Below are 71,872 nucleotides of genomic sequence, written 5' to 3' on the forward strand. Positions count from 1 at the left end.
GTGAGCCCCACGCGGGACCACCCGATTCCCCTGTGTCTACCCCAAGCGCTTAGAACGGTGCTCGGCACGTAGTAAGCGCTTAACAGATGCCGACATTAACATTAGTTCCCTAAGCCGTGCGACCGTGGGCGAGTCGCTTCACTTCTCTGGGCCTCGGTGACCTCATCTGGAAAATGGGGATGAAGACCGGGAGCCTCACGTGGGACGACCCGACGACCCCCGTATCTCCCCCAGCGCGTAGCACAGTGCTCTGCACGCAGTCAGCGCTTAACGAATACCAACATTATTATTATAAGCCCCGAACCGCTGTCAGAAAACCTCCAGGAAAGGAACGGGCGGCAGCCGCGACGAGGAGGAGACGAGAGAAGGCCGGGGCGGGCTCCTCCGTCGCAGTCGTCTCGGTTTCCTCCATCTCTTCTTCCCGCGCAGGGTGAATCTCTCCGACGTCCCTCCCACCGGCCCGGCCCGTGTGCCTCGTCGCCCGTCGCTTCTTCGGTCTGCCCGTCGACGCGGCCTTCGGACGGTATCCTGGAGGCTGCTCTGGAGATGGTAGACGTGACTCCGGCCCTTTACGGAGCCTACAGTCAAGTGGGGAAAAAGAGACACTAAAATAAACTGCAGGCAGAGGGAAGCAAACGAGCGGCTTTAGAGAAGCAGCGTGGTCTGGTTGAAGCAGTTCGGGTCTGGAGACCTGGATTCGGATCCTGGCTCTTCCGCCGGAGCGCAACAGTGACGACGGTAGCCGTTAAGCGCTTGCTGTATGCCAAGCGCCGGGGCGGATACGGGGTCATCGGATTGCCTCACGGAGGGCTCGCGGCCTTAACCTGCGTTTTCCAGATGAGGGTCGCCGAGTTAAGTGGCCCGCCCGAGGTCCCGGAGCAGACGAGCGGCGGGGCCGGGATCAGAACCCGCGTCCTCCGACTCCCAAGCCGGCGCCCCGCTCATCGAGCGCGTACCGAGCGCCTCGGAGAGTACGTTGTAACGGACACATCCCCTGCCCACGCTGAGCTTACGGTCCAGAGGAGGTAACGGTGGTGTTCCTTAAGCGCCTACCTCACGCCGGGCACCGTACCGAGCGCCGGGGCGGATCCGAGCCGATCGGGCCGGACACCGCCCCCGTGCCACGTGGGGCTCCACGGCCTCGATCCCCATTTTCCAGAGGAGGTAACTGAGGCCCAGGGAAGTGAAGTGATTTGCCCAGAGCGGTTGCCCAAGCAGACGAGTGGCGGAGCCAGGATTAGAAACCGGGTCCTTCCGACTCCCAAAGCCTAGACCGGAATGGCGGCGATTTAGACGGGGGACGGGGAGGATTCTGGAAATGCTGTGGAAGAAAAACCAAGATTTGGCGAAGGACAGAATATGCGGGGGGGGGGGGGGTTTGCGTGGCATTTAAGTGTTTACTACGTTCCAGGCATTGTTCTAGGCTCTCGGGTAGGTGAGAGGTAAGCGGGTCGGACGCGGTCCACATCCCACGTGGGGAGGAGGTGGGGTGTCCCGGTCTTCATCCCCCTTTTACAGATTCACTAGTATTTATCACTGTACTAAGCGCTTGGAACGGACAGATGGGCAACAGATAGAGACGGTCCCCGCCCTCTGACGGCCTCACGGTCTAACTGGGGGAGACAGACAGAAACGAGAGTAATAATGATAACGTTGGTATTTGTTAAGCGCTCCTTCTGTGCCGAGCGCCGTTCTAAGCGCCGGGGTGGACACGGGGGAATCGGGTCGTCCCACGCGGGGCTCCCGGTCTTAATCCCCATTTTACAGACGAGGTCACCGAGGCACCGAGAAGTGACTTACCCGACGTCGCACGGCCGGTACGCGGCCGAGCCGGGATTCGAACCCATGAGCTCTGACTCCGAAGCCCGTGCTCTTTCCACCGAGCCACGAGAGGGACGATGAGCCGTTCGGCTCTGGACCGGGTTGAGCTTGAGCCGCCAGCGGGACATTCACCCAGGGGGGCCCCGGGGGCGGGATGTGCGACTGCAGAGGAGAAAGGTTGGGGCTAGCGAGGTGGGCGCATTGGCAAGCGGGGAGGGCTCGCCAAGAGTTTCGACAGATTCAAAAACCTCCCTCCACCCCTGCTTCTCCCCCCTCTAATAATAACGTCGGTATCTGTTAAGCGCTCACTCTGTGCAGAGCACCGTTCTAAGCGCTGGGGGAGAGACGGGGGGAATCGGGTCGTCCCACGGTTAATCCCCATTTTCCAGATGAGGGAACCGAGGCCCAGAGAAGCCAAGCGACTCGCCCGCGGTCACGCGGTTGACAAGCGGCAGAGCCGGGAGTCGAACCCGCGCCCTCGGACTCCGAAGCCCGGGCTCTTTCCACTGAGCCCCGCCGCCTCCCCAGCCGACTGGACTCTAGACCGGAAGCTTGCTGTGGGCAGGGAAGTGGGGGGGGGGGGGTCGACCCACGGTGACATCGGACTCTCCCAAGCGCTTAGCGCAGGGCTCCGCACACGGTAAGGGCTCCGGAGATACGACCGATCCGACGGACCGAATCGGCAGGACGCTGCAATCAACTCCCCCGACTGGACCGCGAGCCCGTCACTGGGCGGGGATCGTCTCTACCTGCTGCCGGACTGTCCATTCCAAGCGCTCAGTACAGCGCTCTGCACACGGTGAGCGCTCGATAAATCCTACCGAACGGACGAACTCCCGTAGTGTAATTATTTGAGCCGGCCACAGAAGGGCAGGAGTTCTCTGCTCAAACCACCAGGAAATTTCCTCGTATGATCTACCCGATTTAAATCCCTCCCCAACTACGCCAGCGTCTGCGGTTAAACTGGAAAGGCGAACCTGAGAAAACCACTAGAAGGGACGACAGTGATCGAAAGGAAAAAGCTTCAGATCTCTCTCTTCCGAGTGACCGCGTACACTGAGCGCTCGAAGGCTCGCGCTGCTCGCGGGGAGAAAACTATTATTAGAGTTAAAGCAAAGGTCTCATCGGCTTGGGTTGCAGAAACTACCTGAATTGCAAACGGCTCTGTTGAAACGAATAGAAAGGTACCGAAAAAGGACATTCTCCCCCTAGGCCGTAAACTCTCTGGGGGCGGGGAACGGGTCCGTTTGTCCTGCCGTGCTCTCCCCAACGCTCAGCACAGTGCTCCGCCCACGGTAAGCACTCAGTGAACGCGGCCGACTGAGCGAACCAAGATGAGAAACGGACATTAGGAGCCCCGGCTCGAAGGACGCCGAAATGAATCCGACTTAGAGCCGCGCGGTTGGCAATGGAGCGGCGTGGCTCAGCGGAAAGAGCCCGGGCTTCGGAGTCAGAGGTCACGGGTTCGACTCCCGGCTCCGCCGCCCGCCCGCTGTGCGACGGTGGGCGGGTCGCTTCGCTTCTCTGGGCCTCGGTGACCTTCATCTGGAAAACGGGGATGAAGACTGTGAGCCTCGCGTGGGACGACCCGATGACCCTGGATCTCCCCCAGCGCTTAGAACGGTGCTCGGCACACAGTAAGCGCTTTACAGATACCGACGTCATCATCACGGTAGAAAAGCTGAGGCGTTCGCACACGCCACATATACCTATACGAGGTCCGCGTTCCACCCTCACAGTCGACGGCTCCGGAGAGCACCCGAGTCGAATGATTCTCTCCCTTATCGGCTTCTGGGGGAGAGTCGGAACCTCCTGACGCCTGCCACGTGTTCCCGGAGAGTCCCGCCGTCGACAGCTGTCAAACCGACCCTTTCACGGGCCCTGAAATTGATTTCCCGAAGATTCCTCGTCTAGGGACGGCGCTGGGCTCTTTACGGCACTGATTTATCCCGTACTTCCACACGTTGAAGGGGAGAATATGTTTTTTATATATCAAGTAAAATATCTAACTTTTTAAGAATGCTGTAAAATATTTCCATATGGACAGCATATCAAAGTGCTTTTCTCGAGCTGGGTTGAAAGGAAATACCCAGTGCGTTGAGCCCCTCGGAATAGACGTCTCCGGTTGCGGTTTTCCAATGCCCGAACGCGCTTCTGCCCAGAACTAATCAAATGCAGCTTGGCACATTCCCCGCCAAGCGAGGGAAGACGAGTACCGGCTAAAGATCAACGCAGGAAGATAAAATTTCACTTGACTCTTTTTGGTCCACTTCCAGCATTATCACTTTTCTTTAATCATTCAAAACGCGGCCTTACCATCTTGATGTATTTTGCATTCCCATTAGGTTGTGGAACGTCCTGACCACTTCTAGGGCTAAGGGCAGAAATCGGTTACTTCTCCATGCCACTTATGTGGCCCAGATTCCCGAAGACAGGAGACAGCGTCCACTCAGCCACCATCCTTGGAGCTCGCTACACATCTGCCTGGGGCAGCCCGGCTGCGAATTGAAAATACTCGTCCGGCACTTACGGTGTGTCAAGCGCCGTTCTAAGCGCTGGGGTAGATACAAGTTAATCAGGTTGGACACTGTCCCCGTCTCATGGGGCTTTGGAGTCAGAGGTCATGGGTTCGAATCCCGGCTCGGCCACTCGTCAGCCGTGTGACTCCGGGCAAGTCACCTAACTTCTCGGTGCCTCAGTGACCTCATCTGTAAAATGGGGATTAAGATTGTGAGCCCCACGTGGGACGACCTGATTCCCCTGCGTCCACCCCAGCGCTTAGAACGGCGCTCGGCACATAGTGAGCGCCTAACAAACACCAACATTATTATTATGGGGGCTCACACGCCGACAGAGGGAGAAAGTTAAAGTCCCCTTAATACTACCTGGCCCAGTGGACCGAGCCTGGGTCCGAGAATGGTAAAACCTGGGTTTTAATCCCAGCTCTGCCACTCGCCTGCGGTGTGACTCTGGGCAAGTCTCAACTTCTCCGCGCCTCTTTCCTCGTGTGTAAAAATGGGGAATATCTCTTCTCCCTCCCTAGTTGAGACCGCGAAGCCCTTGTACGACGGGGACCGGGTCCGACTTGAATCTCCCCCGGTATTCAGTTCAATGTTTGGCACACTGGGTGTTGAACAAATCCAACCATCATTTTTAAAAGGGAGGCCAGGAGGAGGTTTGCTTCCTTTCCTCCCTTCCCGCTCCACTTGGGTTCAGGAAACTGCTTGGGGGGAAGAGCAAGGAGAGGGAGGCACAGTGGAGAAGAAGAGCTAGAAGTGCTGCAGGCAAGAGAATAGAATGACATCAATCAACGGTATCTGTTACTCAGTCGTATTTAATTGAATGCTTACGGTGCGCAGGACACTGTAGTAAGCGCTTGGGAGAGTACAAGTAAGACTTTGAGGACATCCTGTCCCCACAAGCTTAGACAATAGCTCAGTACAGCGTCCTGGGCGCAGTAAGCGCTCAATACAATCGATTGAGAACTCTAAGCTCTCACCGGGCGCACGTCACCGTACCGAGGGCTTGGTACGAGAGAGCAGACACGATTCCCGTCCTCGGGGAGTGGACGATCTTGGAAAGGTCCAAGCCAAAGTGTCAGAAGTTGATTCACCTGTGGCATGGGAAAGAGTCTACCGATCAAGTGATCGACATGTTGATCCAACACAACAGCGGAGACTTACGTTTCCACTGCACGTAAGGCGGCATTGGTAAGCCACTGGCAATTTTTTTTAACCAAGAAAACTATGAATCGGAAACACCCCGACACTTAAAGTACTCAGTTCAGTGGTAAGCGCTCAAATACAGCTGATCGATGCAGTTTATTCCTTTTCTCCAGACATCAACTCTATTACCTTGATTTGAAGCGCGGGGATTCTGGAGATGCCAGGGGGGCAGCATGTGCGACCTCGGTCAAGTCACCACCTCTCCCATCACTTAAACGTAAATCTTTTCATCTGTAAGGTGGGGGTAAGGCACCCTGTGGAGCCGGTGTCGGCAAGCGCCGTGTCAATATATCTTTTATACCCACCCCCCCGGTCAGCACTGAAATTACCCCTCTTTTTAGGAGATAGCCTGCCCGAATTTGCCTCCTTTCTAGCCAACCGCCTTCAAATCAGTAACGACACATCTAACCCTTGCCGGTCATTCAGGTAAGTCGAGGTCTGAACAGACTTCAGTGGGTTTCCTTTATCTTAATCTTTTATCTTTATCTTAATTCAGTGGGATTCGTTTATCCGCTTGGATTTAGGGACCCTGGATGTCCACAAGAACGTATCCTCTCCATAGGCAAATCTAGCATTATCGCAAGGGAAAACGCTCCAAGTTCCTCAGGCATTATTTTCTCCTCTTTCAGAATCCTCATCCTCAATTTATCCTTTAGGTCTACTAACTTTTCGGCACCCCACCCTCACTTACAGCATTGGAAAATGCAAACGATATACTAACATTACCAAGGCAAGCTATTTTAAACTCCACAGGGTTATGCTAATAAACCCAAGTTAAATATTCCACTGCTAGCGCTTAAGAATTTTAGACCTTTGTACAGAGCGTCTCTCAAGTCCGAATAATCTAGGGCTCTGCCAAGGAGGTGGTGTTCGTTTTGGGTGCCAACGTCACGGGACACATAGGTGGGTGGCCCTACTGAGCATGAGGTTCCTAGTCAGATTAATGAAATCAGGCTTGTGAGATCACATGGAAGCCTTTCGATGGACGCTGAACAAGAAATTTGGGCTAGATAGACCTTAACTTTCATCTCTTTTCGGTAACATTGTAAAACTCACACACGAGTTTTGCCTCACTTCCGACGCAAAACCCAGATTAGTCCCAGAACGTACCTGGCCATGTCCGAGTTGGCGGGACTCTAAACCGTATCCTCTTTCTGAACACCAGCGGGTGACTAGTTATCCAAGTTGTTTACGGAGCACTTCCTATGTGCAGAGCACTGCGCTATGCTGAAAGAGTGGAGTGGAAAAGGAAACTGCCTTTCTATATTATGGCTTTATTGGGAAAGCAGAGTGATCAGTTAATCTTACGGGGCTGATGAGTTTGCTTTGGCACTTACGATTCCACACAAGAATCGAAGCTTCCTGTGTCAAAACCAAACCTAAAGCTGCATGAAGCGTGCCTCGGTGGAAAGAGCGCAGGCTCGGGAGTCGGAGGTCATGGGTTCGAATCCCGGCTCTGCCGCTTGGCAGCTGTGTGACTGTGGGCAGGTCACTTCACTTCTCTGGGCCTCAGTGACCTCATCTGGAAAATGAGGATTAAGACTGTGAGCCTCACGTGGGACAACCTCATTACCCTTTATCTCCCCCAGCGCTTAGAACAGTGCTCTGCACGTAGTAAGCGCTTAACAAACACCAACGTTATTATTATGATGAATAAGCGATCTGGCTCACACCATTAACAGCTCCCAGAAAATCTGCCTCCTTGATCAGCTAGCCGGGATTTGCTACCGGTATTTCGTTCCGAATCTGCCCAAAAGGAGTGAATGAACGGATTAGTCCCGCAGATAGGATGTTTTGGTTCGACGTGTAGATTTAGATGGAGAGGTCAGTGCCAAAACTGTCGACACTTGAGAATTTTAGCTTATTTCACACAAGCCTCGGGCATTTTACGCGACCATTAGAAAATCAGGGAGGCGAATTCAAAAGCACTCGGGTGCCGGAGGGACTAACGTGCCGTATTTTCCGCGCTACTTTGTACAAATCAAGTTCCGGGTGCTTGTGTGCTTAGCTGTTATCCTCAATTTATGTAGCGGCCTACACAAGGCAACAACAGACACCTCTAGAAGTAACACAAACATTTCAATTGCTCCACGGATTTTCCTGGCAGCAAAGAACTGAACACTGATACTCCAAGTCTTTTCGCTACATAGATCTAAATAGGAATCCAAAGGCATGGGTTGACTGGGACAGTTTAAAAGGACGAGAAAACTTTGCCAAACGGGTTTTTAACGTGCCCCTGCGAGGTAGACATTATTCCCAAAGGACAACAGGCTGAGATACTCCAGGTATTTTCACAATCCCTAGATCTGAGATCTGCTTATGCTCTACACCTGCACCAAAGGATCAAAGACCGGGAACCCTTATTCTGTGCGCCCACTAGACAAACCCAAGGCAGACCTATTAAGAAACCCTCAAGAACAATGTTTTTATGTTTCATTTATTCAGAAAAAAACATGACCTCTTTTATTTGGCTTTTTGACTTTGCGCTTGTGCCTTCAACACCTTCACGACAATTTTCTGCTCCTCGATAAGGAAAGCACGCTTGATTCTGGAGAGAGAAAAACATTCCATGAACACTCTCAAAACACAGACCCGCTGGCCACCGACCTAAACAAGGCAACGCATCCCGATCCAACGGGTTCTAACCTCTTGAGCCCCGCCTAATTTCTATCCTGCAGCTGACACGGTGGGCCAGCTCCCCCGTTCCACTGGTCAGCGGTATTTATCGAGCACTAGCGCTGCCCCGAATGCTTGGGAAAGTACGAGAGATGACTCACTGTTAAGCCTCAGTTTTGCCGAGGCTAATGCCAAATGCCTCTCCGCTCACTCCCCAGTTTCGTCCACTGGATCGTCTTCCGTTTCGTATGTTTTAACACTGGGGTTCTCGCAAGGCTTTTCTAGAGAAGCAGCATGGCCCACTGGAAAGAGCACGGGCCTGGGCTCTAATCTTGGCTCCGCCAGGGACCTGCTGCATGACCTCGGGTAAAGTCCCAACTTCTCTGGCCCTCAGTTACCCAATCTGTAACGTGGAGATTCAATACCCCTTCTCCCTCCTACCTAGACCGTGAGCCCCACGTGGGACCCGCCCCAGTGCTTAAACATCACAATTATTATTTTCTGGGCCCCCTACTTCCATCTGATCACATACTAGAACGATTATTAAGTGCCCACTGAGCACCAAACACGATACTAAGCACGGAGGTACAGGCTAATCCCGATGGCCTCCTCCTCCTACCTCTAAGCGTACGTCCGTTTATCCGCCTCATCTCTTGCTCGCCACTATGAAGTCTCCACTTTAATCTCCTACCTGCCTCACCAAAGCCCGCTGCAATGTTGTTGTTGACTGGTGATTTTTCCATCTCTCGCACCCATTCGATTCTCCGCCCCGGTTCGAGCTACGGGGACTAAACCAGCCGCCTCAGCTGGACGTCCTGACTCCGGCCTTCTTCGGGCGTCACAGAGCATACGGCCCTCCTCACGACACAGACCCAACCTCAACCGGCCTTCCATTTCCCTCTACAGCAGCGAACGCTCAGCTTGAGGGTCTCCACCGACTCTCCTCGATTTACGCACCTCTACGCAGATGACATCTCCTCCCCCGACCTCCCTCCCTCTCTCCCGACTCGTTTCTCCTCCTGCCTTCAGGACGTCTCCGCCCGGATGTCCGGCTGCCTCCGGAAACTCAACGTGTTCAAGACTGAGCTCCCCATCTTCCCTCCCAAACCCCGTCCTCTCCCTGACTCCCCCGTCACTGTGGACGGCACGACCGTTTTCCCCATCTCACAGGCCCGCAAGCTCGGTGTCGTCCTCGGCTCCGCTCTCTCGTTCACCCCACGCGTCCAATCCGTCACCGCTCACCGTCTCTGCCGCTCACCACCTCACGGTCCCCCGTCGGGACCTGTCCCACCGTCGACCCCTGGGCCACGTCCTCCCGCTGTCCTGGAACGCCCTCCTTCCTCACCTCCGCCAAACTCTCGTCCCCCCCTTTAAAGTCCTACCGAGAGCTCACCTCCTCCAGGAGGCCTTCCCAGACTGAGCCCCCCCTTTCCTCTGCTCCTCCTCCCCTCCGCACGGCACGTGCGCGTATCTGTACGTATTTATTATTCTATTCATTTTATCAATGTGTACAGATCTATAATCCCTCTTTATTTTGATGCTATTGATGCCCGTCTACTTGTTCCGTTGCCCGTCTCCCCCATTCTAGACCGTGAGCCCGTTCCCGGGTAGGGATCATCTCTATCTGTTGCCGAATTGTTCTCTCCAAGCGCTCAGTACAGTGCTCCGCACACAGTAACTGCCCAATAAATACGACTGAATGAACACCAGCTTTTTTTTGTCACTCAACTCTTGTTTCTGACAGACCACAGCTTTCCCTTCGCCCAAGTCCTCCCCTAAAATCATCTTACAGTGAGTCCTTCCCGATCCGCTCCGTACCCCGATTCACACCTACCCAAAAGCTACATCTAGCGTAAGCTCGGAACGGACCCGTGGTAAATCACCACCACTTCTACTAAGCTGGTATTAACGATTAGAAAAGCCTGGAACATTCTTGAACTTATCAAAATACTAGACAATCTGATTTTTAAACTTCAGACTAAAGCTGACTTCAGCGGATGGCCAAGATAATCATCACCTGTCGCGGACGCATTTGGCGCACATGGAACCACCGTAAGCCCGGCTGACGTGCTTCTTCGTTTTAGACAGCCTCATGAGAACTTTCGGCCTCACGGCACGGACCTGTGGAAAAAGGAAAGAAGAGATTGGGGGAGGGGGCTCGGCGTCGAAGGAAGATTTCCGAGGTCAGAAATCGGACGGCTGCACGACGGAGAATTTTAAGTTCGGCAAGTCCTGCCAATACGCGTCTTCATCGTGCAGCTCGGCTAGGAGCCCGTTGCGGAATTGGGAAACGCGCTTCGGACGACACAAGAGAACCTAATTCCTGTTTCGTAGAGGAGAACTGCCCCATAACGGAAGGATCCAGAGAAATCTGACCGGCAACCGACCCGAGGCCAAAAGTTGTGTGTAGCTCGACGACACGGCACTCTGACATCTGCCTCTCAATGAGCCCCCGCTAAATATTCCAACTTGAACCAACGGGGGTCACGGAAGGAAAAATGCTTGAGGATAAAAAGGCGAAACGAACCGAAGTCGCCAACGGAGCCTTAACAAAAATCTGGAAGCCAGGGCATCACTTACACCACGCAGTCTTCCCGGGCACACCCCACATGCGGATTTCGGGGCTTTCCCAACTTTCTTCGTGTACAGGTAAACGATCCTGTTACCTGGGGTTCGGGACCTGGGTGTATCAGGGGGAGAGAGTTAGCTCAGAAACCCAAACAGTGCAATGGATCGAACATTCGGCGAAGAAAGCAATACTTACAGCCTGGTCTTGTTCGAGGCTGTGTTGTAGGACAACCTACGGCGGTACGTCAGACGCTGGACCATTTTTTAAAGTCTAAATGAGGAGAGTCGGCATTAATAGCGGCTTTTCCCCCTCCCCGCTTTAACCGGTTTCCCAGTAGCACGGAGATCGTTTCCAATATCATTCTACATCTCAGACCACCATCGACGGCATCTATTGAGTGCTTACTGTGTGCAGAGCACTGTCCTCATCGCTTGGCGAGTACAGTCCAACAGCCAAGCCTCTGGGAGCCTCAGTTTCCCCTTCCGTAAGCGGGCACGTGCCGTACGTGGGGCCATCAATGAGGATCTTACCCTCAGCTCGTCAGTCGGTGAACCCCTCCCCTACGATTCCACTGTATCGTACTCTTCAGTCATTCATTCGTATTTATCGAGCGCTTACTGTGTGCAGAGCGCCGTACTAAGCGCTCGGAACGTACAATTCGGCCACGCGATTCTTCTCAACGCTTAGTCCAGTGCTCTACCCAGAGAGAGCGCACGACGCCACCGACCGCCCCATACCGCTGCTCAACTCCTCTCCCCGATTCCGGCGCCACTGACCCACCCTACGCCAGACGCTCATAAGCTCCGAGCTCGGGACAGCGCCTCGCACACGGCAGGCACCCGGCCAACACGATCCAACGAGTGAACTCTGTGGAGTGCGGCCTGGCACAGAGTTCGGAACGGCGCCCGCCAGACAGTAAGCGCTCGACCCACACCGCAACCATCGCCACTCCCGGCGTGAGGGCGGCAAATGACTTCCCTCTGTTCTCCGTGTGAGTCGGAGTCGAGGTCTGACCCGATCATCCGGTATCTATCCCACCGCGTGGCAACTTAAAAGACGCCTTAATTATCATTCTCCGTCGCTAAGCCCTCTCCCGGCTTGCCCCACCCAACTTGGGGGTGAGGAAACCAACGTAAACTGGGCTTGTATCCACCCCAGCGCTCGGTAATCATGTTGGTATTTGTTAAGCGCTTACTAGGTGCAGAGCACCGTTCTAAGCGCTGGGGGAGACCCAGGGGAATCGGGTGGTCCCACGTGGGGCTCACTGTCTTAATCCCCATTTCACAGATGAGGGAACTGAGGCACAGAGAAGCGAAGTGACTCGCCCACAGTCACACAGCTGACAAGTGGCAGAGCCGGGAGTCGAACCCACGACCTCCGACTCAGTACGTGGCACATGGTGAGCGCTTAAATATCACAGTTATTACCCGGGACGGGGGCTACGTCCAACTCGATTTGCTCGTATTATTATTAATCGTATTTACTGGGGGCTCACTGCGTGCACGGCACTGTACTAAGCACTTGGGAGAGTACGATATAACATCAAACACATTCCCTGCCCGCAACGAGCTCGCAGTCTCGAATCCATCCCCGCGCTTAGTACAGCGTCTGGCACGTAGCGAACGCTTAACAAGTACAACGATTTTTATTCCTTGGGACAGGGACGGTGTCCAATTCCATTTGCTCGGACCCACGCCGGTGCTTAGTACAGGGCTTGACACACGGTAAGCGCTTAACCCCGACATCGTTATTATTATTATTCCTTGGGACAGGGTCCAACTCCATTTGCTCACAATAATAACGTCGGTATTTGTTAAGCGCTTACTATGTGCCGAGCACCGTTCTAAGCGCTGGGGTAGACGCGGGGGAATCAGGTTGTCCCAGGTGGGGCTCACAGTCTTAATCCCCATTTTACAGGTGAGGTCACTGAGGCACAGAGAAGTGAAGTGACCTGCCCAAAGTCACACAGCTGGCAAGCGGCGGAGCCGGGATTCGAACCCAGGATCTCTGACTCCGAAGCCCGGGCTCTTTCCACGGAGACGCGCTGCTTCTCACACCCACCCCGGCGCTCGGTATAGGGCCTGACATAGCACAGCGTGGCTCGGCGGAGAGGACGGGCTTAGGAGTCGGAGGTCGTGAGTTCTAATCCCGGCCCCGCCACTTGTCAGCGGTGTGACTCTGGGCAGGTTACTGAACTTCTCTGTGCCTCAGTGACCTCATCTGCAAAATGGGGATTAAAGACTGCGAGCCCCGGGTGGGACAACCTGATAACCTTGTATCTCCCCCCGGCGCTTGGAACAGTGCTTGGCACGGAGTAAGTGCTTAACAAATACCATCGTTAGGATTGTTATTACTCCTTGGGGCGGGGATGGGGTCCAACTCCGTCTGCTCGTAGCCACCGCGGCGCTCAGCGCAGGGCCTGACACACAGTAAGCGCCGAAGCCCACCCTTAATATTACTCCTTGGGACGGGGTCCAACTCCATCAGCTCGTTCCCACCCTAGCGCTTAGCACAGGGCCTGGCACATAGTAAGCGCCGAACCCCACCGTTAATAATCATTCCTCGGGACGGGGTCCCACTCCACATTCAGTCTTAGCCACCGCGGCGCTTAGCACAGGGCCTGACACGTAGTAAGCGCTGAACCCCCCCGTTATCATCATTCCTTGGGACGGGGATGGGGTCCAACTCCATCAGCTCGTTCCCATCCCGGTGCTTAGCACAGGGCCTGGCACACAGTAAGCACCGAACCCCACCACTATAATCATTCCTTGGGACAAGGTCCAACTCCATCTGCGGGCGCTCAGCACAGGGCCTGGCACGCGCAGTAAGCGCCGAAGCAGCGTGGCTCAGTGGAGAGAGCACGGGCTTTGGAGTCAGAGGTCATGAGTTCGAATCCCAGCTCTGCCACTTGTCAGCTGTGTGACTGTGGGCAAGTCACTTCACTTCTCTGGGCCTCGGTTCCCTCATCTGTAAAATGGGGATTAAGACTGGGAGCCCCATGTGGGACAACCTGATTCCCCCGTGTCTCCGCCAGTGCTTAGAACAGTGCTCTGCACATGGTAAGCGCTTAAAAAATACCAACGTTATTATTATTATTACCATTATCATCATTGCTTGGGACAGGGCTCAACTCCATCTGCTTGTACCCACCCCGGCGCTCGGCACAGGGCCAGGCACATAGTAAGCGCCGAACCCCACCATTCTCATCCTTCCTCGAGACAGGGTTCAACTCCATCTGCTCGTAGCCACCCCGGCGCCTAGCACAGGGTCTGACACATAATATGCGCTTACCACCACCGTTATCATCACTCCAAGGGGCAGGGTCCAACTCCACTTAGTGGTACCCACCTCGGCGCTTAGCACAGGGCCTGGCACATAGTAAGCGCCGAACCCCACCACTATCATCATGCCTTGGGACACGGTCCAATTCCAATTGGGGGCGCTTAGCACAGGGCCTGGCACATAGTAAGCGCCGAACCCCACCATTAATATCATTCCTTGGAACAGGGTCCAACTCCATTTGGGGGCGCTTAGCACAGGTCCTGACACGTAGTAAGCGCCGAACCCCACCATTATTATCATTCTTTGGGACAGGGTCCAACTCCATTTGGGGGCGCTTAGCACAGGACCTGACACGTAGTAAGCGCCCAACCCCCCCATTATCATTCCATGGGACGGGGTCCAACTCCATCTGCTCGCAGCCAGCCCGAGCGTTTAGCACAGGGCCTGGCCCATAGTAAGCGCTTAACAAGGCCCATCACGATGATGATGATGATGATTATTATTAATTGTAAGTCCGGTCCCAGCGAAGCCTCGGCCCCCCCCGCCGCCCTCCCCGGCTGGGCCCCGGGGGCTCCGGCCGCTGAAATCGCCCCTCGGCCGGGAAGCCCTCCCGGCCGGGCCCCCTCGGCCCCCTCGGCCCCGCCCGGCCGCGCCGCCCTCAACCCGGATGGCGGCGGATTGTCCCGGCGGGGCCCCGGCCCGCCATACCTGCCACCGCCGACGCCGGAAGAGAGAGAGGGAGGAAGGCGCGCGGCGAGGGTCAAAGTTCAAGGAGGGACTGCGCGAGACCGGAAGTTGGGGGGCTCAGCCGGCTCCCGATTGGCGGGTGGCCGTGGGCGCCGCCATGTTGTACGGCACTCGACGTGAGGGCCGCCCACCGCGGCGGCCGGCGCGAGACTGGCACTATTCATTCATTCATCCATTCATCCATTCATCCATTCATTCATCCATCCATCCATCCATCCATCCATCCATCCATCCATCCATCCATCCATCCATCCATCCATCTATATTTATTGAGTGCTTACTTACTGTGTGCAGAGCACTGTAGCGAGTGATTGGAAAGTACAATTCGGAAGTGATTGGGCCTGGTTTTCTACACACCACCCAGGGAGTTCTAAGTCTCTAGGAGATGCTAAATTCATTCATTCATTCATTCATTCATTCATTCATATTTATTGAGTGCTTACTTACTGTGTGCAGAGCACTGTAGCGACCGATTGGAAAGTACAGTTCGGAAGTGATTGGGCCTGGTTTTCTACACACCACCTAGGGAGCTCTAAGTCTCTAGGAGATGCTAAATTAATTAATTAATTAATTAATTCATTCATTCATTATTTATTTATTGAGTGCTTACTTTCTGTGTGCAGAGCACTGTAGCGAGAGATTGGAAAGTACAATTCGGAAGTGACTGGGCCTGGTGTTCTACACACCACCCGGGGAGCTCTAAGTCTCTAGGAGATGCTAAATTCATTCATTCATCCACTCAGTGGTATTTATTGAGCACTTACTGTGTGCAGAGCACTATACTGAGCGCTTGGAAAGTACAATTCAGAACCGGCTGGGCCTGGTTTTCTATGCCCCGCCCAGGGAGCTCTAAGTCTCTAGGAGATGCTAAATTCATTCATTCATTCATTCATCCAGTGGTATTTATTGAGCACTTACTGTGTGCAGAGCACTGTACTGAGCGCTTGGAAGGTACGAATCGGAGCCGACTGGGCCTTTTCTACGCACAGCCCGGGGAACTCTAAGTCTCTAGGAGGTGCTAAATTCATTCTTTCATTCGGTCGTATTTACTGAGCACTTACGGTGTGCACAGCACTATACTAAGCATTTAGAAAGTACAATTCGGCGACAGATAGAGACGATCCCTGCCCAACTACGGGCTCATAGTCTAGAAGGGGGAGACAGACGGCAAAACAAAACGAGTAGACGGGCATCGATAACATCAAAATAGATAAATAGAATTATAGATATATACACATCGTTAATAAAATAGAGTAATAAATATGTGCAAATACACGCAAGTATACAAATAACTTGATGATTGAAAAAGAATAAAAAGAAAGGGAAAATCAAATAGGACACGATAATTATGGTGTAAAGGCTAAAAGGCCATAAAGGTTAAAGGCTTTTTTTATGCCAGGCACTGTGGGAACAATAATAATAATAATAACAATAATAATGGTATTTGTTAAATGCTTACTGTGGGCCAGGCACTGTTCTAAGCGCTGGGGGAGGTACAAGATGAGTGGGTTGGACACAGTGACTGTCCCACACAGGGCTCACAGTCCTAATCAATAATAACAATGGTATTTGTTAAGCGCTTACTCTGTGCTAGACACTGTTCTAAACACTGGAGTAGATACAAGGCATCGGGTTGGATACAGCCCCCGTCCCCATTTTACAGATGAGGGAACTGAGGGCCAGAGAAGGGATGTGACTTGCCCAAGGTCACACAGCAGACGGGTTGCAGAGCTGGGATTAGAACCCAGGACCTCTGACTCCCAGGCCTGTGCTCTATCCACTAGGCCACCCTGCTTCTCTATAGATGTAGATTAATCAGTTTGGACATAATACCTATGCTACAGGGGGTTCACCATCTAATGGGAGAACAGGTATTTAATTGCCATTTTACAGGTGAAGAAACTGAGTCACAGAAGTTGAGTGACTTATCCGAGGTCACTAAGCAGACAAGGGGCAGAGCCCAAGAATAGAACTTCAGGTTTCCCGACTCCCATTCTTGTGCTCTCATCATTAGGCCACAGATCCCCCAAGGAACTTAATAATCATGTTGGTATTTGTTAAGCGCTTACTATGTGCAGAGCACTGTTCTAAGCACTGGGGGAGATACAGGGTCATCAGGTTGTCCCACGTGAGGCTCACAATCTTCATCCCCATTTTACAGATGAGGTAACTGAGGCACAGCAAAGTGAAGTGACTTGCCCACAGTCACACAGCTGCCAAGTGGCAGAGTCGGGGTTCTAACCCACGCGTTCTGACTCCCAAGCCCGGGCTCTTTTCCACTGAGCCACGCTGCTTCCCTAGTACCGACAACAATAATAATAAATGATAATAATGATATTTGTTAAGCGCTTACTATGTGCCAAGCACTGTTCTAAACACTGGAGTAGATACAAGGTCATCAGGTTATCCCACACGCGGTTCACAGTCTTAATCTGAATTGTACAGAGGAGGTAACTGAGGCACAGCGAAGTTAAGTGCTCAATAAATACCACTGTTTGATTGATACAATAGAGTTGGTAGACATAATAATAATGATGGTGTTTTTTAAGCGCTTACTACGTGCCACTGTTCTAAGCGCTGGGCATGATCCCTATCCTTTCGGTCTAGGAGGGGAAATGGGAGAGACAGACATTAAACTAAATTAAGGAAAGGGAGGCAGCCGAGTATAAGGATCAAAATAATAATGATTACGATGGCTTTAGTTAAGCGCTTACTATGTGCCAAGCACTGTTCTAAGGCTGGGGTAGATACGAGGTAATCAAGTTCTCCCACATGGGCTCACAGTCTCCATCCCCATTTTACAGATGAGGTAACTGAGGTACAGAGAAGTGAAGTGGCTCATCCAAGGCCACACAGCAAACAAGTGGCGGAGCCGGGATTAGAACCCACATCCTCTGACTCCCAAGGCTGCGCTCTTTCCACTAAGCCCCGCTGTTTCTCATTTACAAAAAAGTGCCGCGACGTTAGAAATAGGATCAGTATCGAAGTGCTTAAGGGCTATGGACTATAAACTCTAGACTGTGAGCCTGGAGGCAGGAAATGTGTCACCAACTCTGTTGCACTGTACTCTCCTAAGCGCTTCGAACATTCATTCATTCAATCGTATTTATTGAGCGCTTACTGTGTGCAGAGGACTGTACTGAGCGCTTGGAATGTACTCGTCTCCTCCAAGAGGCCTTCCCAGACTGAGCTCCCCCCTTCTTCCCTCTGCTCCCTCTCCCCCCCTTCACCTCTCCGCAGCTAAACCCTCTTCTCCCCCCTTTCCCTCTCCTCCTCCCCCTCTCCCGTCCCACCCCCTCGGCACCGTACTAGTCCGCTCGACTGTATAGATCTTCATCACCTTATTTATTTTGTTTAATGAGATGTACATTACCCTGATTCTATTTATTTACCATTGTTTTTATGAGATGTTCTTCCCCTCGACTCTATCTATCGCCATCGTTCTTATCTGTCCGTCTCCCCCGATTAGACCGTCAGCCCGTCGAAGGGCAGGGACCCTCTCTTTCTGTTACCGATTTGTCCATTCCAAGCGCTTAGTACAGTGCTCTGCACATAGTAAGTAATAAATACTATTGAATGAATGAATGAACAATTCGGGAACAGATAGAGACGATCCCTGCCCACCGTCTAAAATCCCAGCTCTGCCCCTTGTCTGCTGTGTGACTGTGGGCAAGTCACTTCACTTCTCTGTGCCTCAGTTACCTCATCTGGAAAATGGGGATTAACTGTGAGTCTCACGTGGGACAACCGGATTACCCTGTATCTACCCCAGCGCTTAGAACAGTGCTCAGCACACAGTAAGCACTTAAATACCGACATTATCATTATTATTATTAAGATAAGCAGAACCAAGTGCCAAACCACATGGTGTCATGAAATTGGTAGTAATATTACAGGCTCACCACACAATATAATGAACTCCTGCTACAGCACACTATACTAAGCACTTGGGGAATATAGTAATAATTGTGGTATTTGTTGGGCACTTAAGATGTAGCTACCTTGATTCTATTTACTGCTATTGTTTTTGTCTGTCTGTCTCCCCCGATTAGACTGTAAGCCCGTCACAGGGCAGGGACTGTCTATCTGTTACCGATTTGTCCATTCCAAGCGCTTAGTACAGTGCTCTGCACATAGTAAGCGCTCAATAAATACTATTGAATGAATGAATGAAAGGAAAGATAGGTTGGACATAATTCATGTCCACATGGGGCTCACAGTCTTAAATCCCCATCTTACAGATGAGGTAACTGAGGTACAAAGTGAGAAAGAAAAGAGAAGTGTTTAAGGAACTCTCTTCTCTTGTTTCCTCCCTTCTCCCCTTCCCCTTTCCCCTCTCGCCAATCAATCAATCAATCAATCATATTTACTGAGTGCTCACTGTGTTGAGAACACCGTACTTAGTGCTGAGGAGAGTACAGTATAACAGAGCCGGCAGACACTGTATCATAAAGTCCACGGCCTAGTGGCAAGAACACGGGCTTGGGAATCAGAGGTCGTGGGTTCTAATCCCAGTTTCACCACTTGTCGGCTGTGTGATCTTGAGGAAGTCACTTCACTTCTCTGGGCCTCAGTTACCCCATCTGAAAAATGGGGATTAAGACCGCGAGCCCCTCGTGGGACAACCTGCCTACCTTGTATCTACCCCAGCGCTTAGGACAGTGCTTGGCACATAGTAAGTAATAATACTGTTGGTATTTGTTAAGCGCTTACTAGGTGCAGAGCACTGTGCTAAGCGCTGGGGGAGATACAGGATAATCAGGTTGTCCCACGTGAGGCTCACGGTTAATCTCCATTTTCCAGATGAGGTAACTGAGGCACAGAGAAGTGAAGTGACTCGCCCACAGTCACCCAGCTGACAAGCGGCAGAGCCGGGAGTCGAACCCACGCCCTCTGACTCCGAAGCCCGTGCTCTTTCCACTGAGCCACGCTGCTTCCCTTAAGCCTAACAGTTAGCTGGAAATAACTTCAGACTCTGAGGGAATTCTACTCCCTTTAGAATATTTAAAAATAAAACTGCCATTGGCCATTTACATTTAAGAGGCTCTAGGAAGGAGAAGACAATCTTTTCTGCAATACCAAATAGTGACTATTTGTGCTGATCCTAAAAAGCGGGGGAAAAAAAGCTTTCTTGTTGCCTTGATTGTTTCTATCTAAAAAGAAAACCTGTTACCAGGGAGAGTTTTGCTAAGGATGGGAACACCGTCAGTAAGACTTTAATGAAATGAATAATAAAGTGGGGCATTTTGGGGCCACCGAGGAAGACAACCATCTTGCAGTTCTTCCGATTCTTCCTTTATTGCCTCTGTCAGAAGCAGACTATTAGGGCCTAATGGACTGACCTAGAATGAAATTGCTTACGTTTTTGGGAGTCGTCATCCTCGCTCACTCTCCTACTCTCGGAGGAGAATCCGGTTTTTCAGACAAGGGGGACATTCAGTGTACTGCGGCCGAATGGGCGTAATACGTGAGCAAAACCACTTAGGGGATTAGACCTCGATGTTAATGCAACGTTGGCTCAAATAAATGCAGCTCACACACCCCCATACCGCTATAACTCCTTCCTTCACCGGCCAGCTTTCCCAGCAGATGGAATTCTTATAGAATTTAATTCCCCGTGTTCCGGTTGCAGTTACACACTTAGGGGTGGGAAGGGACCCTGGTAATGCACCGCTCCTTTTTTTTTTCCATACATTCATACGCAAATGGACACAGTTCACCCTCAATACCATCCTCATCGGACCTGAAAGACCGTGATCTTCCCAGCCGCCCACCCATCTACTCCGGATGGTTGCAAGGAAGAGACAGGTAAATATGCTGGGCCAGCCTGGATTCAGTTTGGGAAGATTGTCCGGGCTGCAAATGACGGCCTGACAGTCTACTTGCTGCCTGGTGGCTCTTTGGGCTGATCTCTGTAATTTTATTTATTCATATTGATATCTGTCTCCCCCACTCTAGACCGTAAACTCGTGGGCAGAGAATGTGACTGTTTATTGTTTTATTGTACTCTCCCAAGCGCTTAATACAGTGCTCTGCACACAGTAAGCACTCAAAAAATATGACTGAATGAACGCCATTTGAGATCCGGCTGGGGAGGTCGAGGTCAAAGCCGCAAGCTTCTTCCAGAGAGGGAGCAGACGCCGGAGGTGGGAACTGGATGAGAAGCAGCGGGGTCTAGTGGTTAGAGCCTAGACCTGGGAGTCAGGAGGACCTGGGTTCTTGTCTCGGATCTGTCACCTGTCTGCTGCTGGGTGACCTTGGGCAAGTCCCTTCACTGCTCTGTGCCTCATTTACCTCCTCCGCCAAGTGGAAATTACAATCGTGAGGCTCATGTGTCCAACTTGATTATCTTTTCATCTACCTTAAAACTTTACAGACATAATTACCAGAATGACTTAATGACAGAAGATGGGATGTCTGAAGAGGGCGTGTCCACGGAGTCTCTATGGGTCAGAAACGACTCGACGGCAAGTGAGGAAGATGAAGACCCCAGCTCTTAGCACAGTGTCTGGCACATAGTAAGCATTTAGCAGATACCATAAAAAATGAGTTGGCTGCTGGCAACGACTGGGGAGAGAGAAAGCAGGAGGTTCTGGGTTCAAAGGGGCAGTGGAAAGCACAGTTAGCAGCCATAACTCTACCTGCTCCCCTTTATTTTTGGGAGCTAATCCACAGGATATTGGGGTGGAAAGCAGGATTAAGACCCTCACACCCTGAGAACCCCAAAGGAGGAAGATTGGCCCAAATGAGGAAAGTTCAGGATGGAAGGGAGAGGGTGTTGACCAAAGAGGCATATGCTGTCCATCAACTCACCAACAGACCCCATCATGCCTCGGGGAAAGGCGTAACGGTTGACTGCTCATTTTAATCTTCATCCCCTTTTTCATTTCCTGAAGCGAAAGCATTCCTTTCCCCTTGTGGCGGGACCAGTATATTCATTCGAAAGCGTGTATCGAGTCCTCACTGTGTGCAGAACGCTATACTAAGCGCTTGGGAGAGTACATTACAACAAGAAACAGACACATTCCCTGCCTACAACGAGCTTACATTCTCTCCACATCTCCTGCTTCTCTTCCCCCTGGTGTGACAGAAGAGAAACCCCTCATTTCCTTAAGGGTATTTTCAGCCCAGAAGAGAACTGAGGAACCTTCTCAGGCTAATCTTTGTAAAAACCCGCTGAAGGAGAAAAATCCCAAAGAAAGTTAGAGGAGTCGGTGCTTCAGAGCTTCGATTCTCGCATCCACCCCTTCGGTCGACATCGTCGAAATCGAAGTAGCTCTTCCGGGGTGGATCCAACGAAAGGGCGATCTGGGAGAGCGTGATTCATTTCCATTTCAGCGAGGCTTGTTCAACAGCCAAACTATTTTGTAGCAGAGGTAGAGCAATTTCCCCAAATGCCTCCCTCACCCACCAAGTTCCTAACATCGTGTTGGGATGGAAACTTTTCCTGTCGAAAATGTCATGGCCCCCGTAAGAAAGGGAATTAAAATCCCGTGATTTTAATTTACATCTCGCCACAAGATAAGTAAAGTTATCATTGAAATTCTAATTAAACGGGATGATTGACTAAGGTAGGACATCAAAGAAGAGAAGCGAACGTGATAAGTCGGAGTCTTATTAATTAGTCTGCGTGGAAGAGATTCCAGGGGACATCAAGCGGAGGCAGGCTGCGAGGAGAAAAAAAGGCGGACGAGAAAACGTTGGTTTCTTTGAAGTGAGGAGCCGAGATAGTGACGGAGGTAATTGTGTCTGACTGGATCCTATAATGAAGGACCGTAAATCAGACCGAGGATTCGGAGGGACGATTCGGGGAACGAATGTGGCTGTGCCCGCCCGCTGTGAAGAAACAGAATGCAGAACTCACTAATTGACCCGGTCTCTCTCCCAGGAGTTTTCTGTTATTATTTATTAATTTTTAATTTCTAAATTATTTACATTCTGGGAAATTATTCTTGACAGCCTGTTAGACGCGCCGAAGTTAATGGAGGATGAAAGGGCCGGTACCAGAATTAGCAGGGATGTAGTCGCAGGCTACTGAATTTAATGATTTTGGAAGGGAAAATTGATTTCACACAGCGTGCCACTTTATACTACTTTAGGGATACACCAGCTATTTGATTAATTGAGGAATAACTAACTCAAAATATATTTGAAGTGTAAATGAATCACAGTGCTCAGCTGTTTATTTTTTCTCTCCTATCGGATAAAAGGACGGAATTTTCTCAGAGTAGCTGATTAAAAACGGACCGTTTCACATGCTTACCTGGAAGATGCACCTGTTCGATTCCTATGAAACTCTGAAAAAGGAAGACCTCTAGAGTATAGGGCATTTTCATTCGGTCGATAGCATTTATGGAGTGCTTACTGTGTGCAGAGCACTGTATGAAGGGCTTGGGAGAATACTCCTTGCTGATCTCCCAGCCTCCAGTCTCTCTCCACTCAGCCCATACCTCACTCTGCTGGCCGGATCATTTTTCTACAAAAACGTTCAGGACACATCACTCCACTCCTCCAAAAACTCCAGCGGTTGCCCGTCCACTTCCCCATCAAACAAAGACTCTTTACTGATGGCTTTAAAGCCGTCCACCACCTTGTCCCTTCCTAACTCACCTTGCTACTCTCCTTCTACAACCCAGCCATCATGCTTCGCTCCGCTAGCGCTAACCTCCTCACTGAGCCTCCGTCGTACATATCTTTAATTTATTTATCTGTACTGATATCTGTCTCCCTCTTACCCCCGATGCGAGACTGTAAGCTCGTTGTGGGCAGGGAATGTATCTGTTTATCGCTGTACTCTCCCAAGCGCTTGGTACGGTGCTCTGAAAACAGTTAGCGCTCAATAAATACGGCTGCATGAATGAATATAATAGTAAAATAAACAGACACATTCCCTGCCCACGGTGAGCTTAAGAGTCTAGAGCGGAAGACAGACATTAACATAAATAAATGTTATATAAATACAATAAATTAAATTACAGATATGTACACATGTGCTTCGGGGCCAGGCAGGGTGGGGAGGTGGAATTGGCTCTGTAATGAGATCTCTTTGTATTAACACCCGTCTGCACCAAAGTGGAAGTTTTTTGAGGCCAGGAACCGTGTCTACTGACTCTCTTGCGCTGAATCAAGTGATGGTACTAATTGAGTGCTTAACGTGTGCGGAACACTGTACTAAGTGCTTAGTACTGTATTGCGCTTTCCCAACCGGTCACTTCAGTGCTTGGCAGAGGTCCTGCAATTATGCGGGTGTCTTGTCCCAGCCTCACTGCTGTGTCTGATTACCTCTTTTAGCTTCAGTCTCACCCGCCAGACCAAAATTGAAAGTTGGATCCTGTGGTCCTACTGTGCTTCTTGATTCATTAGCATTCACTCAACTGTGTGCCCTAAGGACAGTAAGCGCTCAAAAAATACCACTGATTGATCGTTTGGGTAGGTGCTGATGATACCAAATCAACATTTTTGATATCCCAAATGTTTAATAAATAAAGATCAGTTTTTCTAACCTGTGACTGGGAGAACGCAAAGGATCCACTCACCCTAAGCTCGTTGTGGACAGGGAATGGGTCTACCAACTCTGTTGTACTTTTCCAAACGCTTAGTACGGTGCTCTGCATATAGTAAAGGCTCAATAAATACTACTGATTGATTGATTGATCCACTTAAAAACCAATGCAGTCAGTGAGTCCCAAATATATCCCCTCATGTTCTTATTATGAAAAAGAAAAATCACAAACAAGTGTTCAGGTGATATCGCATTTGGGAATTTCCTCTTGTTCTCCCAGATGAAATTCAGGCCTGGTCCTAGTCACAAAATAGTTACTTTTTATTTCAATATTGAATGAGAGGCCATTTTCAGTGAAGCAGACTGGGAATTGAGCTCACAACTCCAATTACTAATAATTAATTCTCCATCCTGCAAGCTGGGAATTTTGCATTTAAACTCTCAATGCCCCAAGGAAAACAAAAATCTATTTTGCTTGCTTTTTATTTTCATCATTTAAGGGGTACATCTTATTTCAATTAAGCATATCCCTTTCCAGATTACAAAAGAACTACTCTTTTCCTCAAAAAAAAAAAACCCAAAACCCAAATCTGCCTTTCTTAAACAGACAAAGAGGGCCCAGGATGATTTTATTTCATTTGCTTTTAGTTAAAGCGCTGTTAGCATTGGGTAGAATTAGCCATTTTATACGTGGCATATTACACCAGCCTATAATTTACCAGCAGATGGAAAATTTTCCCAAATTTGCTTTTCTTCTCGTTCAGAAATGTGCTTTGATACCGTCTCAGTATACAAGGAAAAGGAAGAGATTAAACACGCGATTGAAATGAGGAAGAAGTTAAGTCTGGCTGAAAAGCCAACCTCTCCAGTCCTGCAGAAGGCAAATGGGAACCGATCACTTCAGAGAAGAAAGTTTGACCTGAAGAGGAAGGGGTGACCGATCCTGTCAGCCTGCTGCCCGCTCTTCAGCCGGGCAGAGACGAGAAAAAGAAGCCGTCTGGGTGTTACCGAAAGCGAAAACATAATCGGCCCCCAACTTCTTAAAGATAAAAAGAGGAGTCTGGAATCTAATTTCATAAGAAAGAGGCAAATTCGTATGGCATGTGGAAAAGATGCCTCATCTTTTAAACATTAAAGACATCAGGTTCTTTCTTAGAGTTAATAGTTTCTCTAAGTACAACATTACCCCATGTATATATATTTTATAATCCATAACAGAGAGAGGTCATTTTGGGCAGAAAAAAAAGTTTAAAAAATTCAACTCAGTACTCCGGGATATCAAACTATAATAAATGGGTGGGAGAGATGGGGCAGAGGTGGGAGGGGGAATGGGAGCTAAGGGAACTGATTCTATTCTAAAACAGAATAAGAAAGGGATTATGAGCTATTTAAAGGTAAAGTAAATGAATCGTAGGCACCCGGTATGATATCCTATCCTTGGGTAAATGTTTGTTAACGACAATACGAACATGCCCAAATATCCCACCGGCTAAAATCCAAAGGATTTCAGAAACGAGCCTGGGTAGTGAACTTTTCATTAAAAAAAATTCTGTGGTGAGTCGTCATTTTCTGTTAATCCCCCACTTCGATGAAAAAAGTGAGAAGACAAGTTGCTTTGGCAGGGGTAGAAAGAGTAACAATGTGTAATGCTTGTTCTGTGATATCCACAATGCTCCAGACTCACAACTGTCTCCTAAGCCAAATGAGATGTATCTCCAGGCCACAGAAGACAAGTCACCAATAATAATAATTTTAGTATTTGTTAAGCATTTACTATGTGCCAGACACTGTACTAAGTCCTGGGAGATACAAACTAATCAAGCTGGACACATGGGCTTCAGAGTCTTAATCCCCATTCTACAGATGAGGGAACGGAGGCACAAAAAAGTAAAGTGACTTGCCAATGGTCACACAACAAACCAGTGGTAAAGCCAAGATTAGAACCTAGGTGCTTCTGGCTCCCCGGCCTGTGTTCTATCCACTAGACCAGGCTGTTTCTCTGCTTCTCTTCCACTCCCAATCTCTCCCCAAATCCCCCCTTCCCATCTGCAAATAGACCCTCCCGACCCTCCACGTGGCCCTTCAAATTTCTTTTTAATCTGAGGCACAGAGAACTTAAATGACTTATCCAAAGTCACATAGCAGGCAAGGAGCAGAGCTAGGAATAGAGGAGAGGACCTCTGACTCCCAAGTCTATGGTCACGCAGCTTCAGGTAGGCAGGAGGAGTTCTATTACCAGAGCAATATGACGGAATAAGTCAGCTATTTTCCATATCCAGTGTTGACTCTGAGAGATACAGCCCTAGTATTTAACCCATCAATCAATCAATCAATCAATCAGTAAATTGTATTTATTGGACACTTACTGGGTGCGGAGCACATCCAAGCGCTTTATACAGTGTTCTCATGATACTTTGAGAAAATACTATCTGTGCTGTGTGATGGACAGTCAGATCTGCTATAATATGGGGGTTTGCAGAACCCCATCTTTTACCTCATTTTTAAAATGGGGATTAAGACTGTCTCTATATGGGACAGGAACTGTGCCAAACCTGTTTATCTTGAGTCTACTCCAGTGCTTAGCAGAGTACCAGGCACACGGTAAATGCTTAACAAATACCATTAAAAAACCCACATTAAGGAACGCTCACACCGTTTTGCTCATTCTACATCTCCGAAACCACGTTTACTTAGACGCGTGTCTTCTGACCTCGCATCGTGTCGTAGCCAGACAGGCGTGCATTGTCAGAAGAACGTTCCCTAATTCGGCCTTCGTGTTCTATCCTAAATGCAACGGAAAAATAATTCACAAAACAACTACCTCTTTTCTCCCTCTTCCCTCTCTGACATTTCTCATTCCTTTCTGCTTCCCTGTGAGATCTGCAGATAAGACACTTCTTGATAACTGGGGGGCTGATGATTAAGTTGGGTCTTATCCAGGTCTCTCGCTTTTCCTCCTTGTCTTTCATCCTTTTGACAGAGAGTGAACAGGAAAAGGTGAGGAGGTGAAATTCATTTGGTCAATTTGGCTGCTGACTTTTAAAGACTCTTTACTGGAGAAATGATCCAGCTCAGGAGATGGATGCGACTAAGGATAAATGCCATCATTAACTGTGTTATTTGTTAGGCATTTACTACGCACCAAATATGGGGATAGATGGAAGGTAATCAGGTCATTCATTCATTCATTCAATAGTATTTATTGAGCGCTTACTAAGTGCAGAGCACTGTACTAAGCGCTTGGAATGTACAAATCGGCAACAGATAGAGACAGTCCCTGCCCTTTGACGGGCTTACAGTCTAATCGGACAATGTCCCTATCTTACGGGACTCAGAATCTTAGTAGGAGGGAGGGCAGGTTTTGAATCCCAATTTTACAGATGAGGAAACTGAGGCACAGAGAAGTTAAAATGATTTGCCCAAGGTCACACAGCAGGCATATGGCAGAGCTGGGACTGAATCCCAGGCCTTTTGGCTCCTCACCTGTGATCTTTCTACTAGGCCACACTTCAGGTACTGAATCCTAAAGATGAGGTGGCTATTATTTAATATGAGGTTGGGGAAGGATCTCTGAATTTCATTTTTGCTACTCTCCCTGACTCCAATTACTGTGACTGTTAGAGATGGTGATAAATTGCCAGGAATTATCAGTCTGCAAACTTCCAGTTTTTACCAGTCTGTTTCATGACAGGCTTCTCATCTTCTGCTTTCCCCATTTGTTTTTCTTATTTTATGGTATATCTGGCATGTACAGGTTTAGGAGGCCCAAGGGGATCTATGGTCTATGTACTGTGCTGAACACTGAGGAAAATTCAAACTAATCAGATTGGATACAGTCCATGTCCCACGTGGTGCTCACAGTCTTAATCCCCATTTTACAGATGAGGTTACTGAGGCACAGAAAGGTAACTTGCCCAAGGTCCTGCAGCGGACAAGTGGCACGGCAAGGATTAGAACCCAAGTCCTTCTGACACCCAGGCCCATGCTCTATCCACTGGGCCACTCTGCTTTTCACAACAGATCATTCATTCGATCAAAATTATTGAGCGCTTACCGTGTGCAGAGCACTGTACTAAGCGCTTGGAAAGTACAATTCCGCAACAAATGGAAACAATCCCCGCCCAACGGTCTAGGATGGCGGAGACAAAACGAGTACGCAGGCTTCAATAGAATCTATATAAATAAATACTATAGATAGATACCCATCATTGATAAAACAAATAGAATAATAAATATGTACGTAGACACGAGTGCTGTGGGGAAGAGGGGTAGAGCAGAGGGAGGGAGTAGGGGTGATGGGGAGGGGAGGAGGAGCAGAGGGAAAGGGAGGGTTCAGTCAGGGAAGGCCTCCTGGAGGAGGTCAGCTCTCAGTAGGGCTTTGAAGGGGGGAAGAGAGCTAGCTTGGCGGATGTGAGGAAGGAGGGCATTCCAGGCCAGAGGTAGGACGAGGGCCAGGGGTCGACGGCCGGACAGGCGAGGACGAGGCCCAGTGAGGACGTTAGTGGCGGCAGGGGAGTGGAGTGTGTGAGCTGGGGTGGAGAAGGAGAGAAGGGAGATGAGGTAAGAGGGGGAAAGGTGACGGACAGCTTTGAAGCCAAGAGTGAGGAGTTTTTGCTTAATACGAAGGTTGATAGGCAACCACTGGAGGTTTTTGAGTAGAGGAGTGTCACGCCCACAGCGTTTCTGAAGAAAGGTAATCCGGGCAGCAGAGCGAAGTACAGACCGAAGCAGGGAGAGACAGGAGGTTGGGAGATCAGAAAGGAGGCTGACGCAGTAATCCAGTCAGGATATGATGAGTGATGGTACTAATAAGATAGTGGTTTGGGTGGAGAGGAAAGGGCGGATTTTGGTGGTGTTGTGAAGGTGAGTGGACACCGAGGTTGTGGGCCTGTGAAATGGGAAGGATGGAAGTGCCGTCCACAGTGATGGGAAAGTAAGGGAGAGGACAGGGTTTGGGAGGGAAGATAAAGAGCTCAGGCTTGGACATGTTGAGTTTTAGTGGTGGGCAGACATCAAGGTGGAGATGTTCTGAAGACAGGAGGAGTTGTGAGCCTGGAGAGAGGGAGAGAGAACAGGAGAGGAGATGTAGATTCGGGCATCATCCGTGTAGATCACCGACTCCCTGACAACAGATTACTGGCCGTAACAGGCACATCCTGGCACAGTTATACAAGACTGACAAGTGTGAACAGGAACTGAATTCTGGTTTTCGGTAGAAGAAGTAGATGGGAGTTTGTCACCAGCAACTGTCCTCTCTAGACTCGGCATAACACTGGAGACAAAGGGGCTCTTCACTGTAGCAGACGGAACCTAGGGCCTACATTATGGCCTGTGAAGAAGGGTGGCTCCATATCCTGGAATAGTTTTTTGAGGAAAGTTTTGAAAATTCTCATCCTTGACAGAGACACCCGCCTGATTGGGAGATTATCAATGCAGGGAAAGCCCAGTGTAGGGCCCCTTAACTTCTACCTCTCTCTACTTCATTCTGGTGAGGTATTACCATCTCCATATTACCGAGAAAGGGCAGAAAGGTTAAACATTTTGTCTGAGGTTACGGGGAAACCGCAGCCTTCAGAAATACTGGTTTTCCACTTCTGGGCTAAGACCCAAAAACCTCTCTCTAAATTCTTTTCATCTCTCAACCGGATATGGGTCAATCCCTCAGGTCCTTAATCCCATTGGATTATGGAGTCCAGAAACGTGGCCACTTTAGACAGGGAGAGGGGGAATGGTAAACTCAAGAGTGAGGAGTGCAAAGTGGGAGGACTTTTCAGTCTTCCCAGACCCCGCAGGTTGGGGTTTGCAGGGGGCGGTGGGCTACCAAACCCTGGCCACCAGCTGTCAGTTTTTGCAGGCTCCCTGGGCCGATTAGGATGCACAGTCGAGAAGCAGTGTGGCCTGGTGGATAGAGCACGGGCCTGGGAGTCAGAAGGACCTGGGTTCATATCCAGGCTCCGCTGCTTTGTAACCTTGGGCACCTCACTTTTCTGTGCCTCAGTTCCCTCATCTGTAAAATGGGGTTTAAGATTGTGAGTCCCATGTGGGACAAGGATTGTATCCAACCTATCTTTTATCTACCCCAGCGCATAGTGGCAGAGCAGGGATTAGAACGCAGATCCTTCTGACTCTCCGGTCTCTGCTCTATCCATTAGGCCACACTTCTTAATTTTATCAAAAGTATCATGCTATTTATCATGTGGGCCCAATATTGGTCAAAAAGCTAGATATTAGACAAACAACAAAAGCTGAGTGGTCCAGGGATAATCTCTCCCTTTCTCCCAATGCAGGTGGTTCTGAAGTCTTGCTATATTATGGTATTTGCAAAGTGTGCCAAGCACTGTATTAAACACTGGGTTGGATACAAGCAAATCGGATTGGGCATAGTCCCTGTCCCACTCTTAATCCACACTTTACAGTAGATAACTTGGGCCCAGAGAAATTAAGTGACTTGGCCAATGTCGCACGGCAGACAAGTGGCAGAGCTGGGATTAGAACCCAGGTCCTTCTGACTCGCAGGCCCGTGCTCTATCCACTCGGCCACGCTGCTTTGATTTGGCTGCAGAGGCTTGGCCTGAACCATTTGGGGATTGAACTGGACGGTCGGTTGGACATAACGGAGAAATTTCCTGAGACTACTAGAACCTTTTCCCTTTACCACTTAATCTGACTAAGCCGTGTTCAAAATTAGTTCAATCATTCCCTGATAGTCACATTTGAAGATTTATTCTTTTGTTCTGGGGATCAAAAGTCCTCTAGACTATTTCTCAGGGGAACAGTCCTCTAGACAGTAAGCTCGTTGTGGGCAGGGAACGTGTCTACCAACTCTCTTATATTGTACTCTCCCAAGCACTTAGTGCAGTGCTCTGCATACAGTAACTGATCAATAAATATAATTGATTGATTGTTTGGGAAAAAGCCTATATAGGTCTTCCTCCCCATTTCTATAATAAGGGTTGTGGCTTGCTTGAAGGTACCTGGAGGTGAGACACAGCTGAATCCACAAAGGTTTATTACAACTCTAGCCAGTTCTGCTTTTCTATTCGCTAGAATCGAAGATGTATGGACAAGAAGCATCATGGAGTAGTGGAGAGAGTTATGGGTGCTAATCCCAGCTCCGCCACTTGCCTGCTGTGTGACCTTGGGCAAGTCACTTCACTTCTCTGTGCCTCAGTTATCTCCTCTGTAAAATGGGGATTGAGACTTTAAGGGACTGATTTGCTTGTACCCACCCCAGCCCTTGGTAGAGTACTGGGCACATAATAAGTACTTATAAAATATCACAATTATTATTATTATTATTATTATTAAATCTGGCCAAGAGATGGGGAGAGGGTCCCGGAGGCTAAATTCAGAGAAAACAAACTTTTTCCTCTATTCAGCTCTTCCCAGTTTAGGGGTTGGTTCTCCGCATTACTGAGGGATTAAAAGATCATCTACACTTAATGTGTGTAAAAACACACACAAACCTGTCGTTCACGTTGGAGAATGGGGCTGTCGACTGTGAGATTTTTATTCTAGTTTGAGCTGTGGCTAGAAAAATGAAAAGAGAGGGAAAAACTTGAAACCATTCCTCCCCCCTCATAAAACCTTTCTCCACACTACAGACACATACGCTTAGAGAGGAACAGGAAATTCTTGAAGGGACAAAGGTCCAGTTTCATACTATCACCACACCCAGTTTCATACTATTACCACACTGATTGGACTTCTTAATTAAATGACTCTATTCCTTGTTTCCTGGTGAAATCGTCAAGGGATAAGGAAGATCATTAAACCTTTTTCACCTGAAATATCCCAGGGAAAAAAAAAACCTCAATACAAATAAAAAAAATTATGGAGGAAAGCCAACTTAAAGAAGGGAATTCTACTTTAGGACAATTCTAAGACGGCTGCGGAGGCAACGAAAGAGTTCATCTGCACTGCTTTTCGATGCTAAAAAATGTGTGAGAGGAGAAACTAAGTGGTTTCTTAGGCCGGAACTGTCAATATTGCCATCGAGAAAAAAGAGTATTGGAAGCTTTTGGAACACAAATTGGAAACTACTTGTTAAACAAGGTTAATTTGTTCAGAGTCCACTGCACGGAATAGCTTCAAACGCTTCTAACTAGGTCGCTTGACTGCTCTGAAACGGCATGGTGCAGAGCAGTCCTTCTTTACTAAGTTTATATGAGAGTTTGATTGTGTCCCAAAAGCATGCTAGAGCTTTCTGACCATATCAAAGAAACCCAACTGCATTATCAAGGAACTCTAATGAGACAGTTTGTTTAATTGAAATATTTTAAATTACCATGTACTTGAGCATGAAAAAGTCATTATTTTCATTAGCTGAACGACTTCTGTGAGCCCCAAACTAAAAGTTCTAAAATTGAAACAGATATAATAACTACATTGTAAAATGTGTTAAACAGCATGCCACAGAGAAGAATTTCAGCGAGAGAGCTCATCAGAAAAATTCATCTTTCTGCCTTTATAGAGGGGTTTTTTTGTTTTTTTTTGAAACGATGCAATTATTTCCCTTCGGGTCTTCAACTGTACTACAGCAAAAGCTCTCAGGGTAGGTAGTGAGTAGGTTGATAAAATGTCAAAATCCCACTTCATTTTTTTTTGCTTTTCTCTCCTGGGTCTTTTTGCCTTATGGATTTCTCTTCAGATCTTGGGCATAAACTAATTTTGAGGGGAAAAAGGATTTATCTGAATTTAGTTGGGGAAAAAAGCAATCACTCAAATCATTGGCGATCATCGGCGAAGCTAACCTTCTGAGTCAGTAGCATTTATGGAGGACTTACTTTGCGCAGAGCACTGATCGAAGCACTTGGGAGAGTACAAAATAACAGTATAGTAGACACATTCCCTGCCCACAGCGAGTTTACATTCCAAAAGAGGAGACGGACTTTTAGCTTAAATTACATAAGTGCTATGGGGCTGGGAGTGGGGAGGATCAGAATACAGTGCTTAAATTAACACCAGAAGATTAGGATGAAGGGTCCCATCAGCACAGCATCAGTGATTAGACTGTAAACCCGTCAATGGGCAGGGACTGTCTCTATCTGTTGCCGATTTGTACATTCCAAGCGCTTAGTACAGTGCTCTGCACATAGTAAGCGCTCAATAAATACTATTGAATGAATGAATGTATCTTAACATGAGTCTTTCGGCTTTAGAGTATTCAATCAGTTCTCTCCCTTCTTCCTTACCTGGTTGATTTCCTACTACAACCCAGCCTACACATTCTGCTTCTCTAACGTCAACCTACTCATTGTTCTATCTCTTCTATCTCGCCACCGGTCCCTTGCCTACGTCCTCCCACTGGCCTGGCCCTGTCCCTCCGTATGCGACAGACCACCACTCTTCCCACCTTCAGAAAAATCAGAAGGTAAAAAAAAGTAAAAAAATTTTGACCTTCAGAAAAATCAAGCCTCCTCCAAGAGGCCTTCCCCGATTAGGCCTTTTCCTCTCCCCCGACTCCTTTCTGTGTCATCTCTGCGCTTGGATCTGTACCTTTTGAGCATTTGATAGTCACTCCACCCTCAGCCCCACAGCACGGATGTACATATCTGTAATTTGTTTGAATCTCTGTCTCCCCTTCTAGACTGTAAGCGCTGTGTGGGAAGGGACAGTGTCTACCAACTCTGTTGTATTGTACCCTCCCAAGTGCTTAGTTCAGAGCAGGGAAGCAGCGCGGCTCAGTGGAAAGACCCTGGGCTTCAGAGTCAGAGGTCATGGGTTCGACTCCCCGCTCTGCCACTTGTCAGCTGGGTGACCGTGGGCAAGTCACTTGGCTTCTCTGTGCCTCAGTTACCTCATCTGTAAAATGGGGATTAACTGTGAGTCTCACGCGGGACAACCCGATTACCCTGTATCTACCCCAGAGCTTAGAACAGTGCTCTGCACATAGTAAGTGCTTAACAAATACCAACAGTATTATTATCATTATTAAAATGGGGTTTAAGGCTGTGAGCCCCTCGTGGGAAAACCTGATTACCTTGGATCTCCCCCAGCGCTAAGAACACTGCTCGGCACATAGTAAGTGCTTAACAAATACCATCATTATTATTATGATTATTAATTACTCAAGCCTCAAAATCGTGTCTGGTTTCATTGGACTGCACCTCTCCCGGGCCTTACCACGGAGGGACAAATACCACTATCAACCTTATTAAAAGGGAGATTTTTGAGGATTCATACAGAGGCGTTATAAATAAGCCTATTATTTATTAGTTATTTAGTTAGTTAGTTATTATTATAACTGCTCGATATATACCAAATATGAATATCAGTCTCCCCCATAGACTGTAAGCTTGTTATGGACAGGGAACACTTCGGCTAAATCTGTTGAATCGTAAGTGCTTAGTGTAGTGCCCTATTGTATAGTAGAGTGCTGTGCACATAGTAAGCACTCAATAAATGCAACTGATTGATTGATGTCATTCATTCATTCAATAGTATTTAGTGAGCGCTTACTATGTGCGGAGCACTGTACTAAATGCTTGGAACGTACAAATCGGTAACAGATACAGTCCCTGCCCTTTGTCAGGCTTACAGTCTAATCGGAGGAGACGGACAGACAAGAACACTAGCAATAAATAGAATCGAGGTTCATACTGAATTTTGCCCTCATGGCCTTTCCACTCCATCTTCTCTTCAGAGAAGGCCTGTTGTGCCTCTCGTCAGTCATTGTGTGTCCTTAGAGGTTTTTTTCTGCTAATAATTTTTCCACCGACCTGAATCTTATGGGGTCTCCCATTGTAGAGGAGAGAGTTTCCTGAAGTTTTCTTTTAACATTTTGGGAGCACCAAATTAAAGTTCTAAGACTATTTTTGGAGGAGGACGTTCAGAGATCCATTTTCCAGACACAGAGTATTATCGTATTAATCGGCTCTGTTAGTTTGTTTCTTATATCACATTAGTAAATTAAAAACACTTCCTCGCTTAGCCTCAACAAATGGAGATTTTGATTCTTGATTGTTCCTCTCCCGAGTCTTTATTGAAATTTCTTTTTCCCATTACCGATCCAGTCTGAAGTTCTTTGTCTGCAATGCAATCTCAGTTGCTTTAATCATATTGTATTGCTGCAGTGGGTTCTCAGAAATTGAGGAGATGGGAAGTCAAGAAGACTCCGAATAACAAAATCCTTGAACGAAGAAAGGAATCACTTATGATTAGCCTACACACAGAGGCCTACCGTCAGATCACATTTAATGAGCCCCATGTTACAATCTTTAAGGTAGTGGTCTTTATTGGGATTGCTTTGATCATTTCCATGCTTACCAGCTCCATGAAAGTGCTTTCTGTGACAAAACTGCCCCATTTCATCCTATAGAACTTCTTATCTGGGGCAGAAATCATGGCTTCAGATTTCCAAGGAGCACTACCTTATTGCCTAGCTAAATTTATAGCTGGATAACTGTTGCCTATTCTTCCTTCCAGGTTGGATACTTTTTGGACAGGTCTGAAGAGGAGCAGTGGACAGCAGTGTAGACCAGTAGTCTTGGGATCGATCAGAGAGAAGCTCCTCTAGACTGTAAGCTCCTTATGGGCAGGGAATGTGTCTGTTTATCGTTATAACGTACCCTCCCAAGCCTTAGTACAGTGCTTTGCACACCGTAAGTGCTCAATAAATCCGCTTAAATGAATGAACCGCTGAGAGGTCAAAGGTGGTTCACCGGAGACAGCATTTAAATCAGTTTAAGAGAGTAGAGTTAATGAGACTTCTATCATTCACCTCAACTGGAAATTAGACCAGTGCTTGGCACACAGTAAGCGCTTAACAAATGCCATCATTATTGTTATTATACGGTACAAACAGTAACTTACAGACTAGGATCCAGAGGCAATGTGGCTTAGTGGATAGGGGAAGCAGCGTGGCTCAGTGGAAAGAGCACGGGCTTGGGAGTCAGAGGTCATGAGTTCGAATCCTGGCTTGCCCAAGCTCACCCGTCAGAGCCAGGATTAGAGAGAGAGACCGGGGATTAGCAGAGGGAAAAGGAGCAGATCAATATTTCCCTTAGACCGTGCAAGGGGATTCGTCTTATTTGCTCTGGGGCTGAGTTCCTTTTCAATAGAGGGCAGCAGAGGATAGGCAAGTAATAATTGATGTCTCTCTTCTGCTCTTCCCAGGCCTATTTATTATTATTTTTTTAACACAGCTTTGAAAGTTATCCTTTCATCTTGAAAATATAAGGAACCCGAAACACTGACCCTATGTGCCCGGCACTTCCCTGGTGTCAACTCGGGAGAAGCAGCGTGGCTCGGTGGAAAGAGGGGCTTGGGAGTCGGCCGTCGTGGGTTCAGTGCCGGCTCTGCACTTGGCGGCTGTGTGACCGTGGGCAAGTCATTTAACTTCGCTGTGCCTCAGTGACCTCATCTGGAAAATGGGGATGAAGACTGTGAGCCTCACTTGGGACAACCTGATTGTATCCACCCCAGCGCTTAGAACAGCGCTCTGCTCATAGTAAGCGCTTAACAAATACCGCCAACAAAAACGACCCACCCCAACTGCCCCTCTAGACTGTGAGCTCGTTGTGGGCAGGGAATGTGTCTGTTATATTGTTATATCGTACTCTCCCAAGTGCTTAGTACGGAAACATCTCCTGCCTTGGGCCCACTTTACCCTGAATTCTACCCCGGATTGGGAATTCTCTCCTGCTAGTCTCCAGTTGAGGTTTCCTGTAAAACGGTTGATTATGAGGTGGGCCAATAATGCCCTCTCATGGGTGGCTGACAACCAGGCAAGTGACTAAGTAGAATAAATGGTGGTATTTGTTAAGCGCTTACTATGCGCAAAGCACTGTTCTCGGCGCTGGGGGATACAAGGCGAGCACGTTGTCCCACGTGGGGCTCACGGTTTTAATCCCCATTTTACAGATGAGGTAATTGAGGCACAGAGAAGTGAAGTGATTTGCCCAAAGTCACACAGCTGGCACCCACGACCTCTGACTCCCAAGCCCGGGATCTCTCCACTGAGCCACGCTGCTTCTCCACCAGGTCATCCGCCTTCTAGCCCACTTGATTTTGAGTGGTTCAACTTCTTATGTCTGTCCACTACTCAGACATCTATGTCCTTTAAATTCCATCCCTGAACTTTCTTGCGGTATGAGCTGTAATGACGGAATCGCCCAACGAAATGAAAGAGGAGCTTCAGTTCTGTCATATCCGGTAAGCTCCTTATGGGCCTTGAACGTATCTACCAACTCCATTATTTTTTAATGGTACTTGTAAAGGCACTTACTTTGCTCCAAGCACTGTATTAGGGGAAGCAGCATGGCTCAGTGGAAAGAGCACGGGCTTTGGAGTCAGAGGTCATGGGTTCGAATCCCTGCTCTGCCACTTGTCAGCTGACTGTGGGCAAGTCACTTCACTTGGGCCTCAGTTCCCTCATCTGTAAAATGGGAATTGAGACTGTGAGCCTCACGTGGGACAACCTGGTTATCCTGTACCTACCCCAAAGCTTAGAACAGTGCTCTGCACACAGTAAGCGCTTAACAAATACCAACATTATTATTATTAAACCCTGGGGTAGATACAAGGGAATCAGGTTGGACCGCGTTCCCGTCCCACGTGGGGCTCAGACGCTTATCAGGGCTCTGCAGTCGTTAAGCCCCCCTTAAATATCATTGATTGTTTGATTCTGGTGCATTTTTAGGGGTGTGTGAGGCTGAGGTGAGAGGTAGAGCTGTGGGAAGTACAAGCGGAAGTCGGTTCTGATTGTTGTGAAGGGCTAGGCCTCAAGTAGCCGAACGGCACATCTGAACCCAGGAAGTCATCTGGGGCTGCGGACTCCCAGGTTCTGGTGACCCAGGGGGTGCCCTGAGGGAGACTTTGGGTACATTTCGTTACCTGAGTGATAACATGGCTCCAGTGGAAAAAGAACGGGCCTGGGAGTCAGAACGACCCGGGTTCTAATCCCGGCTCCTCCACCTGTCCGCCGTGTGACCGTGGGCAAGTTACTTAACGTCTCTGAGCCTGTTACCTCATCTGTAAAATGGGGATTGAGACTGTGAGCCCCAGGTGGGACAAGGACTGGGTCCAACTTGATCAGTTTGCATCTACCCCGGTGCTTAGGACAGTGCCTGGCACACAGCGAGTGCTTAACGGCGCCATTAAAAACAAAAAAAATTCGGGACGTTTTCCTCGGAAAGATGCTCCATCGCTGACGTAGTGGTGTATCTCAACAATACTTTCATCATCCATTCCTATCAGATGACCCTGCCACTGCGGCTCAGATCCAAGCTCCAGCCCCTCAGATCAATCAATCAATCAATCAATGATATTTATTGAGAACTTACTATATGCAGAGTTTAGGGGAGTACAATACAATAGAGTTGGTAGACATGTTTCCTACCCACAAGGAATTTACGATTTAGAGGTGGAGACAAGCATTAAAATCAATTATGGACGGAGGTAGGGAGAATTAGAAGAGCCTGAGAGTCAGAGGGCCTGGGTTAATAATGTTGGTATTAAGCGCTTACTATGTGCAGAGCACTGTTCTAAGCGCTGGGGTAGATACAGGGTCATCGGGTTGTCCCACGTGAGACTCACAGTTAATCCCCATTTTACAGATGAGGTAGCTGAGGCACAGAGAAGTGAAGTGACTCGCCCACAGTCACACAGCTGCCAAGTGGCAGAGCCGGGAGTCGAACCCATGACCTCTGACTCCGAAGCCCGGGCTCTTTCCACTGAGCCACGCTGCTTCCCTGCCTCCTCGGGGTTCTAATCCTGGCTCCACCATGTATCTGCTGTGTGACTTTGGGCAAGTTATTTCACTTCTCTGTGCCTCACTTCCCTCATCTGTAAAATGGGGATTAAGACTATGAGTCCCATGTGGGACAGGGACTTTGTCCTACCTGATTTCTGGTATCTATCCCAGTGCTTAATACGGTGACTGCCACATATTAAGAGCTGAACAAATACCATAAAAAATGATCGAGTGCAGAGGGGACACAGAAGAGAGAGAGAGCAGAGGAAAAGCAGAGAAGCAGCGTGGCTCAGTGGAAAGAGCCCGGGCTTGGGAGACAGAGGGCATGGGTTCGAATCCCGGATCCACCACTGGTCAGCTGTGTGACTTTGGGCAAGTCACTTAACTTCTCTGTGCCTCAATTGCTTCCTGGCATGGGACAACCTAATTACCTTGTATTTCCCCCAGCGCTTAGAAAAGTGCTTGGCGCATAGTAAGCACTTAGCAAATACCATCGTCATTATTATTATTAAATGAATGCTTAGTGGGAAAAGACCTATTAGAGGAGATGTGATTTTAATAAGGCCCTGTACCTTGGTGTTAGAGACGCCATCTTGCCATGGCTAGTTCATTCATTCATTCAGTCGTATTTATCGAGCGCTTACTGTGTGCAGAGCACTGTTGTAGTGGGTCACCTAATGGACCATTCCTCTTGTGCCTGGAGAGAGACGAGAGAACGTTTTGACTTATGGAACAGAGCGATTAAGCCTTTCAGCCTGGCCAAAGCCGGGATCTTCTGAGCAAACACTCAATTTTCCTCTCATGAAAACAGCCTGGAGATAGGAGTTTCTCGGCTTCGTCCCTGAGCCCGGTTCATTACTGAAAGATCTCGTCTTTTGCCAGGCGAGGACCCAGGCCATCCATTTGAGATGCATTTGGCAAGGCTACCTGGCAGCAACATGGGCTGTATTAAAAGCTCCGAGCCCCAGCAAGATCAAAGTCCAAGTGGGAAACTTTTCCATTTCTTTATTACAGACGTCACTTCGGGAGAGGAAAGGAGATGATGGTTTCCGCTAAACTGTAAGCTCGTTGTGGGAAGGGGAGGTGTCTACCAACTCTGTTACATAATTCTCTTTCAATCACTTAGTATGGTGCTCTGTTCACAGCAAGTGATCTTTTTTATGATTTATTTTAAGCATTTATTATGTACCACACAATGTACTAAGCACCGGGGTATATACAAGCTAATCAGGTTGGCCGCAGTCCATGTCCCACTTGGTGCTCACAGTCTTAATCCCCATTTTGCAGATGAGGTAACCGAGGCATAGAAGAAGTTAAGTGACTTGCTTGCCCGAGGTCACACAGCAGACAAGTGGTAGAGATGGGATTAGAACCCAGGTCCTTCTGTCTCCCGTGTGCTATCCACTAGACCACATTGCTTCCTACTGCCAATTGCCTATTGCCAATCAATCGATTGAATGATGGATTATACTTCCTGCAGAAAGTTTGGGTTCTTCCTGCCACACTTCCACGGATGGGAAATAGGACATGAAAGGAGGCGTTTGATTGTTTGATCACTTATTTGTTCACTCATATGTCACTCCTCCTTCTGTTCCTCGCTGTAACTGAGTCCATACTAAACCAAAATTCCAGAAAAGATAGACCGATGATTTTGATTGTTACTCCAAACCAATTTCAAAGATAAAGGGACTCAACGTGGTCTAGTGGGAAGAGCACTGGCCTAGGAATCAGAAGACCTAGGATCTAATCTGGAGCTTAAATTTAATTCATGATTGACACTACATAATAACGTTGGTATTTGTTAAGCGCTTACTCTGTGCAGAGCACCGTTCTAAGCGCTGGGGTAGATACAGGGTCATCGGGTTGTCCCACGTGAGGCTCCCAGTTAATCCCCATTTTACAGATGAGGTCACTGAGGCACAGAGAAGTGAAATGACTTGCCCACAGTCACACAGCTGCCAAGCGGCAGAGCCGGGAGTCGGACTCATGACCTCTGACTCTGAAGCCTAGTGCTCTTTTCACTGAGCCACGCTGCTTCCCAAAGTGATTTGAATTAATCCTCTGCTGCCAATACCAAATTTTAATGATGATGATGATGATGACGATGGTATTTACTAAGCACTTACTATGTGTCAAACACTGTTCTAAGCACTGGAGTAGTACAAGTTAATCCGGTCGGACACAGTCCCCGTTCCACATGAAACTCACAGTGGGATAGAGAACAGAGATTGAAACCCCATTTTACAGTTGACCTGCCCAGGGTCACACGGCAGGCAAGTAGCAGACCAGGGATTAGAACCCAGGTCTTCTGACTCCCAGGCCTGGGTTCTTTCCACTAGGCCACGCTGCTTACCTGTAGTAGGAGGACCTGGGTTCCAATCCCGCCTTCTCTACTCATCTGCTGTGTGACCATAGGCAAGCTTAACAGCTCTGTGCCTCAGTTACTTCTTTTGTAAGATGGGGACGATATCTCCTCCCTCCACCGGGATTTCTGTCACCCATCGTCTGCCGTCTTAGAGACCGTGATCTGGAAAAGAAGACCCAGTAGTTGATTTTCAGTTTTGACCGTGTAGACGCTCTTTGTGGAGAAGACATTCAGTTTCAAGAGTCGGAGGAGGAAGTCTGACCCTCGACTGCTCCGAGTTTGCTGTACCGTATAGGTTATCTCCTAGAAAATGCCTCTTTAGGGAGTCGTTTTCGGGGCCGGGTAGAGCAGTTGGAAAATTAAATGAAACACACGCACGTAACGATGGCTATCGGAGCCGGGGTTAGATCTGGAAGCCTTCCAGGAGGGTGGAGCGTAATCCGACTTAAGCCAAACACATGCTTTCCCCCCATCCCTCCGGGAGAAGGATTCTTTCCTGGAGAAACTAAGGTTACGGCCCTACTGGTGCAGACCGAGCGAGGCCGCTTTGATGTGAAAGCAGAGCCCGGCGAAGTACCGGATACAGAAATCAGTGAGGGAGTCGGAGAAACTTCCAGAAACAGGAAGAAGCATTGTCCCAAAGTAGGGGGTCAGCGGTCCTCCCCGCCTCACCGACCCGCCTGCCGTCCCCCCGGCCGTCTGGCTCGTTTCCTCCCTCGGGTCACTGGGAGCAAGAGGGATCGACCCGTGAGATCGCCACGCTGGCCTCCGCGTGGGATTGCCGGGGACGCCAGCCCACGGCGAGGTCACCGGAGCTTGGTTCTAAAGACGGGCCCGGACAAATGCTGAAAATGAAAACTCCATTTCACGGTCCACGGTCCCCCTGATAACTTGAAAACCCTGCTTTGAGAGAACACCTCGTATTTATTTGCCAGCCTGGGTTCCCTAGCTCTTTTTTCGTTTTTATTTTCTCTGTTTTTAAGTCTTGCGAAATGTGGCCCATCACAGATACCGTGGGTTAGATGTGTAGTTCAATCCCTACCAAACATTCTCATGTCTCTGTAAATTCCACATTTAACGTGACCCAGAGAAACACAGATGGGATCGGTCTGCCGGGCCGGCGATGCGTTATTACTGCGGTGAAATATCTCTCCGAGGGACGATAATGAGGGCAGTGACATCCCGCTCCACTCATATTTAGTTTTTGGACATCTCTCCGGTTCTCGCCAGAACTAAGTCATGCTGTTCGCGGCTGGGCGATGATCCGTGTGCTTTAGGCTTCCTCTAGGGTGGCCTCGACACCCTTTACCCACGTCCGTCACCACCCGCAGTCGGTAGTTACGCCAACGTTGCGAGCCGGTTCCACGTAGAACCACCCCGGCTGCATCTGGAGGCGGATCAGGGAACGGGTTCTAATCCTCGAAGAGCAGCGTGGCCTAGTGGGTAGAGCACGGGCCTGGAAGTCAGAAGGTCACCGGTTCTAGTCCCGGCCCCACCACATATCCGCGGTGTGACCTTGGGCAAGTCTCTTAACTCCTCCGTGCCTCGGTTATCTCATCTGCAAAATGGGGATAGAGACTGTGAGTCTGACGTGGGACAGGGACTCTGTCCAACCTGTTCTGCTTCTATCCACTCCAGCGCTTAGTACGTGCCTGGCACCTAGTAAGCGCTTAACAGATACTATTATTATTACTATTTTTATTCTCTCTTCCTCAGGTTCCTCGTCTATGAAAAAGGGGAGAAGATGCCTGTTCTCCTTCCCTCTTAGCCTGTAAGCCCCATGTGAGGAAGGTTGTGTTTTATCTAATTTTATTGTATCTACCACAGTTCTTGGCATATGATATGAGAACCAGAGAAGCAGCAATGCCGAGTGGTTAGAGCGTGGGCCTGGGAGTCAGAAGGACCTGGGTTCTAATCCCGGCTCCACCCCTTGTCTGTTGTGTGACCCTGGGCAAGACCCCTCACTTCTCTGTGCCTCAGTTACCTCATCTGTAAAATGGGGCTCGAGACCGTGAGCCCCATGTGGAACCTGGACTGTGTCCAACCCGATTATCTTGAATCTACCCCAGGGCTTAGTACAGTGCTTGGCAGATAGTAAGCGCTTAACAAATACCATAAAAAAGTACCTAATGACCACCACCATTATTATTATGTTCCCAAGTTCCCAGTGCTCTGCGCACTGTAGGGCTTTGGTAAATGACTGCTAAGGGAATAGGTATTTTGTCACTTAACTGTTCAATCGGTGGGGTTTATTGAGCACTGTACTGTTATGCACTTGCTATGTGTCAAGCACTCTTCTAAGCGCTGGGGGTCGACGCAAGCTGATTAGGTTGGAAAGAAATAAAGGAGGCACAAATCGGGGAAACTTTAAATATGGAATTTACAAAGAAATGAAAATGTTTGATAGGATTGAACTACGCATCTAACCCACGGTATAATAATGTTGGTATTTGTTAAGCGCTTACTATGTGCCGAGCACCGTTCTAAGCGCTGGGGTAGACACAGGGGAATCAGGACGTCCCACGTGGGGCTCACAGTCTTAATCCCCATTTTACGGATGAGGTCACTGAAGCACCGAGAAGTTAAGTGACTTGCCCACAGTCACACAGCTGCCAAGTGGCAGAGCTGGGATTCGAACTCATGACCTCTGACTCCAAAGCCCGTGCTCTTGTCACTGAGCCACGCTGCTTCTCTAAGCACACACACGGTATGTGTGATAGGCAGCATTTTGTCTCGTCTCATGCCGCCGAGTTGTTTCCGACCCATGGCGACACCACGGACGCATCTCTCCCGGAACGCCCCGCTGTCCATCCGCAATCGTTCCGGTAGTGGATCCGTGGAGTTTTCTTGGTAAAAATCGGGAAGTGGTTTACCGCTGCCGCCTTCCGCGCGGTAAACTCGAGTCTCCCCGCTCGGCTCTCTCCCGTGCCCAGTACGGGTGAGTTTTGACTTGTAGCGGATGACCTTCCACTCGCTAGCCACTGCCCAGGCTAGGAATGGAATGGGTAGGTTGACTCTGCTTGACTCTCCCCCCTGTAAGACTGGTAGAGGACTGGAAATTCTTCAGGTGTGACCCTGAGAGGTGGAGGGCAACATTTTACAAGACTCAAAAATAGAGTCAATAAAATTAAAAAAAACAACTAGGGAATCCAGGCTGGGAAATAAATACGAGGTGTTCTCTTAAGACAGGGTTTTCAAATTTTCAGGGAGACAGTGTACTGTGAAATGGAGTTTTCATTCTCAGCGATGCTTTGCCAAAAACTCCTAGGAACTAAGGCAGTTTAGAAATGACCCATTTTCTCTCTTTGCATAATTTTGCATTAAAATTCAGTCTTCTCGAGACTTTGACAACAATAAGATTTACCTTGAGCTTTGGATCACTCTTAAAGGAGGACTTTTAATTCAGGGAAAATATTCGAAAAGATCAGCCCCAAAACCCAAATCCACTTATGATTCCTATGTTTTTACAGAATTTCTACCCATATTTGCTAATTATCAAACCACTTAAAGTAAGATCGCCTTCTCTATTTTTTATACTTATTTGACCCTGAATGGATGACGGTGAATCTTGACATTATCATCAGGGAAATCGATTAAGAGATTAGCAACACAAGATTGACGCTATGACTTCAGGATTAATGAGGAGAAGCTGTTCAAAATGGATGGGATGAGCTTCTCTGAAGGCTAAAAGAACACACTTGTCAAAGCACCTGGCTATCTTATTTACGGTATCTATTAAAGCACCGTCTAAGTATCGGGCACATAGCTCTGGGGTAGATACAAGCTAATCTGTAAAATGGGGATCAAGATTGCGAACCCCATGAGCGTCGGGGACTGTGTCCAACCCGATTACCTCGGATCTATCCCAGCACTTAGAACAGTGCTTGGCACATAGGAAGCACTTAACAAATACCACAATTATTATTGTTATTGTTACAGAGGAGGCAAATGAGGCACAGAGAAGTTAGGTGAGTTGCTCAAGGTCACACAGCAGACACGGGGCAGAGCCAGGATTAGAAGCCACGACCTCTAACTCCCAGGCCTGTGCTCTTTCCATTAGGCCAGGCTTCTTCTCATGAAGCAGCTCGATTCCAGTCACGGGTGTTTTCTAGTTACCTTCTGACAAAGGACCTCTTTAAAAAGGAATTTTCCGAAAACATGTACCAAGCAGAAGAATTTACCAACCACCCAGGGTTGGGGCCATCACTGCCCCAAGCTAAAGGGGTCAATTCCCATAATTTCCGGCTTCAGGGTGGAACTTCCAGAAGCGGGACTTCCTGGGATCGGTGTCCTCCACGATATCGTGAGCAGGAGAGAATGGTGGCCAAAACGAGTTTATAGTCCGGGGGGGGATAGACCTAAATATTAAGAAGTAAATTACAGATATGTACACGATCGATCAATGGATCAATGGTATATATTGAGTGTTGACTGTTCTGTGGTACAATGCAACAGAATTAGCAGACACATTCCGTGCCCATAACGAGTTTACAGTCTGAGGGAGGGGTGAATAAAGGGTACAAAACCAAGTTCAAAGATGATACAGAAGGGAGTGGGATAAGAGGACACGAAGATGGGGGGGGAAAGGAGAAAACCACAAACACACACTCAGCTAACTTAAGAGTACAAATATCTGAAATAAATTATAAAAGGCAAGGGATTGCCAGCAGGAACGGGTGATCGGGGGCGCAGCAGGTTGAACCGTTGAGGCCTTGTGCTGCGGTGGAGGCGGTGGGAGATTCTTAAGAGTTGTTTGGTGGAGGGGAAGGGAGAGATGTGAAGAAGAGGATGGAGAGGATTCCCTCTTGTCTCTCCCTGCTCTGGGAAGCAGCGTGGTCCAGTGGGAAGAGCACGGTCCTGGGAGTCACAGGATCTGAGTTCTAATCTTAACTTCAGCACTTGCCTGCTGGGTGATTCATTCATTCATTCTATAGTACTGACTGAGCGCTTACTATGTGCAGAGCACTGTACTAAGAGGTTGGAATTTACAAATCGGTAACAGATAGAGACAGTCCCTGCCCTTCGACGGGCTTACGGTCTAATCGGGGGTGATCTGGGGCAAGTTACATAACTTCTCTGTGCCCCAGTTTCCTCATCTGAGAGATGGGCGTTCGATACCTGTTCTCCCACCTACTAGACTGTGAGCCCCATGTGGGACGGGGACTGTGTCTGACCTGTTTAACTGCCATCTACCCCAGAGCTTTGAACAATGTTTGACGCATAGTAAACACTTAACAGATACCATAATCATCATTAGTATCGTTATTGTACCAAATGGAAGGAAGCCATGAGAACCAGTCTGGGATGAAAAGCAGTGTGGCCTAGTGGAAAGAACACAGGCCTGGGAGTCAGAGGACCAGGGTTCCAAACCCAGTTCTGCCACTTGCCTGCTGGGTGACCTTGGGCAAGTCACTTCACTTTTTTGTACCTCAGTCTCCTCACTTGAACAGTGGGGATAAAATAATTGTTCTCCCTCTTACTCAGAACGTGAATCTTATGTGAGACGGGGACTTGAGTCTAAGCTGCTTTTCTCGTACCTACTGAGAATGATGGTATCAAGTGCTTCCTATGTGCCAAGCACTGTTCTAGGCGCTGGGGTAGATACGACCTGATCAGGTTGGACACAGCCCCTGTCCCACATGGGGCTCACAGCCTTAATCCCCATTTTCCAGATGAGGTCACTGAGGCCCAGAGAAGTTAAATGACTTGCCTAAAGTCACACAGTAGTGCTTGGTACAGTGCTTGGCACGTGGTACTTAACAAATACCATAACTGCTAAGATGCATTACTTCGGAAGGGTCACCGGGCAGAGTGTCCTGGACGAGTAGAGGGCGTGAGCTGCATTGGAGTGCAGGGAGAGAAGCAGTGTTATCTAGTGGCCAGAGCACGGGCCCGGCAGCTAGAAGGACCTGGGTTCTAATCCCGGCTCTTCCACTTGTCTGCTGTGCGACCTAGGGCAAGTCACCTCACCTCCCAGTGCCTCAGTTACCTCATCTGTTCATTCAATAGTATTTATTGAGCGCTTACTATGTGCAGAGCACTGTACTGAGCGCTTGGAATGTACAAATATTAAGACTGCGAGCCCCTCGAGGGACGGGGACTGTGTACAACCTGATTAGCTTGTATCTACAGTGCCTGGTACACAGTAAAAGCTTAACAAATACTATAGGGAGAAAAAAGCGAGGGAGAACTGGTGTTGTTTCCCGTTTGTTTACTGGTCTTATTTTTTCTATCACACCTCCATTTCCCGTCTTTTTGTCTGTTGAAAACCTGTTCCCCTTGGAAAGTAGGTGTACGTGGTGAAAGGGAAAGAACGAGCTGAAGACCGAGCATCTTAAAGCAGCCAGGCAGCTGGGATTATGCTAGGACTCATTCATTCAATAGTATTTATTGAGCGCTTACTATGTGCAGAGCACTGTACTAAGCGCTTGGGATGAACAGGTCGGCAACAGATAGGGACGGTCCCTGCCGTTTGACGGGCTTACGGTCTAATCGGGGGAGACGGACGGACGAGAACGATGGCGATAAATAGAGTCGAGGGGAAGAACGTCTCGTATAAACAATGGCGACTAAATAGAATCAAGATAATGTACAATTCGTTAACAAAATAGGACTCCCCGCTGAGCGGTGAGCCTCTAAGAGACAGCGTGCTATCTACGGAGCACTGACTTGGTGTCTGATTCTGGCATGATTTCTCCCGACCGTTCATTTTTTAAGACATATAGATCCTTTATTCAGTCCCTTTGTTATTTCACAAGTAGAGTGCTGAGTGGATTTAATGAGGCTTAAAGTAATGACTTACTTGGCAATTAATCAAAGAGTAAAGTTGCCCAACTTCAGTGGGTTTCACACACAGTCTGTCCTGCTGGGAGGCAAATAAATGATTTTCCCAACCTTCTTCCTGAGTAAAATCACCTCACAGCGGCCACACAATGGTACGGTATTATTCGGCTGGGTACCACTGGGGTTTTTGTGTCGACTTTGTGTCGAGCGTTGTTTTGCGCACTGGAGGAGATGCAAGATAATCAGGCTGGACACAATCCCTGTCCCACCTGAGGTATACAGTCTAAGTAGGAGGGAGAACAGGTACTGCATCCTCATTTTACAGATGAGGAAACTGAGGTCCAGAGAAGCCAAGTGAGTTACCCAAGTTCACACAGTAGGCAAACGTCAAAGCCAAGATTCAAATGTAGGTCCTCTGACTCCCAAGCCAATTCTCTTTCCACTAGGCCACACTGCTTCTGGAACCCAAGCATTCTCCCGCCAACTGGGCTAGCCTCGATGACCAAAGATGCTTGAATGACCGCAGTGCCGGGAGAGGAAGGAAGACGCATCATTGCTGAAGGATGCCAGAAGACGATTCAGACATTTAATCGAAAGTATTTACTAAGAGCGCTTACTGTGTGCAGGACGCTGCGGGAAGCATTTGGGAGGGCACAGTGGAATTAATAAACACAATTCTCACCCTCGCTAAAAAAGATTACAGATAGGGGGAAGCAGTAGAGTATAAAGAGGTGTACGTAAATGCCGAACGGCCGAACACTGGGCCGAACACTGGGCACAAACAGGATAATCAGAGCTGGCACAATCTAAAGGGGGAGGACCGTACCGTTGAGGGAACTCTAAGCTTAGAGAATTATAAATGAATCGGGAGGAAGAGGAGGGGGTGTGATTTCAGCAGGGCTTTGAAGATGGGGAGAGTTACACTGGATGGAAGGGAAGAGGGAATTTTCGATAGAAGGGGAGGTGTGAGCATGAGGTACGCGCACAAAAGGGATGAGAATGAAGCGCAGCGAATACGTTGGTTTGAGACGAGCAAAGTGGGAGAGTTGGGGTGTAGTGGGAGAGGAGGGAGGAGAGATGACGGGGAGAGCCGATGGAGTGCCTTTAACCCCACGGTACGGAGTTTCCGTTCGATGCGGAGGTGGGTGGCCACCCAATGGAGGCTTTTGAGGAGTGGGGAGGTATGTGCCAAACGACATTTGAGAAAAACGATCCCGGCAATAGAGTGAACTGCAGACCGGAGAGGGGTGAGGGAGGAGGCAGGGAGGTCGGCTAGGAGGCTGATACGGCGATTCTCAGTGATGCAGGGGGAAGAGGAGAATTACCCATGACTTGGATCCCCGATTAGACTCTAAGCCCGTCAATGGGCAGGGATTGTCTCCACCTGTTGCCGAACTGTACATTCCAAGTGCTTAGTTCAGCGCTCCGCGCATAGTAAGCGCTCAATAAATACTAATGAGAGAATGAATGAATGTGAAACTCAGAGGACAGCAAAGGATCCTAATCGATCAATCGATCGATCGTATTTACTGAGCGCTTACTGTGTTCGGTGTCACAGAGTCAGTAGACGTGTTCCCTGCCCACAAGGAGTTTACAGTCTAGAGGGCTAATAGTGACATTCGTTAACTGCCTTGGATGCGTCAAGCCCTGTACTAAGCACTGGGGCGGTTACAAGATAAATAGGTTGGACACAGTCCCCGTCCCGCATGGAGCTCAAGGGCTAAATAGGAGAGAGAACAGAAATTTAAACCTCGTTTTTCAGATGAGGAAACCGAGGCACAGAGAAGTTTAGTGGCTTGCCCGAGGTCACACAGTAGGCAAGGGGCGGAGCCAGGATTAGAATTCATAGTGTCTGATTCCCAAGCCCGTGCTCTCTCCACTAGGCCACCCTGCTTCTCCACACTATAGAGGAAATTTCGAAACCCTTTTCACTTTAATTTCCTTTTGGGTCACAGAGATCTCTCCCCGCCCTACTCTTCCCAGGGTTCATCCAGCTGGCTGACGTGGCTTCTCCGAGGCCGACGTGAAATCAGCGGCCTCCTCCTGGCATTATTAATGATAGCGCTATTTTGTTAAGCGCTTATTAGGTGGTAAGCACTGGGGGGAGATACAAGCAAATTGGGTCGGGCACAGTCCCTGCCCCATGTGGGGCTCACAGTCTCAATCCCCATTTTACAGATGAGGGAACTGAGGCACAGCGAGGTGAAGTGACTCGGCCAAGGTCACACAACAGACATGTGGCAGAGCGGGGATTAGAACCCGGGACCTCTACCTCTCAGGCCCGTGTTCTAGCCACTGTGCCGTGCTGCTTGATGTATTATTGTCCTCTCCCAACCGCTCAGTAATAATAATAACGTTGGTATTTGTTAAGCGCTTACTACGTGCAGAGCACTGTTCTAAGCGTTGGGGGAGATACAGGGCAATCAGGTTGTCCTACGTGAGGCTCACAGTGAATCCCCATTTTACAGATGAGGTCACTGAGGCCCAGAGAAGTGAAGTGACTCGCCCACAGTCACACAGCTGACAAGTGGCGGGACCGGGAGCCGAACCCACGACCTCCGACTCCGAAGCCTAGGCTCCTTCCACTGAGCCGGGCAAGCGCTCAATAAATATCTTGGACTGATTGATTGATTGGTGACGAGCCAAGCTTCTGCTGCAGGGGCCTGTCTTATTGTCTCTCTTTATGGCTGTATTGTACTTTCCAAGCGCTTAATACGGTAAGTGCTCAATAAATCTGAATGAATGAATGAGTGGTCCGTCTAAATCATTCAGGCAGAACCTGAAGAATCTGTCATGGCGACACAGCTGCCTGACCGCAATCCCGAAGGGGTCTCTCTCTCGGCGGTCTCCAAATGAAGAGGCCGACTGATGGATCCGGCGCAGTCAAGCAATGGTATTTTTGGAAGGCTGACTGTGTGCAAACCACTGTACTAAGTATCTGGGAGGGTAGGTTACCCTAGAGTTGGTAGAAGCAGCATGGCTCGGTGGATGGAGCAGGGGCCTGGGGGTCAGAAGGACCTGGGTTCTAATCCTGATTCCCCACCTGTCTGCTGCGTGACCTTGGGCAAGTCATTTCTCTTCTCTGGGCCTCAGTGACCTCATCTGGAAAATGGGGATTAAGAGTGTGAGCCCCATGTGGGACAGGGACTGTGTCCAACCCCATTAACTTGTACCTACCCCAGTGTTTAGAACAGTGCTCGGCACATAGTGAGTGCTTAACGGGTACTATGATTATTATTATTAAGCATGATCCCCGCCTACAAGGAGCTTATAGTCTGGAACTCTGGGAAGACATCGAATGTGTTGGGTCTGTCGATGACTGGGGCGTCAACCCAAAAAGCCTCCTATAGATCCGCTTTTCCGCTTGACCCGGTGGACTCTGAGCTTAGTCTTTCGTGTGGGTGGAAGAGCAGTCTGGCCTAATGGAAGCTGTGGGTCCAGAGAACTGGGTTCTAAATCCAGCTCTGCCCCTTGCCTGCTGTGTGACCTTGGACAAGTCACCTAACTTTTCTTTGCCTCAGTTTTCTCTTCTATAGTAAGTGCTTAACAAATACCACCATCGTAATTCCTCCTCTCTTCTTTCTTCCTCCCCCTCGCCTCCCCCGTCTCTTCACCTTTTCTCTCTTCTTTGTTTTGTTTCCCACCCCCACCCTCATCCTTCCTAAAACGGTCGGAGGTACGTCCATCAGGCTTCTGCCACGCAATGATCTCGGGCATCGATCAATCGATCGTATTTTTTGAACATTTACTGTGCGCAGAGCACTTTACTAAGCGCTTGGAAGAGTACAATACAACGGAGTTGATAGACATGTTCCCTGCCCACAAGAAGCTTATTGACCGGAGAAGGAGACAGACAATAATATAAATTTTAAAAGTACAGATTTTTAAAAATGGGATTTGTTAAATTCTTATGATGTGCTAGGCACTGTTCTAGCGCTGGGGCCGATACAGGCTTATCAGGTTCATTCATTCACTCGATAGTATTTATTGAGCGCCTACTCTGTGCAGAGCACTGTACTAAGCGCTTGGAATGTACAAATCGCTAACAGATAGAGCCAGTCCCTGCCCTTTGACGGGCTTACGGTCTAATCGCCCGCATGGGGCTCACAGTCTTTATCCCCATTTTCAGATAAGGCAACTGAGGCAAAGAGAAGTTAAGTGACTTGCCCAAGGTCACGCGGAAGACAAGTGGTTAGAACCCGGGTCCTCGACTCCCAGGCCCGTGCTCTAACCGTCAGCCCATACGGACTCTTAAGCGCTATGGGGCTGAGGGAGGGGTGACTAAGGGGTCAATCCTTCCCTTTTCCTGGGTTCCCGTTCCAGCCGAGGGTGAAACAGTTGGGATGTAACCACCTTTAAAGGAGCCACACTGTGTGAATGAGTGACAGCGGGAATAGCAATAAGGTCACGATGAGGACAGGGTAGGAATGATGTCAATGACGGGTCCGGAGATGCTTAAGTCTTTTTCTTTTAAAATCGCCATTCCCTAAATTAACCCGGTCTTGCCCCAAAGCTACCCAGCAAGTTCCATCAGGCCATTTTCCCTGGGGGTATATTTTTTGTTTTCCCGTGGAAGGGCAGGGCCGCTCCTCCTGCCATCCTTTCGAAAATGCAGATAACACCAAGTTTTGTGGGACTCTTCAGAAGAGTAATGAACAACCATCACATCATGCTAAGTTATTTATCATACCCCGGGGCTGGCGAGAACACGGCTTCCTTGACGAAGAGATAAAAAGAAACAACATAAAAGCGAGGTAAAAGCAGAATCCGCCACTAAAACTCCATCTGCCTTCAGGATCTATATTTTTAACATCTTGGTGTACATCGCAAGCTTACTCTTAGCCACTTTCAGGAAAAACTGTTTTCGCTCAATGCCTTGACTAATAATAATAATAATGTTGCTATCTGTTAAGCATTTACTATGTGCAGAGCACTGTTCTAAGCGCAGGGGTAGATACAGAGTAATCAGGTTGCCCCACGTGAGGCTCACAGTCTTGATCCCCATTTTACAGATGAGGGAACTGAGGCACACAGAAGTTAGGTGACTTGCCCACAGTCACACAGCTGACAAGTGGCAGAGTCGGAATTCGAACCCATGACCTCTGACTCCCAAGCCCGGGCTCTTTCCACGGAGCCACGCTGTTTCTCTATAATAATAATGGGCATCATCAGAGAGCGAGAACAAGAGAGCCGGGACCCACTATAAAGATGATTGGAAAGAAACGGAGGAGTGGAAACCTCCAAGATTCCTAGGAGCGGGAATTGCTCTGTAATGATGGATCTTGGAAATGGGTGACTTCGGAAACCAGATGGAAAAACCCAGAGCCCATTTAAAATAATGGCTACGGTGTTTCACCATTCATTCATTCATTCATTCATTCATTCATTCATTCCTATTTATTGTAGAGCAAAGTATTAAGAGCTTGGAAGAGTACAATACAACAATATAGTAAGCCCTTACTATGTGTTAAGCACTGTTCTAAGTTCTGAGGGAGATACAAGATAGCCAGATAGAACAGAATTCCTGTCCCACATGGAACTCACAGTCTAAATAGGAGGGAGGACAGGTATTGAAGCCCCATTTTACAGTTGAGGGAACTGAGTCACAGAGAGGTTAAGTGACTTGCCTTAGATCACACAGCCGACAAGTCTCTTTGCTAGGATTAGAATTCAGGTCCTCTGCCTCCCAGACCCGTACTCTTTCCACTAGGCCGCACCGCTTCCCGAGACAGAAGGAAGACAAGTTCCGGATCCTGGAATGAATAAGGAATCTTGTGGTGTTATTAAAACAAAGGTGTGTTGGGGCAGAGAGGGCTCAGGAGTGAGAGATAGCTATTCTGTTCAGCAGATTACTCAATTTTTCACTCCTTCACGAAATCACCTTCATTTTCCTGGTTCAGTGAGAACAGTGATCAGGAAGTCTACACCAACACCTGACAGAGAAATACCGTTCTCACCTTCCTCCATCTCTCCTGCGGCCTCTGTATTAATTATGAATTTTATGAGAAATGAACAACACCCCCACCATTTTGTATTAATTCCAAAGCATACATAAATTAACTTTCATCCTGAAGTTCAGGAAATGATGCCTGCTTTCGGCTGTATTAAGGAAAAAAAAAATGATGGTATTCGTTAAGCGTTCGCTATGTGCCCAGAACTGTTCTAAGAGCTGGGGAAGAAACAAGGTAAGCAGGTTGTCCCACGAGGGGCTTACAGTTTCAATCCCCATTGTACAGATGAGGTAAGTGAGGCACAGAGAAGTCAAGTGACTTGCCCAAAGTCACACAGCTGATCAGTGGCGGAGCCGGGATTAGAACCCACGACCTCTGACTCCCAAAGCTGTTCTCTTTCCACTATGCCTGTGAACAGCTAGTGAATAAAAGACAGAGAAAAGACAAGAAGCGAAGTTGCCTAGTGGAAAGAGGATGGGCCCGGAAGTCTGAGAAACTGGGTTCTCACTCTAGCTCTGCCACGAGCTGGTGTGTGACCTTGGGCAAGTCACTTAACTTCTGTGTGCCTCAGTTTCCTCATCTGTTAAATGGGGATTAAATCCTACTCCCTCCTACCTAGACCGTGAACCCTATGCGGGACAGGGACTGTGTCCAACATGATTATCTCTTATCTACCCCAGCACTTAACATGATACTTGGCACATTGTAAGTGCTTAACAAATATAATAATAATGATAATAATAACAATAAAAAGGCAAGCTAGGTGGACTGCAAACTTGTCCTCTAAACTGTAAGCTCGTTGTGATCAGGGAACGTGTCTACTAACTTTGTTATTTTGCGCTCTCCCAACCTCTTACTACATACAGTCCTCTGCACACCGAAGGAACTCAATAAATACAATTAATTGACTGATTGATTAAATGCTATCTGAGCAACACCATTGCAAGTTTCTGCAGTTATCGCCAACACACGCTAAAGATCAGTTTCAGTATCTCCTTTGAGCAACTGCTTACCTTTAGAGACAGAGCTCTTGATGTGCTGATACCAATTTCAACAAGATAAATTCCAAAAGTCCAAAAAAAAAAATACGATCGTTCAACAGATTCAACTTCTCTTCAGGTTTTACTTTACAGGAGAGATTCCATCTGATTCAGGCACTTGAGTGTACGTTGCATTTTCAGGTATGCCACCTAATAATATCAACTGTGGTATTAAGCTCTCGTCTCGTACCATCGTGCACTGAACTGAACACTGGAATCGAAAAGGATAACCAGGTCGGACACAGTTCCTCTCCCATAAGGGGCTCACGGGGTAAGCAGGAGGGAGGACAGTTATTTAATCCCCATTTTATAGATGAAGAAACTGAGGGTCAGAGAAGTTAAGTGACTTACACCAGTCCACAGACGAGGCCAGTGCCAGAATCGTCATTAGAACCCAGATCATCTGACTACCAGGGCCGAGTTCTTTCTATTAAGCCACGCCGTATCTTGATTTTTATTTACCCTCTTTTGACTTTACAAAAAAATTGTCCTTGAGGCCAGAACGTTAACTGTTCTCATACAGTAGCTCTTTTTTAAATCCCAAAGCCGGCAGGAAATATAGCAAGGCCTCTGTGTTAGTTCAGCTGGATTTTACAGCTGGAGACAACGTGAGCCCCGAGTAGACGGAGTTTCATGTTAGCTTTATTTTCTTTAAGCTGGGGGAGGAGAGTCTTTTTCAGAGTAAAAGAAAGAGGAGTTCAAGTTTAATGTTTCCCAAGTCTGTGTGGGCTACATCAGGTTTCTTTCTTGTTACTTTCTCTGTGTGTGGTCAAGCTGGAACAGAAAGGGAGAAAGAGAACACATTCACACAGTGGGGTGAAATCCAGGTGAAAAAAAAATTAAAATCCACATTTTGTAAGCAACCTGGACTGCGGAAACATGAAGGGGCTCAGTGAATGAACCGGACTGCTCAGGTGCTGAAAAGAAAAGTGTAGAGCTGTCAAGCTCATGTGAGAGAGGAAACACAACCATTTAGAATCATCGCTGGGACCCAGAAAAAGTCCAAAACTTGTGGCTTTCCCTGGAGAGTTTGGGAAGAAATTAAATCAGAGGAACATAAAATTACTGAGATCCTGGCGTACGACTTTTATGTCGATTCGGTATCGCCTTGTAGAATGTTTTTGGAGCAAATGAAAGAGAAACGACTGTGGGAAGATCAAGTAGCAGAGCTTATCCATTATACATGTAGCCCCCCGCGTTAGACGAGGGGCCTAACAAGCTTAGCTCCCGAATAGAGGCATATTTTATTTTTAGTTGGCATGGTCGGTTCTTGCTTTGGGAAACTCCAGAGCAGAAACTAATAGAGGATGGCGTCCTACCCGATTATATTTTCTCTCTGAATGTCGCATCTCCCAGGGCAGTATTTTTAATGTCTGAGCTCACGGCAGTTTTGAGGGCTCGGAGGACGGTGTCAAGAAAATCTCCCAGCACCACTGGATTTCGTTTGTTTCCCGTTGAAGAACTGTGATTCTTCAGAAAAAGATGTTGGGGCAAAGGAGGAGGGAAGAGCTGAGGGGAACAAGAATGATCACTCATTCATTCATTCAATCATATTTACTGAGCGCTTACTTTGCGCAGGGTACTGTATTAAGTGCTTGGGAGAGTACAATATAGCAATAAACGGACACATTCCCTGCCCACAGCGAGCTTACGGTCTAGAGGGGGAGACAGCCTAATGTCTAATAAAGAAGTTACAGAAATGGACAGAGAGAGCTTCTGTTTAGGTCCGATGTTGATGGGAAATAATAATAATAATAATGTTGGTATTTGTTAAGCGCTTACTATGTGCAGAGCACTGTTCTAAGCGCCGGGGTAGACACAGGGGAATCAGGTTATCCCACGTGGGGCTCACAGTCTTAATCCCCATTTTACAGATGAGGGAACTGAGGCACAGAGAAGTTATGGGAAAGCACAATCTCACAACTCCTGTGGTGGTCAGCCCCACTTGGTCCAAAAGGGAGATAATGGAGAAGGCATTCCAGGGTGTTTACTATGTCAAGTGCTTACTATGTGCCAGGAACTGTTCTAAGCGCTAGAGTGGATACGAACAACTTGGCTTGGACCCAGTCCCTCTCTCACATGGAGCTCACAGTCTTAATCCCCATTTTACAGATGAGGTAACCGAGGCACAGAGAAGTGAAATGACTTGCTCAAGATCACACGGCAGAGGCGTGATGGAGCCTGGGTTAGAACACAGGTCCTTCTGACTCCCAGGCCCATGCCCTGTCCCTGCTAGACCATGCTGCTTCTCCAGAGACACTCCCCCAAGAAGACATGCAAAGGACTGTAAATCAGCCGGATGTGATGGACTCACAGTCAGGCTAAAGAAAACCGAGGTGAAGCATCAACCCGTACCGGGGAATGCACGCACACAACCAAAAATTAAGCTGGCTCTTCTGAGCTAACCACAGTCACAAAATTCTGTTACCTAGGCAGTCCCACAGACACAAAATTCTGTTACCTAGGCAGTCCCCCATCCAGCGACGCAGCGTAAGGCAAAGAAAAAGTAAATGTAATCAAGAAGGCTGGCACGTCCTTTGGGAGACCATCAAACAGAGCATGGCAGTAGAGTGCGGTGGCACAGGCCCCGTCTAGACTGTAAGCTCGATGTGAGCAGGGAATGTGTCTGTTTATTGTTGTACTGCACTCTCCCTAGTGCTTAGTACAGTGTTCTGCATACAGTAAGGGCTCAATAAATAGGATTGACTGAATGAACGCATGAGTGGCATCAGGCTATGAACCAAAATAAAGGTCTACAAAGGTTGTCCAATCTCCTCTATGACTGGGGACCCAGACCCATACAAATGCCACATTTGATCTCTAGAATAGTCCCATCAGAGTCATTTGTGGGCTGCGTTCAACATCAAATAGTGAGACAGGAATACACCGATTTAAATTCTGGAACAGAGTCTACCTCTTCACCCGGAAGCTCCGCTCCATCTCAACAGAGCCACGCTGGGTGGGACACGTGAAGAAGTTGAACGACAGCAGGATACCCAGAGAAATTCCGTATGGTGAGTGGAAATCGGGAAATTAAAAGAAAGGCTGAAGGAGAGAATGTTTCAAGGACACGGTGAAACAAAATCTCAGACAAGGCTGCATCTCGGCTGAAAACTAGGAGACAACTGTGGTATTTGTGAAGTACTTACTATGCGCCAGGCACTTCTAAGCACTGGGGTAGATACACGCTAATGGAGTTGGACACGGTCCCTGTCCCACAGAGGGTTCCTAGTCTTAATCCCCATTTTACAGATGAGGTAATTTACCGATGAGGTAACTGAGGCACAGAGAAGTGGAGTAACTTGCCTAAGGTCACACAGCAGACAAGGGGGGGAACTGGGATTAGAATCCAGGGCCTTCTGACTCCCAGGACACTGCTTTATCCACTGCTTTATGTCACTTGCAAAGGACAAACTAGCAGGGCATACTACCATCAAGAAAGGAGCAGCTCTTTTTGAATAAAAGCTTCGTAAGGCTACGGGAAGGAGAGTTAAGCAGAGGATAATAATAATAATAATGTTGGTATTTGTTAAGCGCTTACTATGTGCCGAGCACTGTTCTAAGCGCTGGGGGAGACATAGGGGAATCAGGTTGTCCCACGTGGGGCTCACAGTCTTCATCCCCATTTTACCGATGAGGGAACTGAGGCACAGAGAAGTGAAGTGACTCGTCCAAAGTCACACAGCTGACAAGGGGCCGAGTCGGGATTCGAACCCCTGAACTCTGACTCCAAAGCCCGGGCTCTTTCCACTGAGCCACGCTGAAGGGGAGGATACCCGATCCACTCCTAGCTTGGGCCGTGGCTAGCGAGTGGAAGGCAATCTGCTACAAGTCAAAACTCACCTGGGCTGGGCAGCAGCGGCGCGGGATGCAGTCGAGGGCGGAGACTTGAGTTTACTGCGCGGAAGGAGGCGGTGGTAAACCACTTCTGTACGTTTACCAAGAAAACTCTGTGGATCCCCCACCAGAACGATTGCAGATGGTTGCAGGTGGGGTGTTCCGGGAGGGATGCGTCCAAAGAATAGCTATGGGTCGGAAACGACTCGACAGCTTAAGACAAGGATCAGGAGATGAGGAAGTAAGGTGAAAACAACACCAACATCTCTGCACATAGTAAGCGCTCGATAAATACGAAGGAACACGGCAACACTAAGGATGGCCTTTCGATACAGTTTTTTCCTGAATCCAACGTGACTGGGTTTTTGGGTCTTGCACTGACCTTCTCAAGCGCGTGCATACTCACTGGCGAATTTCACCATCAGCCCTGCTTTCTTCAAGTACAAAGGATAACTATTATCTAGACGTTTACAGTCTAAACACCTTTCTTACCAGAGAAAGTCTGTGGTTTGGTATTTGATTGGTTCTCAGAAGACTCGACTCAGATGCCTGACTCGGAGAGGGTGTGGTTCCGTGACTCGAAGCGAGTCATTTATTAGCTTCTCCGGGTCTCGGTTTACCCGTCCGTCAGAAAGGGAATTTTACGGACATCGCCTCCGGGCGAATTGGATGGAAAGGTTCTAGCTGTGGGAAAGGGAGGAGGGTATGGGGCCTCTGAATTGGTCTCTAACACGTTGGTCATAGCCTCTAGACTGTAAGCTCTCTATGGCCGGGAAGCGGGTCTACCGATTCTGTTACGTTGTACTCTCCCAAGCGGTTAGTACAATGCTTTCCACACGGTAAACACTGAATAAGTACCGACCGATTGAGCGAAAGCAAATCCTTGTCATTTTTCTAAATAGGGCGAAGAATTTCACTGTGGGCAGGGAATGTGACCGTTTATTGTACTCCCCAAGAGTGGGTACAGTGGCCTGCACACGGTAAGCACTCAATAAATGCCTTTGAATGAGTGAATGACTCTCTGCATCCAATCCCCCATCTCTCCTTCCCTTCCCTCTCCCCTAGGGCCGGATCTTCCCCAGCCAAAATCCAGGCCAGGGAACTTCTCCGAAGGGGAGATGTTTAAAATGGTCAGCTCTCTCTATGACTGAGCAGATTCTATCACTTGACTGAGCTGAGTGAAGAAAAATAAGGTTTCCTCTAGAGAACCGGACGGGCCAGTTCTTTTCCACTGGTGAAGGTGTGGAGAGATGCATTCGGTAGAGTTGGAATTGGCCTTCGGTGGGGGAAGGAGGCAGTACAAATTCATTTCCATGGGACCTGGATTAAATCCTGTCATCTTGAAAACAGAATCAACCTTATCTCAAGACTTTTAGGCAGATTTGGTGCTGGGAAAAAAAAGAAACGGATGTTGGATTAATATTCTTTTGAAACGTCATCATTCGCATATTGGGCAATTAATACACATAGATTCTCTAAAATATATAATGAGCTGTCTGCAACTTTTCCACTACAATAAAAGAATATACTCACTTTACCTCAATCTCAACGCATTTGCTGCCGAACCTTCGCCCTCCTTCTCCCTCTGACTTGGAATTCCCTCCCCCTTCCTACCTGATAGACCACCGCTCGCCCCACCTTCAAAGTCCTACTAAAACCACATCTCTTCCAAGAGGTCTTCCCTGACTGACCCCTCATTTCCCCTACTCGGTCTCATTTCTGTGTTACTTTAGAACTTGGAGCTATACCTCTCCAGCAAGAGAAGCAGCGTGGCCTAGTGGCAGAAGCCCGGGCTTGGGAGCCAGAGGCCGTGGGTTCTGATCCCGACTCCGTTACTTGTCAGCTGTGCGACTTTGGGCAAGTCACTTAACTTCGCTGTGCCTCAGTTCCCTCATCTGTAAAATGGGGATTGAGACCGTGAGCTCCACCTGGGACAACCTGATAACCTTATGTCTCCCCCAGCACTTAGAACAGTGCTTGGCACATAGTGAACACTTAACGGATAACGTTATCATCATTACTAATCACTCCACCCTCAGCCGCATAGCAAGTATGCATATATCCTTATACTCTCCCATTTCCCCTCACTCTAATTTATTTTAAAGTCTGTCTCCCCCTCTGGACTGTAAGCTCCTTGTGGGCAGGGATTGTCTTTACCAATTTTTTGCTATTGTACTATCCCAAGTAATAATAATGTTGGTATTTGTTAAGCGCTTACTACGCGCAGAGCACTGTTCTAAGCGCTGGGGTAGATACAGGGGAATCAGGTTGTCCCACGTGAGGCTCACAGTTAATCCCCCATTTTACAGATGAGGTAACTGAGTTCCAGAGAAGTTAAGCGACTTGCCCACAGTCACACAGCTGAAAGGTGGCAGAGTAGGGATTGGAACCCATGACCTCTGACTCCCAAGCCCGGGCTCTTTCCACTGAACCACGCTGCTTCTCTTAGTACAGTGCTCTGCACACAGTCAGCACTCAATAAATGCAACTAAATGATTGATTAATAAATATATATCTATTATGTGCGCTATGTACGTTATATACGTATAGTGGAACTTGTCATTGTTGGATATCTATCTCTGATCACTCCGATTAACTCAGAGATCAGCATTCAGGGGCTGGGAATGGCTGCGTCTCAGCTACCTCATCTGTAAAATGGAGATTAAGACTGTGAGCCTCATTCATATGGGACAGGGGACTGGATCCCAACCCCATTATCCCATATCTACCCCAGAGCTCAGAACAGTGCTTGGCACCCGATAAAGGCTTAAGAAATTCCATTATTATTATTGTTATTATTTGTGATTCCCTCCCGATAAAATGCAGGAGGCTTACAGCAGTGATTTCAGCAGGTGAGTCTCCATGTTCTGCGTATGTGTGTGCCTGTGCAAGGATGGATAATTTATAGGTTTTGGTGCGCGGGAGTCTTAGGAAGAGTGCTGGTATTTGAGGGAGGGAGTGAAGGTGAGAATCGAAGACCAGTTTTGAGTTCCAGCAGAAGAGGGCAGCGTGGCCTAGTGGATATAACCCAGGTCTGGGAGTCAGAAGGACCTGGGTTCTAATCCTGACTCCACCACTTGCTTGCTGTGTGACCTTAGGGAAGACGTTTAATTTCTCTGTGCCTCAGTTACCTCATCTTCAAAATGGGGATTCAATACCTTGTCACCCTCTTACTTAGCCTGCGAGCTCCAGGTGGGACCTGATGACCATGAATCTACCCAGAACTTGATACGGTGCTTGGCCCAATAGTAAGTGCTTAAAAAATAGCACAATTTTTATTTGAGTTTGTGAGACACTCTACGGGTGGGCAGGACTGGGTGTGTTGATGACTATCCGAAGGTGTGCATGACTATGGAAGTGAGCGTGTATCATCCTTTGTATTTTAAAAATTCACCTCCCCACCCTCACCCCAGAAAGGTACTATTCACTGTAAATATTTCATGGCTCCGAATCAGGTGTAGTTAGAAAGTCCCGAATGAGACCATGTTAGGAAGATTGGTTCAAACGCCCAGAACGGTCAAGGTAAATGTTGAATTTATTCTGCAGAATGTCCAGTCTGCCAAACTGTTTCCCTCCACACTGTTTTCTTTCGCCACACTTAGGAGGTTCTAGCACCTCTTGAAAACCAAATTGCTCTATTTACCGAGCATTAAAACCTTTTGGTTCCTCTGTCATGGGGGTTGGGGGGGAGAGGAAGGGAATCATTTAGCAGCTGTGTGTAGAGAAGCCAAGAGAAGGAAGAGAAGGCTCTGAGTGGCAACCGCTCTTGTGACGTGGTTAAACTCTGAATTTTGTGACTGGTTCTTAATGTTTTCCCAGTGTCCATCACTATAATACTTTGACAAATCCATTTACTATATTTCTGTATCAGGTAAAGACATTATGATACAAATGGGTATAAATGTTTAACGCCACACACATATGCATTTAAAAATTGAAGACCTGAAATAGGCTTTGAGAGGCAATTCAAACCATCCCACCCCCCCATCTCCAGACCCAACTGAACTTATCAGTCAATAATAATAATAATGTTGGTATTTGTTAAGCGCTTATTACGTGCAGAGCCCTGTTCTAAGCTCTGGGGTAGATCCAGGGGAATGAGGTTGTCCCACGTGAGGCTCGCAGTCTTCACCCCCATTTTACAGATGAGGGAACTGAGGCACAAAGAAGTGAAGTGACTTGCCCACAGTCATACAGCTGACAAGGGGCATCGCTGATATTTACTGAGCGCTTACTGTGTGCCGAGTACCACACTAAGAGCTTGGGATAGTACATTATAACCGAGTTGGTAGGCACAGTCCCTACCTGCAATGAGTTTATAACCTAGAAGGAGAGACCATCCTACCTCTGTCTTTCCACTTTCCAGGTTAGAAGATAACCCACATGCCTTCTGTGATCTGTTTCAAAATCCTGAAAACTCTTTCAACCAGGAAGCTTTCCCTTAAGGACACAGAACGTGTTTTATTTAGTTCTGGGAAACTAGAGAAAAGTTTTTGAATGCCTTCAAAGAATTGCAAGAGTAAGAACTGCATTATTTGTTTCTCCCTTCTCTCCTTCTCCATCCCAGCCTGCACACTCTGCTCCTCTGGTGCTAACCTTCTCACCGTGTCTCCTTCTTGCCTGTCCCACCGTTGATCCCTGGCCCACGTCCTACCTCTGGCCTGGAACGCCCTCCCTCCTCAAATCCGCTAAACAGTCAAACTTCCCCCTTCAAAGCCCTACTGAAGGCTCACCTCCTCCAGGAGGCCTTCTCAGACTAAGCCCCCCTTTTTTCCTCAGCTCCTCCTCCCCCTCCATCACCCCGACTCGCTCCCTTTACTCTACCCCACCTCCCCACCCCATAGTACTTGTGTATATATGTACATATCTTTAACTCTATTTATTTATAATTCATGCCTGTTTACTTGTTTTGATGTCTGTTTCCCCCCTTCTAGACTGTGAGCTTGTTGTTGTCAGGGATTGTCTCTCTCTGTTGCTGAATTGTACTTTCCAAGCACCTGGTACAGTGCTCTGCACACAGTCAGCACTCAATAAAAATGACTGATTGAATGAATGAATTTGTTAAGAGTGTATTATGTACCAAACACTATACTAAACCCAGAGGTAGATAGATTATAATAATAATAATGTTGGTACTTGTTAAGGGCTTACTATGTGCAGAGCACTGTTCTAAGCGCCGGGGTAGATGCAGGGTAATCAGGTTGCCCCACGTGAGGCTCATAGTCTTCATCCCCATTTTACATATGAAGGAACTGAGGCACTGAGAAGTTGTGACTTGCCCACAGTCACACAGTTGCCAAGTGGCAGAGCCGGGATTCGAACCCATGACCTCTGACTCCCTAGCCCGGGCTCTTTCCACTGAGCCACGCTGCTTATAACAGATGAGACATTGTCCCTGTCCCACATGAGGCTCACAGTGGGAGAGAGGGAGAGAGATCAGGTATCGTCCCCCGTTTTACAGATGTGAAAACTGAAAATAGAGAAGTCAAATGACTTGGCCAAGGTCATGCAGCAGGTAAATGGCAGAGCTAGGATTAGAACCCACATCTTCTGCCTCTCAAGCCCACGTTCTTCCCCCTGGGCTCCACTGCCCTGTGGATCTTATGAGGGCTTCTATTAATTTTTTTTCCTCTATGGCTCCAAAGAGGAGAGACCTCATTTCATTCAAAATCTTCCTGAAAAGATGTCATCATCTCCGGGGGTTTTGGAGAGACAAATGAGCAGACTGTTCCTTTAGATGAAGTGAAAGTAGGCAGTAAAATCACAACATCAAAATTGGTTTGGGTTCATGTAAATCCACCACAGAGGCCCATTCAGTGTTTGAACTTTGTGTGTCTTCTTCACATTCAGGTGCTCTCTTAAATCCAAATTATGAATGGCCAAAGAACTAGGAACTAATCTCAGTGATTCTGTGAAGGTGTCATGCCCCTGTCTGTGATCTTGGGCAAATGTACATGCCTGCCTTGATTTATAGCTAATTTCCATGTTTGTAACAGCAATCACCTACAGCTTACCCACATTTAGACCCTATAATTACTGGAAGAGAAAATTAAAGACAAAACCTTCGGCTCCATTGAGATACAAGGGAATAAGAAAGCTTTATGGAGGGATAGAACGGAAAAGTCGTAAATATTAACTTGAAAAAATAGGGCCTGTCTTTCTTAATTAGAGGGGGTTGGCTCATGTAATAATAAGTGTTCATTCCTCTAAGAGCTCAAAGGAGTTTGTAGTAAGAAATTCCAGGCTCAGGGCCTTATAGTGACTCCATTTCAGTTTCTTGAGGATTTGCCTTTTGGCCTTAAAATCTGCAGTGGGCCTCAAGAAAGATTTGCCGTGTCACATTTCTTCACGCTAACGTTACGTTCGGCCCATGATATCTCAGATCCGTATGTAACTTTTTTTCCCCCCAAAAATCATCACAGTGCATTTCTTGTCCTAACGATACCCCTGTGAGGTAGAAAGAGGCAGCAGTCACTACTTCCATTATACAGTTGAGGCGATGGAGGCCAAGATGGGATAAAGCCAGATCTCAGAGCAGACCAGCGACAGAGCTGGGACTAGGAAGACCTGGCCTCTTTCCCCTAGACCAAGCTGCCTCTCCTGACAACGGTAATGAGTGCGAAACGGAGTAATGTAAAGAATATCGGAACGTACCAAGCAAGGGAAGAAGTGAAAGGCAATAAAGTGACCTCTCATAAATAGGCAAACAGGATTTGATAAATAATAAAAAGCTTTCAGATCAAAACAGCTTAGTCCTCAAATGAAGAAGGTAATGGACTACCTTGCTACATTCTCTCAGGAGTTTATGTCTAACTCGGTTCTCTGTGTTATAACAATAATGATGACGATGATAACAAGAACACTTGTTTAGGGCTCAATATGTGCCAAACACTGTACTAAGTGCTGGGGCATATATAATGTAAGCAGATTGGATGCAGTACCTGCCGCACAAGGGGTTTACTATATTCACATTCCTCAATGAACCTTCCAAATGAATGCCTCCTTTTTCAAAGCCTGGGCGCTGTACCCACCAGACAGTCAGTCAATCCTATTTATTGAGTGCTTACTGTGTGCAGAGCACTGTATTAAGCAATAGGTAGAGTAAAATATAACAATCAACAGACACATTCCCTGTCCACAATGAGCTTAGAGTCTACCATCCTACACCTTTAGAAACCTGTTCTCATTGCACATTGAATCCTCCCGCCTCAATCACAAATGACAGTTACCCCCAAAGAATATTTCCCTTGGCTCTAACTGATAAATGAGTACATTTCAGGCCCATGCCGAACCCTCTAGTTCCTGGAGATGGAAAGCCTTTCCAGCGGTAGCATCTTCCATTCTGTTCTTCCCCTCCCGGCCACCCCGGGGTGTAGAAGGAGTTGATAGAATGGCTTTCAACTATATCTGACACCAGTGAAATAAAAGCTTACCCCTACCTCTGCCCCTCACGCATTCAAAGTCAATGAGAGCTTTAGGATGGCAGGATTGATTGGATCGCTGGGCTGGAAAGAGGATTTTATTTTAAAGCAGTCTGTAGATCCCTATTTTAGGGTTAACAGGCTTCCTGTCAGGTCTTACGAACCTGAGGAAACTGTGCCCGATGCAACTCTGGAAAAGTGTGCCCCGAGGAACATGGGAGAGTGTGTCCTGAGGTGGGTGTTTTGTGGGGATAAACTTGAATTGGGTGTGGAAATGGGAAAGTGTGGAAACAGTGTCACAGGGTTGCTCCCGTCTCAGACAACGCTTGCAATTCATCGTTTCTCGGATGAACTTAGGGCTAGGAAGATTTGGGCCAAAAATTCAATCTGGGGCTGACAGAAAATGGATACGTCTCAGTCCGACGATATAATTAGTTCGCGGAAACCGCATCTTCAGTGAAACATAAATTGGAATCAATTTACTCAGTGGAACAGTATTATAAATGGGTGATTGGGTCCTAAACCAAGATCAGACAACTTACTTTTACCAAAATTACCCAATCAATTATAGATGGATAATTTTGCTAAGTTAATGAACACGTATATATTGAGTCAGAGAGGTTCCATGATAGAGCAACCCACTTTTACCATATTGGAAGTAAAATGGATGTGTGGAGCCGACCTGGTAATTCTAATGGTACTTGTTAAGCATCCGCAATGAGTCGAGCACTGGGGTAGAGACAAGTTAATCAGGTTGAACACAGTCTCTGTAATACGTGGGGTTCACAGTTTAAAGGGGAGGGAGAATAGGTACTTAATCCTCAGTTTAAAGATGAGGTGACTGAAGCACAGAGAAGTTAAGTGACTTGCCCAAAGTCACACAGCAGATGACTGGTGGTACTGGGCTTAGAATGCAGGTCCTCTGTCTTCCAGTCTGTCAGTCAATCGTATTTATTGAGCACTTACTGTGTGCAAAAACTGTACTAAGCACTTGGGAGAATACAATATGGCAATATAACGGACACATTCCCTGCCCACAGTGAGCTTACAATCTATAGGGAGACAGACATTAATATAAACACATAAATCGCGGATATGTACGTAAGTACTGTGGGGCTGAGAGAGTGTGATGAATAAAGGGAGCAAGTCAGGGTGATGCAGAAGGGAGTAGGAGAAGAGGAAAGGAGGGTTTGGAGGAGATGAGCCTTCAGTAAGGCTTTGAAGCTGGGAAGAGTGATTGTCTGTAGGATTTGAGGAGGGGGGGGTGTTCCAGGCCAGAGGCAGGCCCAGTGGCCCATGGTCTTTCCACTAGGCCATGCTGCTTCTCAGGTGTTAACTGAGACACCCTCTTCTCCCCCTCTGGTCCCTCCCATTTCACCCCTGTTCTCTTTAAACTTTCTGTCTCACCCCGACATGACAGCTTTGAAAAGTAATTCTCCATTTGCCCTCAGCACTCTTGCTCCACGCCCAACCATTCCCGTGAACCCTGTGCCACAAAGAACTAGTGCTGGTAAGTCAGAACCGATGCCTGGCAAAGCTGACAGAAGGAATCAAATTAGAACCATAAATGACCCTCACCGTAACTCAAAAATGCCTTAGGTCTAGGACTGCCTGAAGAGGGAGGAGAGGTGAATGGGGGTACAGCTGGACAATGGGATCTGGGATTCCTGGGAAACTCCCGGGAATTATAGGGGACTAGTGTTACAGGGGGCCTAGGTGGATGGGAGGACATTAAAACCCTCAGGAGAAGTTGGAGAATAATTCTGAAGTTGGAGGAGGTGGGAGATGTGCAGGGGGAGTGAGGTGATGAGGGCAAATGGCTCGATCTCTGATGAAATTCAGGGGTTCTGAGTGAGAAAGGATAATTGAGGGGAGTTTGGAAGTGAAGCCAAGTTTGAACAATATTTCCAGGAGAAGGGGGTGATCCACAGTGGCAAAGGCAGCTGAAAGGTTGAGTTGGATTAGGATGGAGTAGAGGTCATGGGTGACCTTTGAGAGGGTGGTTTCTGGGGAGTGTGCCAAATTGGAGGGGGTCAAGGAGAGAATTGGAGAATTGGAAAGAAATCTGAGGCAGTGGGTGTAGACAACTCGCTCAGGGAGAATGAAAAGGAATGATAGGAGGTAGGTGCGGCAATAGGGTGATAACCGAAGGGAGCCATAGGGTCAAGGGAGGGGGTTATTTTAGGATGAGGAGACATGGGCTTATTTGAAAGCGGTGGGGAAGAAGCTATTGGAGAGCGAATGGTTGAAGATGGCTGTTAGGGAGGGAAGAAAGGGGTAGGGGGATGAGAGTTTTGATAAGGTGTGAAGGAATGGGGTCAGATGCACAGGTGGAAGGGAGGCATTTGAGGGGAGGCAGGAGATCTCTAGAGATACGGCTGGGAAGGATGGGAGAGTTGAAGAGGGGGCCGGAAAGGGAGGGGCCGAGGAGGGGCAGGGGCGATTTTAGGGAGCTCACGCCTGACGGTGTTTATTTTCTTAATAAAGTAGGTGGCCAGCTCACCGGGGGCAACGGATGGGAGACGCCAGGGGACAAGGGGCCTGAGGAGTGAGTCAAATGTCTGGAACAGCTGGCAAGGGTGATGGGCACGGTTGTCAATAGGGTGGAGAGATAGATTTGCCAGGCAGAGTAGAGAGTGGAGTTAAAGCATGCAAGAATAAATTTGAAGTGGAAAAAGTCAGCCTGGTATTTAGATTTCTGCCAGCAGTGCTCCGCAGCTCAAGCACAAGAGCAAAGAAGGTGGACTGTGCAGGTGATCCAAGGCTGTAGGTTAGTAGTACGAGATCGAAAAAAGGATAAGGGTGTGAATGAGCTGAGTTGAGAAGAGAGGGTGGTGTTGAGAACATCTATTTAGTCATCAATGGCGGGTAGTTTGGGTATAGAGGCTAAGTGGGACATGATGAAAACAGAAAATTGGATGGGGTCCAAAGATTGGAGGTCTCTGTGGGGGAATAGTACAGATTTATGGGGAGGAGGTGTGTGGGAGAGAGACAAGTGAGGAGGTTGTGATCAGATAGAGGGATTTCAGAGTTGGTGAGGGTAGAGATTGTGCAGTGATTATAGATAATAAGATCTAGTGTGTGTCCAAGTTGCTGAGTGGGTGAGGAGGGGTGGAGCAGAAGGTCAGGGGAGCGGAGGAGTGATAGAAAGCGGGCAGCAGAAGGGTCATCAGGACCATCTATGTGGATATTGAAGTCCCCAAGGATCAATGTGGGCATGGTAAAAGAGAGAAGGAATGGGAGAAAGGGATCAAAATTGTTAAGGAGATGGGACCTGGAGGGTGGTGGATGACTGTTATTAGAATCTGGAGTAGGTGGTAGAGACAGATGATGTGGGGTCCAGAGGAAGGGAAAGAAAGAGTTGGAATAAGTGGAATGATGCGAAAACTGCATTAGGACACCAGAAGGAGCGCGACACCTCCTCCTTTCTCAGAGAGTCTGGAGGAGTGGGAGAAGATGAGGTCCCCGCTGGAGCAGCAGGGGTGACCGTGCCATCTGAGGAGAGCCAGGTTTCAGTGATGGTGAGGAGGAGGAGTGACCCAGACAGAAAAAGGTCAAGGATGAAGGGAAACTTCCCCATGATGGAGTGGGGGTTCCACAGGCCACACTTGGCTGAGTCTTTGGAAGGGGGAGTGAGGGAGGGGACAGAGCGAGGGGTAGGGAGGGTTTGGATGGGACTGAGTTGATGGGAGGCTGCCCAAGGGGAGGGGGACAAAGGGTGGGGACCTGTACAGGGGGAGGGGGATGAGGAGTGGTGCTAGGACACAGGTATGGGGCAGGGGGGCCAGTAGGAAGATGTAAAGACTGCTTTTACCACTCTGCTTTTGCTGCCATTTGAGTTGGTTCTACCTTATCAATCAATTAATGATACTGAGTGCTTACTGTGTGCAGAGCATTGTGCTAAGCGCTTGGGAGAGTATAATACAACAGAGTTGGTAGACCCGTTCCCTGCTCACCATGAGTCAGAATCACCTCAGTCAACCAAACAATGATATTGATTGAGCGCTCACTGGGTACAGAATACTACACTAAGTGCTTGGGAAAGTCCAGGACAACTAAGTTGGTAGACATGTTTCCTGACCACAATTTATTTATTATTTATTTATGGTATTTGCCAGGCTCTTTTCTAAGCAATGGAGTCAGAATCACCTCCAAGTGATATTCTCTTCTTTCTCTTTCCATAGTTTTTTTTTAAATGACATTTGTTATGCACTTACTATGTGCCAGGCACTGTACTAAGCCCTGGGGTATGTACAAGCTAATCAGGTTGGACCCATACGTGGGGCTCACAGTCTTAATCCCCATTTTACAGATGAGGTAACTGAAGACCGGAGAAATAAAGTGACTTACCCAAGGTCACACAGCCGACAAGTGGAGGAGCCGGGATTAGAACCCATATCCTTTGACTCCAGAAGGATACCACCCAGTAGAGGATGGTATTACTAGTTGGGGGATTGCCGGTCTTATCTACAGGAGGACATCTCCGTCCCTGCCGCTGGATGATATAGGCTCCAGTCTAGGACTCTGGAAGGGAGAAAGGGGAATGGCTTGGGATGGAGGAGGCCCGGGAAGGAGGTAGCCTCGAACTGAGGCGGCCCCATCCTGAGGTGGCCAAGATGTGAACCTCCGCCGATCCCTGTCGGGAACAGGATGAATGTCCCTTCCCTTTCCCTCAGGACTTCCCGGCTGCCCTGTGGAGACCAGCGCTTCAGGCCCCCAGGGCATGAAGGCCACAAGTGGTGGAGACCAAAGGCCTGCAGTCCCCAGAGTAGCCAAGCAAATTTCACTTCTCTCTCTGTCGTTCACACTTTCAGAGCACTCTGCACACACGGAGAAGTGTGCAAGCTTCAAGCTAGCCAGATGGGATTCAGCTTGGATGTCACAACTGACAGAAGGAGGAAAGCCTAGGAGTGTATTAGCCAGTCAGCCTGGAAGGATACAGTCAATTATCCCTATCCCGAGACTGAGGATTGCATTTCTGGACCATTCATTCATTCACCCATTCAATAGTATTTATTGAGCGCTTACTATGTGCAGATCACTGTACTAAGAGCTTGGAATGTACAATTCGGCAACAGATAGAGACAATCCCTGCCCGATGACGGGCTCACCGTCTCATAATCTTGGTAATCGTCCTCCTCTCGCTCCGACTTTCTGCCGGATCACTGCCTTGTGAGCATCAGAGGACCGGAAAGGGCTGGAGAAGTATGGTAAAAGGGGGGAATCAATCAATCCATTGAAACCCACCTTTTTTATTTAAGTGCTTACTCTGAGCCAGGCACCGTATTAAGCTTCAGAGTAGATACAAGCTAATCAGGTTGGACAGAGTCCACATCCGACATGGGGTTCACAGATTTAATCTCCATTTTATAAGACGTGGTAACTGAGGCACAGAGAAATGAAGTGAGTTGCCCCATGTCACCCAGCAGGCAAGCTGAGATTAGAACCCAGGTCCTTATGATTCCCAGGCTCATGTTCTATCCACTGGGCCATGCTGTTTCTCGTGGAATCCTTTGGG

General features: G+C 48.2%; 1 protein-coding gene and 1 long non-coding RNA gene across 2 annotated transcripts in view; both read right to left on the reverse strand.

Annotated features, from left to right (window-relative positions):
* LOC114815438 overlaps window positions 1-1,189 on the reverse strand; it is a 1,251-nt gene extending 62 nt beyond the window's left edge. The window contains exons 1-2 of the long non-coding RNA XR_003763212.1: window positions 692-1,189; window positions 305-578 (exon numbers count right to left, since the gene is read on the reverse strand). This is a non-coding gene — a long non-coding RNA (uncharacterized LOC114815438). The remainder of the gene's footprint in view (window positions 1-304; window positions 579-691) is intronic.
* Window positions 1,190-7,965: 6,776 nt separating this feature from the next.
* Window positions 7,966-14,796, reverse strand: RPL34 (ribosomal protein L34). The gene is made up of 5 exons (XM_029077136.1): window positions 14,722-14,796; window positions 10,927-11,001; window positions 10,743-10,842; window positions 10,180-10,283; window positions 7,966-8,094 (listed from the first exon to the last, which is right to left on the reverse strand). Exons 2-5 carry the CDS (start codon window positions 10,989-10,991, stop codon window positions 8,010-8,012), a joined length of 354 nt encoding a protein of 117 aa, XP_028932969.1. The 5' UTR covers window positions 10,992-11,001; window positions 14,722-14,796; the 3' UTR covers window positions 7,966-8,009.
* Window positions 14,797-71,872: the final 57,076 nt, after the last annotated feature.

This window comes from Ornithorhynchus anatinus, chromosome 12, assembly GCF_004115215.2.
Source record: "Ornithorhynchus anatinus isolate Pmale09 chromosome 12, mOrnAna1.pri.v4, whole genome shotgun sequence".
Classification (NCBI taxonomy): domain Eukaryota; kingdom Metazoa; phylum Chordata; class Mammalia; order Monotremata; family Ornithorhynchidae; genus Ornithorhynchus; species Ornithorhynchus anatinus.

Coding starts and splice junctions, on each gene's coding strand:
- RPL34 (XM_029077136.1), bottom strand. CDS start 10,991: ATGGTCCAGCGTCTGACGTACCGCCGTAGGTTGTCCTACAACACAGCC. Junction 10,284..10,742: donor GCCCGGGAAGACTGCGTGGT/GTAAGTGATGCC, acceptor CTTTTTCCACAG/GTCCGTGCCGTGAGGCCGAA. Junction 8,095..10,179: donor GCCAAATGCGTCCGCGACAG/GTGATGATTATC, acceptor TTCTCTCTCCAG/AATCAAGCGTGCTTTCCTTA.